The 72,089-nt window shown below is 38.3% G+C and overlaps 1 long non-coding RNA gene across 1 annotated transcript; it reads right to left on the bottom strand.

Annotated features, from left to right (window-relative positions):
- Positions 1-16,046: 16,046 nt before the first annotated feature.
- Positions 16,047-58,833, bottom strand: LOC116653630. Its single transcript, XR_004307829.1, has 3 exons — positions 58,712-58,833; positions 32,643-32,847; positions 16,047-16,242 (listed from the first exon to the last, which is right to left on the bottom strand). It is a non-coding gene; the product is annotated as an uncharacterized LOC116653630 (long non-coding RNA).
- Between the last annotated feature and the right edge of the window lie 13,256 nt (positions 58,834-72,089).

Below are 72,089 nucleotides of genomic sequence, written 5' to 3'. Positions count from 1 at the left end.
GCACGTGCTGACTCAGAAATCTCACCTCCGTGATTCTACTTATGCCCAAACCTGAACCTAAGCACCCCTGGTCTCGCACTATGCCTGCAGCACCTGCCTGTAACAGGATAAAGCTGCCAGCACGCCCCCAAGAGGCTGCAGAAGCCCCTTTTCATGGCTTTCCTGCATGAGACTCAGCTCTGCTCCAGGCAGGCAGCTTCATCCCATATATTTGCTTCTGAACAGAATAATTGAAGTGTTAATCTAGTCAGAAACCTTACTGTACATACAGAAGCTGTTTGACTGTCTCTGATTGTATTTATTTTTCCTCCAACCCAATAAGCAAGTACTTACCCTTTGTTCTTTTTGATCATTATTTGAATCACATTCAGTTTCAATATAGCTTGAATTTAATTTAGATTTTGCTTAACTGGTCTTTATTCTATTATCTTTTGTTCTCTGGACAAGCACATATTTAATCTTGAGAGTAAAATTGTTACAATGAAATCTGTGTATTTAAAGGTAATATAAATTAGAGGGTAGAGAGGAAATAATATGTAGTAGATTGTATGAAATTATATAGATGGAATAATAACTCACTTGTATGAGCCATGCACCAGGACACAGATTAGTTGTTACAAAAAAAAAAAAAAAAAAAAAAGATACTTATTATTCTGATTTTAGCACCTACTGTTTACATGATTCTTAAATGTGTTACAAAAGCCTCCTCAAAAATACAGGGTTGTTACAGGCTCTCTCTGAAACAGCCAGAATGATGAAACATGCAGTTTTAAGCAGTTGTGTCCTCGCCTAAATCCCCAAGATGATGGCTAAGATGACACCCATCATGTGGCAACGGAGAAAATCCTTTAGCCAATGTTCACATTTCCATGACATGCAAATAAGATTAGCAAAACAGAAAGTTCAGAGAAGGAGGACAGACAACTCAATGAAATTCTCATGACGCCAGAATTCCTACATCTCCTTCAATTTGGGGTACCAGGTCTTGATTGGCTAAGTGTGCCCTGGACCTCAAGGGGCTACACTTTTCGCATTGAAAAGCCATACCTAGTTATCTCCAAGGTTTGATACATGAAGATCTTGACAAAATAACATGAACAAATGCTCGAAAGATTTGCTTTCCCTCCTTAATATGAATGATGTTTGCGTTTCCAATTCCATTTTGTATTCTTAACAAGCCAATGAGTACGAGTCAAGAGCATTGGGACCTTGGAGTTTGATGACAAGCAATTCAGCTTCTAAAAGACTTAAATCTCAGTGTATTCACACATGTTTTTCTTTATATAGCATATGTGTATTCAATGTGATTTGTATATCTCACAAGTTAAATTATGTCCCTAATTGGTACTTCATAATAAAGTGCCTGAAGGAGACCAGGCTGTTCTGATATGCAAGCAATTTTAGATTTAAATTAAGTTATGGATTGATTTCCATTTCAAAAGTGGTTTTGAAATTTCACAAATGAAACACACAGTTGTTTTCAAAAAGGGACACCAAAGACAGAAATGCAAACTGAACTGAGATTCACACGGATATCCTGCAGACATGAAAATACCTTTCTTTCCTGTTACCAAGGGTAATATTTTCCTCCATGTTTCCTACACATTTAAGACAACAGTAGATGGACATTTTAAACAATTCTGAGGGTATCAGGGCCTCACCCACAAAAAGAAAATTGGCCTATAAAAAGAAGTGCTGTTTTTATTTGAAACTACTAATACTCCTTCTTCCCCCTCTCCCCCAGGACAGTGGAATAAGTCCCCAAGTTGTTTTTCTTCAAGCAGTCTTTGCAATGCCTGTTTCTGCTATCTCCTTGGTATTTTAAGCTGCTAGGTGGAGTTCAATTTTCTGCATTTTTATTTAGCTCTGATATTTATTTTATAACCCAAAGTCATATTCTAATTTATACCCTTTTCCTTTTATATTTACAAGATAAAGTACATAAGGTGATCTTACAGCTGCCTCATTGAACATATAGTAATAACCAAGAGACTTAAAAATATTATTCCAGATTTAAATGGAAGACTGCTTTCCTTTGAGTGCCATCATCATTAGACAGTGCAGTCTCCCTTTTAACAATTTATACTTGTATAAATTCTATAGCACAATTGCTCCGTTCATACATAAAGAATATTTTAGACCTACAAAGTGCATGAAAATATAACCCACTTTCTTTCATTCCCAAGCGGAAGCAGCTCTTTAAACAATGAAGAAATTTTAAGGCATCTTATGTCTGATGCTGCTGAGAACAAAGAGGCTTAAAAAGGGGAAGAGCGAAATCAGCAACGGTAACTTTTTGGAAAAGAAAATAAATGTTTTATTGATAATGAAACCTCCTGCCTATGGACTCACCTGCCACAGGGAGGTTGCAGTGGCCACTGCTTCCAAGGCCCTTTCCAGCACAGAGGTTTACAGTTACTGACCTTTTCTGGCTCCTTCATTCTTTTCAGGAAGACTCAATTTCTTTTTATTTATATGACTTTGCCCTGAGCGGCCACTGCCTCCATCGCTATCTCTAACCTAAGCCCAAGAATTTTCCACTCTGTAACGCATCTCTGATGAAAGCTGCAAGAAGGCACGAGTGTGTTCACTGGGGAAATACCACAAAGTCAAGGATGTCTGATCACAGCTTACAATAGCTGTATAAGAGCAATACCTCTCAGCCCACAGACATCTGGATTAAAAAGATAGGGCAGCAAGGTGATAGGGAGGAAGGACGGACCTGCCTAGGATAAGATGAACAGAGACTGAAGGATATGTGGTATAGTCCAAAGCAAACAAATTCAATTTAATAAAACATCCCATATACAAGGTATCACCCAGAGCTTTACAGAGAGGTAAAAGACCAAGATAACGCTGCAGAGGACTGGATACTGTGAATCCTAACAGTGAAAAGGGAAAATACAAATAAAGTTGAAGTAGCTCAGATAAAAGAGAACTGCTGATTTTAAAAGTATAGTGTATGTTTTTATAGAACTGGCTATATCCAGTAATATATAATAAATAAATAAAAAGTCAAAGGCTTAAAGGTTCATATAAGCATCTGAAACTCCAGTGTTTATCAATCAGCCTATCTTAGGCTGATAGAAAATCGTTTTAACCTGATGGATTTGGAGCTGCAGAAAAAATTCATCTATTTCATTGTATCTTCCTCCTCACCCCACACCCACACTCTGCATCACACAGAAGATTCCAGAGAGACCACAATAGCTGGGGAAACCTTTGAATCAAATCGTTTTTGAATTAGATCTCTTCTTATTTAGATACAATTTTGTCAATTCTTTATTAAAATAAGGGAGAACAGAAAATAGCACGAATCAGAAAAATGAACAACATAAGAGATCTGAGGGCAGGAACAAAGTTATGAGTTCGAGCTGCATGCAGATGGAAGTAATCCATCTACCATGCAAAATTTAATTTCCAAGTTGTAACCATGCCACAGTTCTTGTAAGTTCCAGTTAAGAAGAACCAAATTAGCAGAGGGGGTGGGGAGCAGCTCAAGAATGGTGTTTGGGAGTCAGCACATCACAGACTTGTGAACACTTAGCGCAGTCAAGCACCTCATACAGCAAAGCCACAGCACCGCCCAGCATAGATGAGTGTATTGTTATAGAATAACAAAAGTGGGTGGGTTAGAGAGGAATCTGAAGGCACCAGAACCAGGAATCACAGAGGTGCCAGCAGAAAGCAGCTGCAGAATGTGTTTGCGTGCTGCTGGGAAGCAGAGACAGTCACTGCTTTGGAGCAGGGATATGTTAGTGAAAAAGGCAGCAACCCCTACTGCCTGTGCTTGTGTGCTTGCTGCCAGTGACAGTGAAGAGTTGTAAAGGGGGAACAGCAGCAGGGTTGAAATAGAAGGAGAGTGATTGAGTTTTTCCAAGTCAAAGATTTTATCCTGGAACCAACATACTAGGAAGTCACAGAGCCAGCAGATGCTGGATGGACACATCAGTAAGTACAAAGTTGTTAAAGCAGTGACTGATGGCAGCAGTGAGGTGCCACCTGAACAAACCCTATTAAACCCTTAGTTTCAAAACTAAATCTGTGAAAGATGGTGGGAGAGACATTGTCAAGCAGAGCACAGCAGCCTTAGAAAGTCAGCTCCAAACCAGGGTTCCCAAGAGGTGAGTGGGGCTGCTGTAATGCCCAAGTAAGGATGCTCACCACCCTGCCCTTCCATGGGGCAGAAAGCTGTGCAGGCCCCACTTCTGACTTATGCCATTCACAGAGCTGCCAGAGTCTAGGTCATCTTTGCCTTGCACAAGGTTTCTCATTCATCCCTTTTCTCTTACGGTACACATTTAAAAAATTAAATAAAAAAATAAAAAAAGAAATACAAAAAAGAAAAAGAAACCCCAAAACCATCCCCACTGTTCTTTCCTTACCCAAGAGCCCCTCAGCTTGGTTGTCTTGAAGCAACAGGTGGTGCAGCTGCAGCTGGATGAAGCACAGATCTCAAACAATCTATTGCTGTTTGTTTTTAAAGCACTGCAAACAAGGAGTTCATTTCAAGGATCTTTTCAGGGTCCTCTTCCACAGGAACAATTCATTTGAACATTTGCCTTATGAACTGAAGGTCAGCACACATCACATGCCCCAGCAAGTAACACTATTCTCATCAGAAGGAAAACTACATGAAAATTAACATGTTTTAGTCCTTACAGAACTCACACAGAACAGAATCGTCTAGAAACACTTTCAGGAATATTTTTGTTACTGAATTTTAAAAATAAAACAAACCTTTGGAGTTTATGTATGCATTGGATCTGTTTTCCTTCCAAGTGGGACAAAAATTGCTAATCCTTTACAAGTTCAGCAGCTTCATTGAAAGAAGCATTTTGTACCAGCTCAAGCTGTTCTGCAAATGAAAATGATCAGCATTTAGAGCATCTGAAATTCTTTCCACAGCTAGATACTGTAATACTGTATGGTTTTCTTAAGGCTTAAAACCATTTCTTGCTTCTTATTTATTTTAAAAGTTACAGATCATCCATATAAAGTATGTTAAACATACCAGGTTATTTATTTTCTGTCATTTTCATTTCTAAAGTACACACAATATTCCAGACATGCTAAAAGTCACATCTGCAATTAATTGGAAGAGTTGAACAGGAGATTCCCTGAGACACTGCACAATGGGAATTTCAAATGTTTGACAAAGTAGACTGTTAATCTGGTATCCCATGAACAACTGTAAGTTCACAGAACCTACTTCTAGCTGCAAAGTAACTTTCTCTGACTAGAAGAGATAGCCAGTAATCTACAAATACATAGGAAAGCAGTAAGAGGAAACCCAGCAGGGGAAACAGTGGGAACTCTTAACATGAAAGAAAATGATAAAATCTTTTGTGAAAGGAGATAAAAAGAAGAAGGGTGAACATTTCTAAGAAGTACAAAACTAGGAAAATGTATGATTTAACTTTGAAATCACAGCAGGTTAGTCAAATTCAGAAAGAAAAACGCAACTGGTACACAACGGATTAGAACAGGTAGCTGTTATAATGCTTCCGCATCAAAGCTGAACTCCTTGCTTCAATGAGATGGAAAGTTTTCTAGGATAGTTATTAACTGAGGTAGAAAAGTAATTCTGAAGTGAAGAAACTGTTGTAATTTCTTGTAAAAAAACAACAAAAACAAAACAGCCAAAACAGATTCCATTTCAATTATGAAATAGCAAAATAGCTTCGTCAAAATAATGCCTTTTCCTGAAATTTTCTATTATATTTCTAGTTTGTATTGAGTGCGCTTTTAGCTTTATATGTGTGCATATACAAAATATTACATACTAATGTTAGCACTGAAATCTGTGCCTGAAGGTGTGGCACAGCTCTCCCAAAACCACATGATGAGATTTGCGCCCCAGAATACTCCCAACACTGAAAGAGGAGGTGCAAAAACTCTTATTACAAGAGCGAGAGGAGTTAGAGGTAATTAGGGACTGCTGAACAACTTCCTGATGTGTTGTAACAGCTCATATAAGCCTATTACTTTCAGTGCAAGGTTTAACAGCACTTCCATTAACCTACTTCAGCTATTAGAGTTTTATTCCATTCATTCTCAGTTACTGATGTTGTCCTGATTACTGACTGAAAATAATCTTGCAAAGCAGGAGCTGTGCTGCACCACTCACTTTTCCAACCATAAGATAAATTGTTATACAAATTTTGTATATGGAGCAAAAGGTAATCAGTCAATACTCAAGAATGGACTGCTTAAACACCTTCAAAATTAAATTACATTGCAGTTCTATGCAATTTAAAATGCCAAAGAAATCAGAAGCTGTCGCAGACTTTAATTAAAGCAATCAGCCCTTTTCCCCCACCCCGCTGGTACTTATTATTTTATATTTATTCACTGCTCTGCATAAAACAATAAAAATAACTGCAGTTGCTCCTGTTTGTTATTTATAGTAGTACAGTTTTTACGTGAGACAACATTCCCCATCCTAAACAAATGACTGTCTTACACAAGGAAAACTGAGAACCTTGGCTCTGACCGTACAGTAATTTCATGGATAAATAGTCATAGAAATAATGAGCTCAAAGACATGCAAAATTTCAGTCACAGAATACAAAGGAGTCTGATATCCTTAACCAGTCTCAGGAGACCAAAAAACAAAAAAAAAACCCAACAAAAAATAGATACCACAGATAAAAGCTGGGCAAGACAGGCTACCCCTGCCCACCTCCATGCCCCACAGGTTAAGTGTGATTGCTCTTACAAGTCCTCAGCCAGTTTAAGTCAGTGGTGTCAGACTGTGTGCTGAAGGAACCTAAGAACTGTATCGCAAGACAATACCAAAGCTTCTAATTATTTGATTTTTTTTCTTCTATTTCTCTTAATTATTTTTATTTTCTAACTTGTTCTGACTCCCCAAGTGACTACAGCAACCTTTCTCACATTTCTTTCTACAGTCTGCAAATATATCAAAACATACATCTTAACAGCTACTCAAGAGCAATTGGTGCAAGGAATTTTGTCACCAGGACACTTACAGATGCCAAATTTAACACAGAGGTGACAAAATTCTAGTAAATTGAATTAGGAGTTAAATACTGCAAAACATTGTATCATATGGATAACAGTATCACTAACACACATTTTGAAATAGCCCTGTTGCATTGCTTTCCTAGGAAAAGAGTTCTTAGGTTTCTGCTACAGAGCATTTATCTTTCTTATATCTCCCACCACACTCTCAGTCCACTTAAATACAAAGTAATCTTTTATTTTTCTCTCACTTTGGGAAATTCTGCTGACTAATGTGGGTTGAATGATGTTTGTGACAAAGTAAAAAAATAAAAATAAAAAAAATAAAGAAAAAAAAGCAGCTTTCAGTTTCTGTCTGAGGTAATATAACTAATTAGGAGTTACCACATGTCAGAGCTTTATCAACCTCTTATTAACACTCTTGTCATTATAATTTAAAAAGTATATATGTACTTCCTTTTCCCATAGAATAATACAAGGGGAAAAAAACAGATGCAAGACTGCATTGCAGTGCTCTTCTGTTTTCACCTAGCACATTATGAGCAAGAGAATCACTCAGTGTTGTTCTAACAAAAAAACCTGTTACTGGCATTATTTAGCCTTGAGCAGGAAACATCACAACCTTTAATCATAACTACCTCCATAAAATCTGATTATTTCTACTTCAATTCTGGATGACCCCAGTCATAAGAGGAAGGCATAAGCTCTTCCCCATTCATGAATGCCTTTTTTGTTCTTTTAGCACTGTAGGAAGTCTATTAGAAATAGGAGTTTCTATCCCTTTTGACATAGAGAGCTCACTCATCTCTACAGCGATGCTTCTGCATCAGAAAGAGCTAGCAGACAGTAAAGGCCTCTGACAGCAGCTCAATACCCCTTCACACACAGTCTCACTGCTATGAAATACACCAAGTTGAGCTTACCAAACTGAAAAACCTAGAAAGCAACCCCTGAAGAAGCAAGTTCTGAGACATTTTAATATCTGATGTATCCCACTGCAGTAAACAACTGAAACAGCCTTGTGAGTGAGGACCAAACAAACATTTTCAACTCCTTGCTGATCTGTTGTTTCTCTTCCTCAATCATCATTTAGGGTTTGTTTGGTTTTTTGTCAGTGCAATGGCAACAACTTCTTTCTGACAAGGTGTTATGAATATTATAAACATGAGAAAGGCATTCATATACTTACAATAGTAATTTGGAGAAAAGCAAAGAAAAGCACCTGAATCCTCACAAATAGTTACATACCTGGCACATTGCTCCCAAGTTTCAGATGTATCTGTTCTAATCTAATCCTGTCATGAAACACATCAGGTGATGTTTTCTGCTATTACCAGCCTTAAGATGATCTGTCTTTATTTAAACAGTGGATAAATCAGATATGTACAAGACAGAAAATTTTATGCCAGTACTGAATTTCTTAGTAGTAATAATTCACCCCTGGTAGCAGCAGTAACCATGCTTTGAGAACCAGTTCCATAACAACATTTTACCATTTCAGAGCACTTTCTGTAATGAAAGACATCAACACCACAGTAACATCCGACTTAAGAACACTGCTAGGGTACTTTGACCAGAAAGATCCTCTTTCACTCATGCAGGAAGAAAAATTACACAGTTGCAAGGTAGAATGATACAAAGATGGCAACAGATATTCAAAAAGTTATTTACGAGGAAAATCTCACTGATATGGATGCCTTTGCTGAGAAACGCTGAGGCAATCCCCACCAGGGAGCAATCTCCAAGAGATGCTGCTTTAGTGGTGGTCAGCCCTTAAATGAGGTCTAGAGGAGGTGACATCACGCTCCACCCCTTCCAGGAGCACAGCTAAATTACTCTCACCTGTGCTCCCACAGCTGACCCAACACTTGCCTCAGCTGATTAATCAGTGGTTCAGGATGTGATTACCAATTTCCCATACATACAGTTTAAATGAAAATGAGTGAAACTGCTACAAGGATCCTTCTAGATCAATGTATGAGGCCATGGCTCAAGTGAGAAAATAGTTTGTGTGGATTTCTGAACAATACAGCTGGCTTCTTCATATACCACTGTGAAGAAAAGAGCATATAAGTAATTAAAAGGTTTGAACTAGCTTATCTTCAAGCATGAGGGCTTTACGAGGGCTGGAGCACCTCCTCTGCGAAGACAGGCATCCAACAGCTCCACGTCCTTCATGTGCTGGGAGCCCCAGTTCTGGATGTAGTACTCCAGATGGGGGTTCCACAAGGGCAGAGCAGAGGGGGACAATCACTTCCCTCTCCCTATTGTCCCCTCCTCTTTTCATGCTGCTAAGGATACTGTTGGCCATAGGGCTGCAGGAGCACAGTGTTGGCTCACATCAAGTTTTTTGTCTGCCAAAACCCCTAAGTCCATTTCCACAAGACTGCTTTCAATGTGTTCTTCACCCAGTCTGGACTGTGTAGTATTTCATAGAATTCTTTTAATATATTAGCTGAGCAGCAGACTTTAACATATTTCACTTTATTAATAGATATAATAAGCAGTAACCAACTGCTGGCCAAGGAAATAACTAATCTGTAAACATATACTTCTAAATCAGCAAAACTGAGAGTCCAGTGGGCTAAGGACAATATAGCGTACACTTGTTACACCATACACAGTGGTAATGAGCCTTAAAAAGAGTCCAGCAACCAAAACAAAGTGTGAAAATCAAAACTGCAATAATTTATAAGTTGAACTGTCACTCATCCCCATCAAGTAGAATAACAGTACTCTCTAAACAATCCATAAAATAATAAGGAGACTTCTATCAAAAGCTTTGGTTTGAAAAATTCTAGAAGTCTAAGTTTGGTTAGCACATGGTGGTATGTAGAAACAGTATGCATCCTCTATAAAATAGAGAGATATAAATTGACAAAAACTCACATCCTTCAAAGATACTTTGTCTGAAGAATGTCAGCAATGTATGGAAGACCTTTCAGAAGTAGCTAACAACATTCTTAGTCACGTGTTTATTAAAGGCATACACTGTACGTGTAAAGTTATTAATGAGAACTGCATCTTAATTCTCACAGTTGTTTAGTTTATAAAGAGAATGAGCAGCTCAGTGTATCCTATTTACTTAGATCAGAAATCAGTGGCCATGTTGAACAAAAAGAATTCTGTAAAGTTGCACTTTACACTTTACACTCTGTGCACTTCTCCCATCAAACAGACAGTACTGCAACCTCACAGTAGAAGTGCAAACACATGTATTAATCCAAAGTATTTATTTTCAGAAGTTGTTTGTTTACATTTCAGCAGTAAAGACATGAAATAAAACCACAGAGGTGAGAAAACAAGACTGGCATTGAAAATAGTATAGCTGTGGATGAAGGGAACATGAGCTGCAGGGAAGACATGCAGCACAGCTTGTCTGTTAGTGAAGGAGTGGGAAAAATGGAATGACAGAAAGAATAAAATGGAAAATAAAGACAAAAAAAATGGGGAATGGAGATTAAAAAATTGAGGTTCATAGTGCTGATCTGGATATCGCTAACATTAATAAACCCATTTTAAGTAAAACATATGACCAAGTGGTTTAATACTAATTTAAAATAAATAAAGCAGATGGAATAAATAGATGAATATGACCAGAAAAGTCAAAAGGGAAAATAATAAAAACTTGTATCTGGTAGTGTCACATGCTAAAACTTGCTTAGTTTTTTTTGTTGTTTGTTTGTTTTAGATACCTGACATTACACAAAGTCAAATCAAGAGAACTTGCTGGCAAAAGCAAGCTGATAATGGAGAGTCTGGCTTGGAACTGCACTGTCAACGCATCATAAAGTGCTTTACTTAACTGTTATAAGTATCCCCAGTTCAAACATTAGAAGCTGGATTTGGGCTCATACTGAAGAGAAACCCACAGATACAAAAAGTTGAAATGCATAGTTAGGACACATTCATATCCTTAATTATGGCACATGGTGGCACAATCAAGAGTGAGATTGTATTATCTTCCAAGATGTACCCATTTCTTTTTCTCTAGTGTGCAAACAAAAATGTGAAGATGCCCAAATTAGAGCCATATAGCTAGTGTACAGAGTCACTGTTGGGTACTGTTAGTGCACTTTGAGTGCCCAAGCTATGCTCATCCAGATGTTTTTGAATTACATAGAATAGTTAACAGATAATAGTAATTAACTTTAAAAATACTGGTTGAAAAGATCATTGGATTTGAGATAATGATAACACACACACTTGGACTGTGTATAACCACATAATATAAGCATACCAACTCCATATTAACACAGACACACATCCACAGATTAGTTCTGATTTGGTTACCCCCGCAAGAATAGGTAGTTTTGGAAAGAAGCCCAGGAAAAAGCAGCTTTAAGTTAAATTACCAATTCAAGCCCACATCACTGTGCCACAGTAACATATGGAGATAGTGAGTAGTGGCACACGGGGTCTTGTAAAGAAGAATCAAAAGCCAACAAACGGGGTTGAAAGCAGTACAATATATTCCAAACCAAAACAGAAAACTGGGGGAGGGGTTCAGTGGACAGACAAAGCACAAAAACATTGGATTTCTGCTGCAGCACAGATGAAAATAGCTGAGAGGTAGCAGAACTTAATTTCTCATATGACATTTCATTGGAAATTAAAAATAAAAAATAAAAATAAAAAAGGTAGTTCAAATGTACTGAATTCTGCTTATGTATTACCTCATCACCTGGCCCACCAGAGGAAGAAAGATGTTTATTTAGCTTGGCAGTAATGAGGACAACAGATAACTTAACAGGGTGCTAAACTGAATGTAGGAAAGACTGTTCGTTATAAAGCGAAACTTAATAATATAATATATAGAATAACTGTGGGTCTAGTGAATGATCGACAAATAAAACCTGAAAATATACTGCTTTTTAACTACTAACCTATTGGTCATCTTGCCTCTTTCAACCTTTCCCTGTCTCACTGATCATATCCATAATGATGATATTACTGAGACAAACACTCCCCCCTCTCTGTTGCTGAGACCTCCTTCAAGTCAACAAGATACGATCATCTATATCACTGGAGGAGGTAGCATGGGGCATATAAATTAGATAACTCCCTTGAATTCCTTGTTAACTGTAAACATCAGTAGTTGCTTAACAGAGATTTGGGATGTAGACTGAGGGCAAAACTAACTGCGCTCTTTTTTTAGAATTTTCATTCAGAATAGAATAGAATAGCACAGCATAGCATAGAATCAAATAGCATAGAATAGAATAAAATACAATATAATAACATAGAATAAAATAGAATGGGATAACTAGAATAGAATGGAATAGAATAATGTAGAATAGAATAAAATAGAATAAATTAAACTAAACTAAACTAAAATAAAATAAAATAAAGCAGCAGCTTTATCACTGAAAAAAAGACGAAACTGTTTCTTTACAGAATCAAAATGTTCCTAGGGGCCCAAGTAGTACCACAAGCAAAGAATGATGTAATCTTGTTCCTCAGTCCACCACCTAGGATGTGAAAGTGTGGGGATAATGCCACACACAGTAAAATGTCTTGCTGCTACTTATTATCCATTCAACAATAAAAAGGTTTTTTTTTTCCCCTATATTTCTTCATTTAAAAATCTAAGAGTATTATCTTTGTGCGTTTACTAAAAGACACTACAATAAATCAAACACACTGCTGTATCTTCAGTGCTCCACTGCTATCAAGAACTGTCTGTTATTTCTATCATTGTCCTTGTATTTATTTCCCTTGCGTATTTCAGATATATCTCTCATTACCAAGAGGGAGTAAAAAGCTGAGAATGGAGACAGCAAACTAATGGAAAGGCTTCCTACCCTATGGCTACCTGTAGACTGGTGTGCTGCTCCTGCTGTTACTGCAACTGCTTTCCAGCCAGCATACTGAAGAACTCCTTTCTGCTTTTATCCTTTTTTCTAAATCAGAGAACTGAAACCATATCCAAATATTTTGCTCAGGAGCATTTTTCCCAGTTTTAAACTATTCTGTGATCCCTATATATAGATTTTGCAGACCTAAAAGGTCTAGTTAACAGACTTTAGAATAGGAAATGTACTGATTGTTGTTATCACTGATGAAGTGAATATACATTTACTTTCCTACTTCTTATTCAGAAATAAGTGATGACGCAAATGGCACTGGAAATACAGTAGGAGAGAAGAGGTGTGGAGGAAACAGAGAACTGTCTTTAATAAAGATATCTAATATCTTAATTAGATTAACATTGTTGCTCCAGATCTGGACTCTCTCTTGCAAACCATTTGTCATTACCACTGCTATAAGAAGCTGCACATGCACCAACTCAGATCAAAACTCCTCATTTCAGTAAAGCATCTTCTCTCCAGCAATAGCCACAAGCAGTTTCCCAGAAAAAAAGTAAAAGATGTGGCACAAGCTAAGGTGACGATTCCTCCATCACCCCCAAACCTCTGTCTGACTTCAGAAGACTGTAAGCCCAGATCCCTCTGGGCTGAGAGAAGATGTCTCTCTTTAAACAGTCACTGATGGATTTTTCTTCCATGAATTTGTTCTGGTTTCTTTTTTATAGTTTTCTGTCTATTTTCATCTAAAAGCATAAAACTGCGCTATTTATTCTGGCAAATTGCCAGTCATTGACTGATGAAGCAATAATAAATGAGAGTATTGTATGGGAAGTGAAAAAAATAATATAGTTCTACCACTACTAATTCCTAAATAAAACACTTGTTTATAGTTGTTCACATTTAGAAACACAGTGTTTCTAAAACCTGATCCAAATTTCAAGTATATTCATAGCAAAAATTACAGATCTGATTTAATTCTTCATTAATTGAACATCCGTGCAGCAAACAGTGTTTCTTGTATATAGAGATTCTCCCTACATATGACCAATTTCTAAATAGTACTTATTCTGTATGCATAAAATAAATATCCAGGACAAAAAATATTTTGAAATTAAACTCAGAAACAATGTTGAAGTAGTTTTAAATATTTTCAAGCTATTTTCATTCATGTTTCTCAGTATCAGTTGCTGCTTTAACTAATAAAAAACTTCAGCCTCAGTAGAAAAGTTCATATTAGCACAAGTATTTGAGAACATCGCACCTTAAAAGAACACAAAAACTGACCCTAAAAGGAAAAGGGTAGCCAGGGCTTTGATTCTTTAATGTTATTCCTGTTCTGCATGTTGAAAGAAGTTGAGCTACATTAGTTATTTTTTATTCAGAATATGTGCCTCAGGAATCATTAAACCAGTAGTCTTTCCCAAATACACAATCAGTGACAAAAGTACTTCATAAAAACTTAGTGATGCAATTTAAGACTGCTGACTGACAAATCTACTTAGCTCATTAATTGATGGGAGGCAAAATGAAATAATAAGTTTATTTACTAGACTTCAAGGAAAAGGTAAAACTGATAAATTCCAGCTATAGCAGAGCTTGATGCTAACATTTTTTCCTTCAATCTCTTTATTTCATTATGGTGATGTGTGTATATGCAACGTGCTACAGAGACAGCCCATTTGTATATTGTAATTGTTCCAGAAACTAATGGGCTTTTCCCAAATCTAAGGTCACATCTGGCAAACACAGACTAGTAGACACGATCTGGATCACAGCCCACCTGTTACGGTTCAAAGAGCCCTGATCATTATCCCAGAAGGAATCCCAAAAATCATCATTTGTCACAGGAAAGCAGCAGGAAACCTGCAGTGTCCTGGTGACATCTACATTCTTGGGAATATGAGGTAACAGGCAAACAATGTTCTTGTGTGTATGCAGTGAACTCTCCACTGGGCTATGCAGATGAATGTCCCTGTCTCCAGCAGACTCTTAGAGAAAAAACCAAAAACAAAAGAAAAATTAAATCTTACAAGATTTTTATAAACAATAAAATATGCCACTAGCTACGATTACCATCAGACACTCAGATTCACAGCTAAGTCTCCATCCAGGCACGGGTACTCAGGTGTTTTACTTATTGATGAATTTAAATACATAATATTTCTGAAAACTTAAACAAAATGTAGATAACTTGGAGTGCAGTGTTTTGCTTCTATGGCATTGAAAGGATGCTTTCATACTTCTTGAGGGCATACACCAGGTAGTAAATGAACTTCACTTGTGACTTCAGTAGCACTCTAATGTAAAATTTTCCTGCTTGAGAAATGGAGTTGACCAGATCATTTCCAGAGGTTCCTTCAAACCTTAAGCATTATGTGTAAGCTAAAAAGAGATCTGTCCTGCTGTCTGTATGTAAGCAAAATATCCAGGGCATGGAAACAGCGTGGAAAACACAACCCAGAATTATGGAGTAGAGCAGGAACTGCCCTGGCTTGGGGAAGAATGCACAGAGTCAGCCTGATGTTGTGGCATGATTCACCTAGCCCAGCCAGCCCACTGGGGCCAACTTCAGGCTCACACACCTTCCCAGATAAAATAATGCTATGTGGTAGCAAGCTGAAAAGGGAAGCTGCATAATTAATTTGGTGGAAGAATAAGTGCCATGCAGTATGTCAGATGCATTTCAGGAAAGCAGAGAGCTTTTATGGAGATAGAAACACAAATGCTGTCGAAACAAATGTTTGCTCTTATCATCTGTACCTTAAGAGAACATGCCAGCTCATACTGCATTGCCTGGTTCTACACATGACAAAACTCTCTAGACTGGCAAGTTCACATATTCATGTTAACAGCGTACAGACCAGATACTACTCCCCATATCATCTTCAAATGTGATGTCATTGTTCCAGTAGAAGTTCAAGATGTACTCCTTCCCACTTTATAATATTTGTACTGCCTGCATAACAGATAACCTCTTTATCATGTAACTATTTTGCTATTAAAGCACTTAATTATCAGCAACACATCATCTTAATGATGTAATGGCTTAACGTAACACCTTATCATCCAAACAGCGTGAAGAATTGACAAAGTTGTCCTAGACTTCTCTATTTCAGAACCTTCATGCTTTTTGTTAATTTTACACAAGTATTTGTCTTCTGCCTTATCTGCATGCAGCACCTTGGTTTTAGCAATTTCAGTGAACTAGCCACACTACTGTGGTTCACTAAAATATTCACTTACCCAAAGCTGAGACCAAGAGCCAGAAGCTGATTGTTGAAATGTCTGTTCCTTCCCTTCTGGAAGCAGGAAGCTTTCTGGCAGTCATGAATTTTCTAGCAGCTCCATTCAGTGACAACAGATACATTCATTTAACCTCTGTTCTCATTGAATCATTCCGCCCTACCCTTTGCTCTGTAAATTGCAGGTCTTTGGTTACTGACACCTGAAAACAATGGGGAAAACAAGTGAAAAAAATTATGAGAAGCATAGGCAGTACTTCCAGTACTTCTGTGTACTTATGGTTAGTCTTCTCATGCTGGAGGCGTAAAATGCCCTTGTTTGGTAACTGACCTCATATTAATCACACTTTAAAAAAATCTATTTTCTAGATATACAGAAAGTACTTATTGCCTCTTTGTGTAACAGATTGAACCTACAAAAACTGTGGTCTCTTCCAGAGATTAAAGCTGATCTACCTCATTGCCAGGCTAGTAAGTCTTAGGATCTGAAATAAGTCAGCAAGCACAATATCTTTTAGTAACAATACTTCAGATTTCACAGCTAAATCAGCTTTTACAACTAGTCTGTTTAACATAACATCCATTTTCCAGCAGAAATCTTCCAGGTGAGTTATTTGTTCAGGTTGTTATTAGATTGGTTTTGTAAATACAGAGCTATCAGTATTTAATAGTATAATACATAACTATTTCCCTTGGATCAGGTCTATGGATTTGACATTACAGGACTTTTGGCAAGAGTTTAGATTTGCTTGATGTCTGTAGGAATATTTACTTGGATTAGTCAGGAGACAGGGTAACATCTAAGAAAGTTTCTATTTCTTGGTAACCTACAATACTTCATGAAGAGAACTGTATCATTAAAAGAATAAATACTTAAAAATGCACAAAATATAACTTAAACATACAAAAAAAGTTCAAGTACTTCATATAGGATTGTTTCTCAATTAACTCTATGAACATTAGTAAAGAATTAACTTTCTCCCTACACAGACATGGGTAAGATTCAAACTTCCTAATCCCAGTGAACTGGTAAAAGAAAACAGAAGCATACATTCATATTGCTGTTCTGCATTGCCAAGCAATATAAGATGGATAAGTACTCTGTCTAAAATCCAAACACCATGCAGATTCTTCACTGCAAACAGGAGAACATAATGAAAATGGCTGATAGGTAAATTTTCTCAGTCTCACTACTCTTCTCATTTCATTTTCTTAGAAGTCTGGGAAAATAAGTGATTGACTGTTCTGATTTCAAAACAAACTGGAGAGACATGAGGGGAAAAAAAAAAAAAAAAAAAAAAAAGCAGGTTTTGATTCAACAAATGAATGACTAAAAAAATATCGTATCCTTGGCAGGTGTTGCAACCAGATCATGAGAGGAGAATTCTGCCCTAATCAGATTTTCACTGGAACATATTCTTCAAGACAAGACAAAGAATGATAGTGAATCACACTGATTGTGATGTCTGCTTCTATTCCAGAAAGAAAATAGCAGATGACAGACTTAGTTTAGGGTTCAAATAGCACAGGCAAACCCCCAGGAGACTGTAGGAATTCTTCTAATCTCACAAAGATACACTTCTTACAGTTCAGAGGTGAATTAAGTTCTATCTTTCATGCCTACAAAATTCTTCAAAAAAAAAAGTTGTGTTGCTTCAAAAGAAGCATTGAGCTTTAATACCAATACATGGATTATCATGGAGGGTGGGAAAAAAAAAAGCTAACTTCAGCAGTTACTTCTTACATGTTCACACAACCAGCATTTAAGTGGATTATGTCATGGTTATAATGTTAGCTGACAAAATGGTATCTGTTTTTCTGCTGGAAAGATCAAAAAGCATGTAGATGTGAAAAAAGATTTTCATGATTCTACATAGATTGTACAAAAAGTGAGGTCTCCTATTCATTTCCATGGAAACTACAGCAGATGCAAAGAGCACAATAACACTACTTGATAGAGCAAATTCTCAGCTGCAAAACACTATTTTTCAGCACTGTCACTACCATTAGCTGTGCATTTTTACCAGAGAAGAACAAAAGCCTGCATGCTGTGTTCAGAATAGTCTATACTGGCAGAGGTGACTCACTGTCACCACTGCTGAAATGCACCACCCCTCCGACTCACTGTGCTCACATCCAGTGGTTGGTGTCTACAAATATTCAGTAGGTGTTTATAAATGTCAATGGGCGCCATTTTTTTCTGCATGGAGGAATTCAGTTTCAAACCTTTGCTTCATCTGCACTTTGATGTCAGATGCCAATTCTGTCACACAGCATCAATATGTAATGAAATATTGGCAGGAAGGTTCGGCCTCTACTGCCAAACCACCAGCATTCACTTCCAATGTCATGGGCTAACAGAATAAAACAGGAGGCTTTACTTTTGGATAGGTACCTTGTACATATCTTATTTGTACCCCTCCTTTGACAGCCTGACTCAGTGTCAACAGCCTCAAGGGTATTCCTATGTATTTCTAATTCACATTTTTTGTCAAAGTCTCCTAAGTCTGCAACTCAAGTTTTCTTTTTGCAAGGAAAATATCACTCTAAAGCATGCTGTAAATCTCATGCCCTGTAAATGAACCTTCGTGCAACTACAAGTTGAAGTCTGGCCCTTGCTGACTGGCTATTTCAGCAATCCACGTACATGTCCTAACTCTAAGGGTCTTCAATATTACATTACAGTTATCCATTAACATAGAGTTCAGACTGTAAGAACTGCCAAGGAAAATGAACACCCACAATCCATGTTTTCAGGGCGCTCGAAATCTTCCTGGTAGCTTTGAAAGCCTTGGCCTTTGTAGTTACAATTTCTCTGTACTTACCAAAAGCAAGAGATGAAATCTTGTTCCAAGTAAAAGCTGATAGAAGTTTTGCTATTGATTTCAAGTTTTCAATCAAGAAATTCAACCAATGACTTTAATGAAGTACTGCCTTTGACCATCAGTGTCTAAGTGATGTACCATGAACTAGGCAAGGCAAGAGTGCCTCTGCCAGGGGCTATTCACTGAACTCTGCTGAGACAATTGCCCTTGTCCAATTGTTTGTGTCATGTTCATGTCCATCCTTGAACTTCTTTCCATACAGTAGCCTGAACTGACTATCACACACAGATAGAGATAGCTCCCATAGATGTAAAAACTAATTAATATGCTGCACAGCCTGTCCATTGCCTAACTCTGGATTACTTGGTTTTCAGTGTTTCTTGTTCTTAACCCCCTCTGTACATTTCCTTCTCTCTTCATAATCCGTGACATGCATACACAACAGTCTGAACTCCATTCCAGTTTGACTTTTTTTCCAAAAATACCTAACAGGTATTTATGCTCCAAACAAAAAATTGCAACATACATCATCTTGATGCAAATGCTTTTAAGAGATGCAGAAATACAAATACTTCTGATGTTAAAATAACTCAGTACACTTTCTAATGCCTTCCATGTATGTAGATGTTCTTTGCAACAAAGAGTGTGCCTCAAAACATTTGACAGAATCTTTTTCATTCATCTGGACTTGAAAAAGTAACAAGCTGAGAGCTTTAGAAATGATGAGAAATGACTGAATCAGTTTAAGCAAAATAAGCACACCCTTGAGATAGTCCAGCTGAAACTTTCCATTAAAATGTCTGGGAGTGCTCAGTACCTGGCAATTTCCAGCCAAATTGCCAGAACAAATTAGCAGCTGTGCTTTCACTGTGCATCTCAAACACACAAAATCCATACAAAAACAGGTATTATGACAATGGGTTAAAAAAAAAAAAAAAATAAGAATTGCACAAGGCAAAAAAAAAATCACTTAGAGGAAAGGGTTTCTATTTTGAGCAGTATTCAGAAAATGAGGGGTTTTAACAAACTAAACTTGATACACAGGAAAAAATAATTCATTTGAGTAATATAGGGAAAGCGTTTAGTGCTATTCTTTGTTCATTTTCTGCCTCTTTCCATGAGAAAGACAAGAATGAGGAGAGAGGGCTTCAGAAGATGATACATCAACCATCTGGAGATAAAAGATGCACAGGAAGATGTTTTAGGCCAATCTATCAGAAATACCTTGCACGATCTCTAAAATGGGAAGGCAATCATTTCTTGTGGCAGATGTATCAGAGCCAAACAAGTATCAGCACCAAAGTTCATTGTCTAGGATAAATACAGCAATGAGTTTAGCAAGGGTTGAATCTGTGTCACAAATATCCCATCTTGAACAAAATTCCTACTTAGGGGCTAGAGCAGATGTGAAAACTGACTCTACTTTCAGCATTCAAAAAGTTTAATTCCCACATAGTTCTCTGTTTCAAAAAGTGCCCATCCTTGTCTTGGCATTAACTTAAGAGATTTATATTCTGCCACACTGATCTTACTCCAATTGCTGCTTTCTTTAATCTTGTGCATCCAGATCACCACACACAATTGCACAGGCTTGTTTTTGTTTTTACTGATTTTAGTATTGGTTTATATGGCCTAGTTGACATTTCACAGTCAAATTCAATTTAAAATGTATGAAGATGTCGTTATTCATCAAAATTTATTTAGCCTTTAAATTAAAGAAGAGGCTGAGTAAACTACAATATATAATCTGGGACAAATCCAGTTCACCGCTTTTACCCTTCTGAATTGCCTCACATATTCTGAAATGCATTTTACAGCAAGGGGAAAATTTCACTGACACTAATATACTTAAATATTTATTCAGGTCACACATCATTCTGCCATTCACTGAACAGTAAGCTTTAGTAAAAAACACCATTTCCATTATTCATTAGACATAGAAAAGGGAGGGCAGCTCATGTAACATACCGGCTAGTAGGGAGTTACCAAGCTACTCGCAGTTAGGCAGTGTTTTCAGCTAACAGGTGGTTGAGTTATGAGAGTTTCTGTTAAAAAAGTCATTCCTGAGTGCACAGAAACATCTTCAGTGAGATCCTCGGTTTTCATTGGAAGTATTCTAGGCTTCCACAAACTCACAGCATGGCTTAATACTTTCTTCTCAGTGTTGGGACTATAAAGAAACTTCATCAAAATTTACAAGACCATTCACCTATCCTCCATTCTGTCACCCAGCCCCAGGGCTGTTCTGCACTCTGAAAACATGGGCCATTCTGAAATACATTTGATTAATAACATTTATTGGCATTTTGACAGTTAAAAATAGAACTTAAGCAAGCACGAGCCATTTGTCTTGTTCCTTTTTAGTTAATCTTTGTAGAGATAAAAGAAGTTCAAACTTCCATCATGTATTTCTACATTAGCATCCCAGCTTCTCCCATGAAATACTGATAATAAATTATGGTACTTAACGCTTTTAGTGGATGAAATGGAAAGTAAATTGTAATGCATCATTTGTCTTTTTTAGAGAATCTTCTTACAGAGGCAGAACAATAAATCTGCAAGACCAGCTTTGGTAAAGTCCCACCTTGCAAAAGTATCTGTTGTCCTGGGCTAGTACAGTGCATTGGAGAGTGAATTCATCTCCTTGTGCCATCTTTTAAAAATATTCCCAGTCAAAGCTTCCCATGCTGCAGGGTGCTGAGTTCTCTACTAGCTAGGGAGGGGAAAGGCACACAGGTCTTACACTGATCTCCAAACAAAATAAAAACTAAGGTCACTGCTGAATACAAGGGGGCTAGCAAATGTCAATACTCTGCTTGGGATTAGATTTCTGCTCTCATTCTTCCTACACTGCAGAAAATAATTTTGGTCCACAATGATCCTACAGAAGGCAAAAAAGCCTTGACAGCAAGGTACAAATCAACAAAAGCAAAAGAACATAAATTGGATCCAGCGCTATACATAAACTGTTATCAAAGTTTTCTACAGAGCTTTGGTAAATGATTTTGTCTAACTTTTCTTAGCTTAGTCAAAGAAGAGATAAATTAATTATCTACATAACTCTTCATACATAGCAGACATGCTATTTGAGTTAACCTGACAAAAGACACCATCTGTTCTGGAGAAATGTATATTTTTTTTTTCCCATCAGAGACATTCAGAGAAGAGTTGAGAGCAAATCCTAATTAATACAGAAGACAAGTCCATTTTAATAACCACTTCTCATGACTGTATCAGATATTAATTTAAAGTAAGGACAGCACATTTGTTGCACCTGCTCAAATATCAATAAACCACAATACTTTTCCAAATCAAGTGTTAAACAGAAGTGCTATTAACTAAAGTTTAAGTTTTATTAAAATGTTCAGTTATAATTATTTCCTTTGGGATTTTAACATCATCTAATAGGAGATGAAAAAAGAAATCTATCCTAATGTGCTGTCTTTTATGTTACCTTTTTTACAAATGAATAATATTCTTTGTTTCAGGTTGAAAGACCTATTCAGTATTTGGAAAGTGGGTATCAGTGGAGAACTTCTCCACAAGAAGGTCTCGACTCCACAGGTGGAAAACCATCTTAACTTTGAGAATTTTCTCTTGATTTTATTTCATGACTACACAAACACCTAATCACTAACACAGGTACTGAGGTAAAAGAAAATGTACACAATTTAACCTATGGCAAATTGATGACTGGACAAGACATTTTAAAGCCTGCACTTTGTGCTTAACACACAGCAAAAATTGATTGGCCTGCCACAGTAAATGCTTCTCATTCTACAGCATAGTGCCTTAAGAAGAGGTGAACGGTGATGCTGTTAGGGATATGCCTGAAACAAAGCTTTGAGGGGAAAAAAGGTACCATAGTACAATTGGTCAGTTATCACAACTGGCCATTACACCATTACAGAATCACTGAATCATAGAGGTTGGAAGGGATCACCTGGTCCAGCCCCCACCTAAAACAGGTTCCCTACAGTAGGTTACAGAGGAAAGCATCCAGGTGGGTTTTGAATATCTCCAGAGAAGGGCGTTCCACAACCTCTCTAGCCAGCCTGTGCCAGTGCTCTGTCATTCTTAAAGTAAGGAAGTTATTCCTCATGTTTGTATAGAACTTCCTATGTTCCTGTTTGTGTTCATTGCCCCTGGTCCTGTCACTGGGCACCACTGAAAAGAGTATGGCCTCATCCAGTTGACACCTGACTTTTAGATACTTATAAGCCTCAGTAAGATCCCTTGTCAGTCTTTTCAAGACTAACAGTCCCAGGTATCTCAGCCTTTCCTCACAAGGGAGATGATCCAGGATCCTAACCATCTTTGTAGTCCTTTGTGGCCGACTCTTTTGAAGTCCCCTGTCTTTCTTGAACTGAGAAACTCAGAACCGAACACAGTGCTCCAGATAGGGCCTTACCAGTGAAGAACAGAGGTGGGGGGATCACCAATCTGGCAGTCTCTTCTGCCAGCTCCCTCAGCATTTGTACATGCATCTAATTGAGGACTGTAGATTTGCCTAGACAATGTTTAAGCAGATCTGGAGAAGCTTTCCTTTCTCCTGACTGCCTCTCTAATCTTCAGGGGTTAGGATTCCAATGGGGCAGTCTTAGCAGTAAAGACTGAAGCAAAGAAGGCATTCAGTAACTCTGCCTTCTCAGTGTCCTCCATTACCAGGGCACCCACCTCATTCAGCAGTGGGCCCACATTTTCCCTAGTCTTCCTTTTGCTACTGACATATTTGAAGAAGCCTTTCTTGTTGTCCTTGGCCTCCTTCACCAGATTTAGCTCCAAGTGGGCTGTAGCCATTCTCATTGCATCTCTGCGTGCTCTGACAGTGTTCTTATATTCTTATATTCCTCCCAAGTGGCCAGAACCTTCTTTCATATTCCACAGACCTTCTTCCATTTGAGCTTTTCCATGCATGCTCATCCATGTAGGTATCCTGCCACCTTTGCCTGATTTCTTATTTATAGGGGTGCACTGATCTTAATCTTGGAAGAAGTTGTATTTGAATGCCAATCTTTTAGACCTCCTTCATTTCCAATGCTCTAAACCATGGAACAACTCCAAGTGCAAGAGGTCAAAGTTTGCTCCCCTGAAGTCCAGGGTTACAATCCTACTTATTGCTTTGCTTCTTCCATATGAGATTCTGAACTCCACTACTGTATGGTCACTGCAACTTGCTGTCCCCAGTCTGCACATTCCCATGCAGTTCTTTCTTTCAATCTGCACATTGCAGGAACACCACCTGGAGTACGGATCCTGACAGTGTTGCTTTTCCAGAAAATATCAGGGTGGCTAAAACTTCCCATGAAAACCAGAGTCTGTGATCATGAGGCTACTTTCTGCTTTCAACTTCCTCCTTCTTATCAAGTGATCTCAGGGGGACTCTGCTCAGACCTAGCAGGTATGGGGTTGTCCAGGCTGCTCAGAGAAAGCTCTTACTGTTTTCCACAGTCAAATCAGTACCACAAAATTCCTTAGTAAACACCTAGTTTGCAGCTTGTAAGTTTTTTGAAAGCTTGTTTTATTAAGAAGTAGCAAAAAAAAAAAAAAATTAAAAAAAAAAATCAAGAAGTACTAAATGAACAGCAACATCACATTTCCACAACATATGGGAGAGTGAATGGTTTGGGTAATTTTAATGAACACAGCATTCCTCCTGCCATTTCTTAAACAACCTCTGGTAAAACTATTGCTTGACTCTCATTTTTGTCTTCTGTTATTCACTATTTTTTAAAGCATGATATTTTTATATAATTTTGCTTTCCCCTCTCAGTGGTTTTATTAGACTAGTCACATATCATATAGATTATCTAGTACTGCATGCTAACACATTTTTTTCAAAAAACCATATCTGTCATTTCTTTCAGCAGACTTTCTTATTATTGTCAATCTGGCATTCATATGCCTTCCTGCTGCAATATTCTGCTATTTTAAATGAGATTTTAATTTTATTTTGGGGGTCCATCTTAAGAAGACAAAATCTTTTGCAAGCTTTCACTGTCAAATGGTATGAAACTTAGTTTCAATTTCTTGTTACAGGCTTTTATGTCACAGGCATTTATTCTACAGTTCACACTGAACCTTTTTCCCCTCAGAGAAATCTGATTTTAATAGTATATATTAGTCATACCCATGTCACATTATTTCAGAATTTCTCGCTTCCGAAGAGACTTGTCCCTTTGAGAAACAAGTGAGCTTTACTTACAACACGAAACATTTCAACTAAGTTCAGTCTAAAGAAAGTAAAATGGGAAGGTAAAACTGACTGAGTCCTTATAAGAAAATGTTTTAGTTGGCTGAAATGTCATTTTAAGCAACTTCTAATTTTACTTCTCCTTGCCTTCAGCAGATGCAACTTTAACCTACTTAATAATTTGTGACTACTTCACAGGAACACAGAGCAAGAGACAGCCTGCTTTGAACACCTGTTCTTTGCTAGCCAGTGCATCACTAGGATTTCTGTAGGATTTCCTAAATTTTGTGTGATAGCCCCCCAGTTCTTACGAATAAGAAATATAATACAGTAACCCAAAGATCCTCTTGCCAGCTCCTTAGCTGCCTGAAGCCATTTTATCCATCTACATTTTACAGTCTAGTTGTTGTATCATTGTAGTTTATGTCTATAAATAAAAACACGCAAGACCTGCTCTGGAACATCTCCAAAATACATTCTGAGCTAAAAAGTTTTTAAATAATTTCTTCCTTTGCTTTAAGCAAAGTTACATACTTTGAAAGTTGTTAAGGTCTTGCATAAGAAAAGACGGTAAAGATGTAGAGGAAGAGGGCAGTTCACTTGAAATTCAGTCTGATTTGAAGTGAGTTATGTTAACTTATACCAGATACGAAAGATGAAAAGCTTAATTTGAAATTTCAAATAAAAATCCTTAAAAAATGCATCATTAGATACCATAAAATATTTTATTCTTCACAATAATATGTATAGACATTTTTTCAAACTTCTCACTCTTGTTGCAGATGCTCCCCTGTTAAAAATGTAATTTACTCCTAGCTAAAAAGAGACATAGGACTATATTAGAATCCAGCTAGCTCACCTCAGACATATCACTACAATACTAAGAAAACAAAACCTTTATTTTTCATGCAGAGATTAGAATCCGAAGTTCACTCCTTTGACTGACACTGCAGTGAGGTGTCTCAGTTAAGCCATAGCATCACTCACATTGCAAGTCTCAACAAAAACAAACCCCCATATGTACTTTCCTCCCTGATTTTTAAGTAACAGAAATATTCAACTGTTAACTAATCCTCAAGTCAGGGTGAATTCCATATGTGGAATATGGAATCTTAAGATATAACCTTAGATGCTGTAACACTGCCTTTAATACCTAATTGTATTTTTCTCTTTCTCCTCTGTTTGCCTGCGATGGAAACCTAACTACTGCAGAGGAGTATTTCAAAAGAAAGACTCAAGGGAGACAAAAATCATACTAGTGAAAAGCGTGCATAGGGACTTAGAGACTAATGCCTAGTTCTTCCTAGAAATATATCTTTCTTCTAGAACGCCCATAAAGGAGAGAAGTACCAGTACCCCTAGTGAGATGCCAACTGGACTCTGAAAGTCATTCAGAACTGCAATTCCCTATAGACAAAATAATGTTCTGCAATAAGTTACTGTCACGATGTAACATATGTATGTACTCTCCTTCCTATTTCTATAAAAGACAAATTTTAGGAGTTGATGTGAAAATACACTTCCTTCCCACTTTTCTTTGGAGGAGGTGACTCTTAGCATAACATTATCTCACTGGAATAACCTTATCAACTAATAGTCAGCTGGTGATAGAACATAGTTATCTTTCAGAGATGCAAAGAATGGGTATTCCTGCCGCCTTTGAAAATTTCCCTTGGCATCTCTGTGATTTTCTGTCTCTGTTGTGTATGGTAACAGCATCTGTTTTTTTTTTCCCCTTCTTCCATTTGAAAGAAATGCAGGTCATGAATCAGTGTAAGAGAAGCAAACAAAATAAAAGGATGAGTTACTTAGACATGTGCTCAAAGTACTTGAAGTTTGGGGCCATTGTTGTCACATGTAAAGAGGAAGTGAAGGTAGTGTAATGCCAGAAAAGATATACATTTTGTTTTAGCTTCAGTTTGTGCTTTGAAAATGGAAATCACAAAAGCGCTCTACTTTAAGCAGTATTCATGCTGTAACCCTCCTACTGACATCCTTGTGGAGATGCTGAGAAATTTCATGCTTGAAAGTGATGTAATTAGTAACAATGATTAACAATTATAGAGTAATTTGTACTTAAAAAAAACAGTTGCTTTTGAGAGCTTTCAGTTAAAAAAAAAATTAAAAAATCAGGAGAAGATAAATAAAAAATGATCCAAATCAGTAGTACAATATTTTGGAATATAAATTGGACCTGCTTTCATGTATTGGTAAGAGCCAGGCTCTAGCCATAATTACTAGCTGAGAATACAGGACTCAAAGGTAGGAAAAGCACTGGAGAGTATTCCGAGTCAAGAGATAGATAAGCAAGCATCAACTGATAAACAGCTTTTTAAGGAGGAAGTATCTGTATAGAATTTGGAAATAAGATACAATATATTGCTAGCTCTAACAAAACCAATTAACCATGCAAGGTTATTCCAGTGAAATAATATCATACTCTTAAGACACCATCTCCTGGAAATCTGCTTCCAGCCTCTGAATCTTCATGTCTAAAAGCTTCACTTGCTTGTTTGACTTCTACCTGTACACAGCAGTAGACAATACTATTCTTTGGCTCACCAAAGTGAATGCTCACTAAACCTAATGTCCAGCAGAGAGCAAAAGTGTAAGTCCAAAATCAGAGAACAGGAAGGGAATCCATCGTTAGCCCTGCAAGGGGTGTGAATCCATCCTGTTTAATTTTACAGCCATATTGTGAAAGCACAAATCACTGAGCCCACTGGTTTTCACTTTGCTGTCTCCACACGCTCTTTTATTTGCATAGTCTTCTTGCCAGTTAATGCACTTCACAGACAAATCCCCATATGATCACCTGAGTGACACACACAGCACTGTCTGGCCCTTCCAAAATTCACAAGTTGTCAAGAGTTTGGGGCACTTCATGTCTGAAGTGATTTCTGGAGTGAGTATTTGACAACTTAGGCTGGATCTCTTTCATAAAACAGCCCTGCGTATTCATATAATTAATCCTAATGTCACTTCCAGAAGGTTTCCAAGTCAGAGAGACTGATTTTACGGCAGGCTCTCATGCAGTGTTCCCAACCTCATTCTCTCTTGTTCAGAAATGTTCATACCTGTCCAGGAACTTATTGCTTGCTTTTAACCTAAGTGCATTTTTCTTCTTTACCACTTTCTAAGTCTGTAAATCTGGTCATTACTTTATACAATCTATTGCCCTCCCTGCATACTGCATTGTTTAGCTCTCAGTACTACTGCTGGTTTCAAACCTTATTTTAACACTTCACCTGCTCTCGTCCTCCGGATCATTGTACCCAAAACAAAAACGCCCTCTTCATCCATGAGGTACCACTCCATGCTTCATTCACCTTCACTGGTTCAGAGATGATACTCTCAGTCCCTAACAAACTACTGACTTTCACAGCTGAAAACAGGCCTGCAGCACAGAGCACCTCAGGCTCAATTTAAAGAGATTCACATTTTCCAGCTTTTAATTCCTACTCAAAAGAAAAACAAAAACCCCTTCATCTTAAATCCAGTGTCATACACCTTCAACTTCAGGCACAGATTATCTACAAAAATAAGAGTATTTGTTTTATTTTCTCTCTGAAAAGTTGCTGCATGTTCCAGGAGGTGAGCTGCACTTTGCCTCAAAAGCTGCCACCTGCAACTTTCTACTTCTTCTGCAGCTCTGAGTGTTCTACATATATAAGACTCTCTGCTCATCAGCGCCAATCAGAAAGAGTTTTTCTTGTATTTAGGTTTAGACTGATGCAACTAACAGAATGGGGTGTGTTAACAGTATCTATGCATAAATACCAGATCAAAAACTATTTACCCAATTCGCTGTTCAGCTTCTTTCTTATATATTACTGTTTGATGTGGGGAGTGAGGTGGAGGTAGATAACAAAAGGAAGTACTGGTCAGATTCACAAAATCTGTTAGGCCTACTGCAACAACTAAAGTTATTTCGGCCACCTGAGAGCAAAACTCTGAACAATTAAACAGTAATTGGTCTGTCCTTATATTCATCAGCTGAGAATGTTGACCTTAATCTTGTTGATGCAGACTTCAGGGACTATGAAGATTGCAGAACTTCACTTAGCTGCATGCCTTAGCATTGGAATTTCTCCCTCTATGTGCTCTCAGTTACTTCCCCCTCAGTCACCATCCACTATCAGGAATGTAGCAGCACAGTTCCTGTCTCAGATATGCAAAGTGCCCTGTGCAGGACATACACACAGACTGCTTCTGAGCAGCAAAGAAGGGCTTAGTGGCATATACACAACATAGAAGGAGCTGCTCAAAAGAATAGTTGTGAAATGTAGGTCTTTGTCCTGCAAAGCTGTGCAGAACAGTACTCATGGCACAGGAGGGTCAGACAGGCTCCAACAAGTGGGGCCTTGAGCATCAGCTGAGCGAGGGGAAGGTTATAGTTAAGTGTTCCCCTGCTAGTTCATATGTTCAGTTGATTGATACAAACCTACCTTTACTAGTGGCAGTGTGAAATCAATTTCATATAAATTGGTACATACACACAGAAATCTTATCACTGCCTGCAGATATATTGCCCTTAGTATGCTTTCTGTTTTCTTCAATCAGCTTTATATTTATGGGGTGACTGAAAAAGAATGCTATACATTATTTATTAACATTGATCTTAAGCAAGTCATTCAATTTATAATCACAAATTATCTAAGAAAATTGTGTTTATCTTACTTTTTCTCCTTAAAGAAAATAAAGTGTTTAATAATTAATGGAATTTTACTGTTGACTTCAGTAAACAAGTCCTCAAAAATAACAGAGGGTCATACAGATAACTAACCATGGTACAATCACATAATGTCACCAATAATTCCAGTGTTTATTGCATTTCTTAATTTAAGGAAACACTGGTGCTGATTTAGAAAGAAAGCTGCCTCTAAGTACAAAAATAGAGCTCTGTTCCAGTATTTTCTGAATTTACATTTGAAAAAGACTCATTTTTACCAGGGGCCTTTAATCTTCTATCTAGACCAGTTCTTCTATGCTGACCTCTCATTACTGTAACAGGTTGCAATGAAAAATTCCTTGGAGGATGCGGTTCAATTACTCAATGACATTCACTTACAGATATTGATTAGACCATGCATTGTTTGACTTCCCCTTTGATACTTTCTGTCACAAGCAAATGGTTACACCCTTTCTGAGAGGGCAGAGGAAGATGGAATTCTTGAAAATGAAATGACTTGGAGGTTTATAAAGCTTCGATTTCACTTGAATGGAAAATGGCCAATTAAATACTTAGACAGCAAATCCCAATAAAAGAGCACAGGTTCAGATTTTTGCTCTAACCATGCAAGCAGATGATTTTGAACAGCATCATACAATGACCAAACTAATAGCACCTGGAAATGCAAATCTGCTCAAGTACTAGTTTCCATGTAGTTTCAGATAATACCTTCTTCATTCAATCTCTTAACAGATTTGCATGCTTCCAATTTCAGTTTCCTGAGTTTCTGACTACCTTCATCCTGTTTCATTTGCTATCTCTTCTGATGATAGGCCTGTTATACTGCAAGAATATACATGGCTGTTCAGCTAATACATTTTTCTGTTGTTTTATCAATCTTTAAAATGTCAGTTTTTTCATTACTGCAATGTTTTTTATTCCATTAGAAATCTTAAAAGTAACTATTATTTTTTATGGCTTATCAGATACAATCCATTTATATCCAGTCAAAGTGCAACAGTTCATAAAATTGCATTGTGTGATATGTGGCTGATGAGATGCTGTAACTTATTAAGCAAAATATTTCCCTTAGTTTGCTCTTCTGAAATTATTCTTACAGCTCAGAAAGTCTTATGGTCAGGCCAAAGCCTAACTGCCTACGTCTGCTTTCCTGCTTGTTTTTATTGCTCTGGCTAATGAAGTGATCAACAAAGAAATGCAGCCTGCCAGAAACAGCATATCTCATAGCCTTAGTACTCCTGCTGACTTCCCAAGCCAAGGCAACTATAGGAGAACACAAGGACTGGTGGCTATTGTAAGCCCTCCAGGTGACCCACATGCAGTTTCTCTTGTGTTGCACATTGCCAGTGAGCAAACACTGCTGAAGCCAAGAAGAGATTTTAGTAGCAGACCTACTTCTGCTGTGTTGTCCACCTATAAGCTTCTTTCATATGCCTGGAAATTCATTTTCCAGCAGGCAATTTCTGCAGCCAAACTTACTCAGGTAACACAAAAACTATCATCACCATAGTTACCTGCTGAGGTCTACCCCAGCTTGTTTCCTGTGCTGCCTATTTTTATGCCACATTTCTTGAGTCTCAAGCCCTACTCAACAGACCCCTCTACCAGTACCAACACCCACTTTGCACAAATGCCCCTGATGTCTCCCAGCTTCGCACAAACTCCCTCCATGACCTGCATCTTCACAGTGATACTTTTCTTCCCCCTCTACCTCTCAAGACAATGGCATCCTGCACTGCTAGTACCACTCCCCTGTTGTCATTGAGAAATCCCTCACAATATCTGAGAAGCCACGTAGAAGGCAACGCCAGCGACTTCAAGACATTTCTCATCACCTCCCTGCACTTCCTTCCTCCTCTTTCTTATTCTTTGCCTTAGCAAGGAGACCATAGCTTCACATCAGCTGTAAAATTAGAAGATTCTAGATCAGATATCAAAAAACTGCATCTCAGTAAACTAAATGCATTAAGAGCCAGTCCTCAGCTTATTCTTTACAGCAGTTTCACTACAATGTGTATCTGGTGAGACTAGCAACAGAGGGATCAGAGAGTATCAGTGGAAAAAGGGTGTTCTCATCTGTTTAGAACTGGCAGGACCAACTCAATGCTGATTAATTCCCCTTGAAAAAAGGGAGATGTGTGAATTTTATTATGGACTATACACACATCACAACTAAATTCCAAAGGCAGACATGAATATGGGGTGGGGCGTGTGGGGGGGGAAGAAAGAAAGGGAAAGGAAGGGAAAAGGAGCAGGGAAAGGGAAAAGGAGCAGGGAAAGGGTAAAGGGAAAGGGAGGGAGGGGGAAGGGAAAGGGAAAGCAAAGGAAAGGAAGAAAGGAAAAGGAAAAGGAAAAAAGGAAAAGGAAAAGGAAAAGGAAAAGGAAAAGGAAAAGGAAAAGGAAAAGGAAAAGGAAAAAGGAAAAAGGAAAAGGAAAAGGAAAAGGAAAGGAAAAGGAAAAGGAAAAGGAAAAGGAAAAGGAAACAGGAAAAGGAAAAGGAAAAGGAAAAGGAAAAGGAAAAGGAAAAGGAAAAGGAAAAGAAAAGGAAAAGAAAAGAAAAGAAAGAAAAGAAAAGAAAAGAAGAAAAGAAAAGAAAGAAAAGAAAAAAAAAAAAGAAAAGAAAAGAAAAGAAAAGAAAAAGAAAAGAAAAGAAAAAGAAAAGAAAAAGAAAAGAAAAGAAAAAGAAAAGAAGGGATTACTTTGAAGTTTCTAATCTGCTGCTCTGGAGTTTCTTTTTCATGTTAAGGGTGTTTCTTAAAGGACAGTGTAGGTCTGATTGTTTAGTGTAAGGAGCACCAAGGTAGAATAAGATGCACACACATGCATATAGTCTTAGGGACCCCTGTCTGCTACTGGCATTAATCCAGCAGCTGAATAAATCAATAAACTCACCAATCTGTTTAGAAGTGGTCAAAAACCACTGCAGGCTGGCTGGTGCCTGCTCTGCCTTTTCCAATCCATTCAGCATTTCTGGCACATCTGTGTCTTCACAGGGTTGAGAAAGGTTGATTTTTGATAATACAGTTTGGGATCCACAAAGATATCTCTCTCTCTCAGGGATTTAGAGCATTTAGGTAGAGAAGCCTGTCACTGATGCCTGTGTAAAAGAAATGAAAAAGACAAAGAATGAGCTTCCATATATTTGCATCAATAATAAAATACCTGAATCATGTTTTTCTCTATTAACATTCTGTGAACTACCATGCTTTGTCATTGCTTCTGAAAGCTACTACTTTGCAAATATACCAAAATCGTTCTTAAGAGAAAAAAGTGAACAGAGGTAGTAAATCGATTTCATTCCCACTAAGATTCACTGATCGATACTGTCCATTTCTCAGGATTCTGTTCCTCTCATAAGTGCCTTTTATTCCTGACTTGGAGGGTATATTTTAGAAAGCTTGTAGGCTTAGAAAATGGCAGTCTGTCCAGGTTATTTTTTCTAACTTATCAATAATTCTCTTTTTTTTCTCATGCAGAAGATTAAAAAAAAACAAAAATGAAAAGAAAAGAAAGAAAAAGAAATAAGAAATACAGTAGGTGTGTCTCTGAACTTGGGAAGTAACAGTCTATAGATTTGGGTAAGGTTTAATTTGCAGTGACTACACTCTTAAATCCAAGCAAGTGATTTGCAGTCCACTCACACCTCCTGCTGGTCTGGACAGCATGTACCACAGATCTTGTGGCATATAATACCTTGAATATCTTAATCAGTCTCTTCTTTTCCATCCTCCTTTCCACCCAGAGCACAAAGCACACTGCCTAACTAAGAGCATCAGTGAGTGCTGCCCTCCCACTGCCACACACGTAGTTGTGCCCTGCCCTTGTTGGAGGAATAGCTCTCTCCACCAGAGCAATACTTGTGCCTTCACCTTTGCAAGCATCTCTTCTGCCCCTCTGTACCCTACCTGTATTATCACGTCCCACAAAGGGAGGCACTCCATGACCCTTTCCAGACTTGCTAATATCTACCAGGAAGAAACTCAGTCCCCATGTCCTCCCTCAGCCCCACAGCATCTCCCTGAGCAAGTAGCCTGCAGCCCCTCCAGGCTCTCTGAGCCCTGCATGCCCCACACTGCAACTGAGTTCAGATGCTACTAGAAAAATCAGATAACCCCAAAGGGAGATAAATTCGCGTCTTACTTTCCCTTCTATTTGCACAGTAAATTTGCACTGAGGTACAGGCATCTTGATTAGAGGCGTGAAATGCATTTTAACGTGACCATTAATTAGTTTTCCATAATTTCAGTTTCTGCATAACTTTAGAGCACTGATGTTCTTTTACAGCTAAATACAGAGACGTGTGCAAGTATTTTTGCATCACACACGGAAAGATTTATCTAATAGCACTACTGATGAGTTACAACCTACTTGAAATACCACAAAAAATTATTTTATAAAACAGAATACAGAAGTTGCACCAAGTCTTGCAGTGTCTCATGAGAATGCTTAAAAGGAGAAATAAGTACAATATTCGTGCTTGGTATTCAGAGCCTGTCCATTACACATTTTTAGAAACATATCCCTCCCTTTCCCCCCCCCCCATATTTAATTAAAAAGAAAGCAGAAAGAGTAGGAGGAACAAAAATGTTCTCAACTTCAATGACACTATTGGAAAATAATTATTTCTAAACTGCTTATCTGTTAAAAAGCTGGCAAACCACCAGGATCTTGATTGCTGTAAGCAATTTTATAACTGCTCTACACAGATAAATTTAACAAAGAGAAATTAATTTCAGTCTCGTAATAAGTCTCATCTCATTACCAAAATGACGTCTGTGCAGCTACAGCCTTGTGCTAAGGACTGCAGGTAGAGGATTGGAGTGCAGCATTTAATAACTGCCTCAAAAAACTCAACCACAAAACTCTCAATTTCATTAATGCTTCTCTTTTCTAGATATCATTTTTCCTATATGTATAAAGCAAAATGCATCCCAGTTTGATATGTTGCCAATTGTGTCTGAGGAAGCCAGCTGACTGCCTGAAGCCCTCCTTTATTCTCAGCCTCTGAGGAACATGCCCCTGGGAGCAGTAATAAGAATATCACTCCTTCGAAGAACCATATCAGCTATGCTAACATCTACATGCACTTTTTCTTTCTTCCTTTTCTTCTTTTTTAAACATTTCAGGGCACATAATAACACGTTCATTATCTGTTAGGTTTACCTGCCCACTGATACAGTAACAATACAAGTGAAGAATGAAGATATTCTATGGGGAAATAGCATTCTCCCTTCTTTATGCCTCCATACCCTTTCCTAGAAGCAGGCTTCCCACAGAACAGTTCCATTACATCCCTACACCCTTCAAAACATCTTTGAAAATGCTTCAGAACACAGCATGACCAAGTTCCAAAATACAAACTCAACGTCATATTCAGCAATAACTACGCTCAGCAAAAGAAAAAGCACAAAACAATCAGAGTGTGTAGTGGGCCATAAATCCTGCCACACTAGAACTTGTTCTTGCAGCTCTCAGATGACAATACTTGAGCAGAGGCATTATGAATAGCCTGCCTTTCTCCTGCTACCACTTACTGGTGATCTTGCTACAGCACATCAGCCAAGGTTTAAAGAAAGGAACACGTGATATATCCTGCTGGAACTTCTAATACGGATTTCATCTTTGCCAACACATAATATCACTATACAGCATCACATCCTTGGGAGCCACAATAACATTTTCTGCTACTAGACACACCATTCAACAAACTGCAGAGAGCAGATACACCAGTACAGACAACATTTTTTCACAAGGCACTCCTTGCACATTTGTTGATGTACTTGGCCACGCAAATCAATACCTCTTTGCAGAGCACACGCTGTGAGCAGCAAGAAAACAAACCATTTTCTTCAATCCAGTATATCCTTGCTACCACAGCTACTTCTATTTTCTTCATTACTTCTTCCCAATTAAAGAATTATTTTGCTCATCAGTTTTGCTTCATTGGCATAAAGCCATTTACACATTTATAGAAAATGCATACATTTAACAAAACAGATGCTTGTATTTAATCTTGAACTTTTCCACAGAAGGAAAAAAAACAAAGATAAGAATATGCCCCTAAGTTCCTTTGGTTGTAATTAACACAGCAGATTTTCAACCTAAGTTTCTTGAACTATCACCTCAAAGATGTTTTTAACTGTTGCTTTTCTTGTTTCCACAGCAACCTTTCCACGATCTCATTATTTTTTTCCTCTTTTCTCTTAATTCTCCAAGGAAATAATGACTGTTCAATAGTAATTTTGTTCTTCCTGCTTTTTTAAAAAAAAAAAAACAAACAAATTCAGAAATATTTATGTGTGCGTGTTAAAGCAAAACAATAATTCTGGGGAAATTGTCCTTGTTCAGATGACTTTGAAAAAACTCATTTCAATCACAGTGCTGTTGTTAAGTATATCACCTTGACAGGCTTCACAATACCACAAGCTACTTGCCCCCTAAGGTAGGGATAAATCATCTCTGGACCCTTCTCAAATGCTTCATACTGGAGCATCAGTCAACAGCACAAAGCAAGTCATCTTTTCTGCTTCAAATTTTTGAAGAACTGCTAAACAGAGCTAATGAAATCCTCCAGCAATTAATGCCAGCCAGTCTGTACCTAGGGAGAAACACTGAGGAACTCAGCTCAAAATTTTGATGGTGATCCATATGAAGATCACCCACCTATATCCACATTCTTTGAGATGCCATGTTAAAGGGAACAAAAGAGACTAAAGCAATAATCTATGTTACTTCGTGTTGCTACTGCCATCTATTTCTTCCTTGCTTTTGCTTTCAGCATACTTTATAAAAGGCTCTGGAATTGGCGTTAAATACTTAAAGTCAAGTATCATAAAGTCATAGAGTGGTTTAGGTTGGGAGGGACCTTAAAGCTTATCTAGTTCCAGTGCCCTGCCATAGGCAGGACACCCCTCCAAATCAAGTAACAAAAGATATTAGCCTTACAAGTAGATAAATGTTCCAGTTCATATAAACAAGTATTAAAAGGCAGACGCTCTGTGATCCAGTTATTTCTGCATTTTGCTTATACTTGTCTTCAACCCCAGTAATAGATTTTGAGTGGAAAAAGGAACGTTCTGAGCACTGTGTTCCACACACTGTGACTGCTGGCTTCTGTAGCTCAGCTGAGTAGGAAAATGCAGCTGAGAGGATTACATTCCAGTTCCAGCCCAGATCTTTGCTAATAATAGTTTTTCTTTCCCTCACCATAAGCAAATACAAAGTTCAATCTCCCTGTCTAATTTTTGCCTTTGAAAACATATGCCTGAACACTTTCTAAAAGCCTCACTTTACCGACTGTTTTTTTCAGAACAGGCTGTTAACAGCACCTGCGTGGGGTTCTCCCACTGGGTCTGCAACACCTCAAAGTAAGGTAAGTTTTCAGTTTCCAGACCTCCTCAGGTTTTATGCTGCTTGCATCAAGGGGTACATTCACTATAGCAGCTGTTCCATCCGTATTTAATGGATTTTGAGCTTCTAAAATAGCTACCTGTAAAATGTGAAGAAACCTTAAGGTGCAACAGTCAAAGGACTATTAATTTCACCAGCTTGGAATATAAAAATGCTTATCTTGAAAAAAACACCCTCCTACACTGTAAGGAACAGAAGTAGAGCTGAACAAGAACTTTTCTAGAAGATTTTTCTTGGGAATGCACCAATTTCACAAAATATTTTTCTACTGAGACGTGACCTTTAAGGAAAGTTAGCAATTTTAATAAAAACTTTCACTGACAAGTATTTCTCAGCTCCAAACTAAGCTTTCATTCCAAACCAGATAAAATAGTCAACCGCGCCCATTGAGAGTGCAGTCTGGCTCTCTGCTATTTAGGCAGACCAGAAAAGTGAGAGGCACATCTTACCCCCAGAGTGATTGGGTCTCTGACTGAATGGTGCTTTAGAACTGATTTCTTTATCAGGATGTGTTTGTGCTTCACAGGTTTAACAGCTCTGCCTTCTGGCTTGCAGTAAACTGTATGATTTTTTTCTGCGCTCCTTAGGAAGTTTGCTTCTTTAGCACCTGGGAAGTTTGTCTGGGTCTACTCCCTTCTTGCCTTTGCAGCTCTCTCTGCAGGACCTGCAGATTCTCAGAAGATTGCTGCAAGTCTCTTCTGTCATAAACTTCAGTGCACATGAAAACCTTCCCTTTAGGTCGGCAACCTAAAACTTCTCCAAAGGCAGCACAACATTTACTTGAAGGAAAAGAGAAATGAATGAGACTCTGTGATTTTCAGCCCTAAACACACAAGTAATGCTGTAAGACCTGGTAGCAAAGAACAGGAAATGAAATCTGGCAGCTTATCCTCTGCAGAGCCTACGACGCACCTACTGGAGACACGCTCACCAAAGAGATAAAAATACTAAGATACGGTAAGTCAGCTTTACATCAGCAGATTTAGACTACCACTGGATATAATTCTACTAATTAATGAACTGCAGAATTTGCCATTTGTTGCAGGCATTCTTCACCTTAGCATTTTGCCCATACGTTTTTATTCTGTTCAGTTACCATGTTACAGCAGGCCCTTAGCAAGACAAGTGTGTACACTTCAAAACCGAATCTACAGCCAGTGCTGTAGGACTTTGTGTGAGTAGGTTTTGGTAGGGTGCTCCTCTCAAACCAACTCTGTTTACTTCAAATCATTTCTTGTCAAAGCCTGGGAGTCCTTGTTTACAACATCTACCTAAGTCAGTTTCCACAGTACTGCAAGAAGCTTGGTTATAAACAGCACAGTTCATCCAAGCCAGTGCCATTCCATGAGCTGAGCCTCCAAAAACCTGACTGAGATGAGGTTTTTCTCCAATTTCAGTAGGGTCAGCAGGTTTATAATTATGCTCTTTCAGTGTCTTTTGGAAGATGCTCCAGGCAAAGACATTTTTGAAAGATGTTACATGCAAGGGGCGACATTATAAGGCAGACCACGATGTGTGCAAAAATATACACGTACAGCTGAAAACTGACTACAAATGGCCGTGCATTAAGTCAAATACTTATTTAATTACCACATTTACATGAAAATGCTCCTTTTATAATATCTATATTTTCAGACCAAGTCCAACTCTTTGCTCCAACTGGTTTGTTAAAGCATTTTTAAGTAAAAATTACCTTCTTCCTACACTGTTTTCAAGATCACTCAATCATCTGCACATAGAGAACTTCCACAAGTCTAACACAAAGCATATCTATCTTATACTTTAAACTTTTATTTCCTACTTTAACATCAGCTCTAGAAATAAGCTTAAGGCTACAAAAATGAGTTTTAAAACCATTATTGTCCTTCACTAGTGCCAGATCACATCAGTTCAAGGCATTTAATTTGCTCTGGCTTTTTTATTTAAATCAATCATTCCAGAAAGTTCATATGCATTATTCTTGTAACTTCTTTTTCAGTTAATAATTAAAGACACAATGACAATTACATCTAAGATAAAAAATGCTTAAATATTCTAAAGCCATCTGGTTTCATTATGCAAATTAGATAACATGTTAATAACAACTTCTGTAGCTTCAATAATATGACTTGACTATGTACGCACACATTTCATTAATTATGCGGAAGGTGGAAAAGGAAATGTAGGTCATTGGCAGGTAGCACATATATGCAAGTACACCATAAGATATACCTGTGATAACAGCATTAAAATAAAATTTTAAATGTATGTGTTAGTAGCCCTCAACATTTTCAGCATGGTGTGAAGGACAAACAGCACTTTAGAGTCTTTATTTCCATACAGTGCATTTCATTTTTTTAAACTGCCCATTCTTTCTCCATACTCCCTGCTGAAACACACAAGCTCTTGCATGAAAGAGCTGCTCCCTCCAACCAGCAAGGAGACACACAGCACTCCCATCCTGCTGCCAGCTTTCCTCCATGTCCTGCATCAGCAGAAAGGCTGATTTCTTGCTAGGTATGTACACTCCATACCAGAAGCATCTGTGGGCTGCCCAGGACTTGACAATGAGTCAAACCAAGCCAGAGATCCATGATCAGAAATCCTGACTAACCCACAACCACCAGACTGTTGCTCATTCAAGAGGCTGCTGACAAGCAGCTGAATAGCATGTTCAGTTCCTATCCTTTTATCCTTCTCTGCAATGCCTCACATTTGCTCAATGTCCTACCTAGATATTACAGCACAGGGAGAGAACGCAAATTGCTAAGTATATATATAAAGAATGATAAATGTGGTTCATAAGCAACTGTGCCACTGACATCTTGAACTTCTAAGATGACTTTTCAAGGGTTTGCTATGCACATTTTTGGAAGAAAATACCTCAGCCCATTGTTCTGGTCTATATCCCAAATATCTGTGGGTGACACAAGGCTTGGAGAATGAGTAAATGATGTTATGCAGACAAACTACATTCTAACTAATCATGTATTTGGTCTCTTGCTTAGCAGCTAGGCTTTAATGGGTGCTGAATTTATAGCTTAGTCATGTACCAATGTGTAGGTAAAAGATACATTATATGTGTTCTAAAAGAGAAGGACTGTGTCACTACAAAATGTAAAGTAAATTAAGAGCCAGGTATAGTTTTATATTTCTCCATAGCACGGGCTGCTTGATGGAATAATCAGCAGTTAGGATGAAAGGGAGCTGACCAGTGAGTGTTGGAAAACAGGACAGACAAAGTGAAGAATCTCAAAATTTGTGGAAGAAATGAGATATGCTGTCCTTCCAGAGGCAGACTGCTATTGTGAGGTTAAGGATAGGGTACTAGCAATGCTTAGTACCCTAAGCTTTTCTGCTTAGCTATCTCTCTCAGCTTGAGGTAGGGTAACTCGGTTAGGGAATTTAAAATCTTGTGGATATGGTTTCCTGAAGACTCAGCAAGTAACTGTAGAGGGGACAACTGAAAAATCTCAAAAACAAACAAAGAAATGATAAAAACATTCTAACTTATTTTGTTTTCATTATAATGCCTCAGACAAATTTTTACCTGTAAACAAAACAAGGTATCTGATGCACGTTTTCTAATGTCTGCCTTGAAAGAAGAACATTCCTGAATGAGAAAGGAAAATGTTCGGTTTGTAATAAGGAAGTATGTCCATTTGCATGTGTTTATACAAAACCAAAAAGATGCATTCAGATCAAATAAGCATTTGAATTTTGACTTAAATAAGCTGCAAGGGCTGATACTGCAAAGTGTCAATCATTTTTGCAGAATTGTGATAACTTTTTGGTTGAAATGCAATAATCTCTTACTCTACAGGGAAATATTTTCACTACCAATAAAAGATCAAATTGAAAAAACATGGCAATAAGTTTGCTTCTTCACTAGACACGTGTAGGCTTTCTGAAGACAGCACAGATGCAAATTGGCTGAATGTTATCTTTGATTTCTATTTTCAGGTAAGATTTTTCTCATGTTCTGAAATACAAAAAGCAATGAAGAAAACCATGTGCTGAACCCTGCATCCAACATAAATATAGTTAAAACTGAGAGACAGTCGGTGGCTTAGATGATCAAATACTGTGCACATTGATTCTGTAACTTCTCAGTAAGCACCAACAATTATAACTACAATTTCCACTCTATTCTGTATTTGCATCTTGTTAAGTATATGCACTGTGTGCATGAGTACACAGAATTCAGTTCCCCACAAGCTTCTACTCATTGTGCTGTGGCTGCAACTTGTTGTACCAATGATGGATTTTTTTATTACTTCATTACTTTTCAGAATTTTGCCATCATAAGGACTTCTACTCCTAAAGAAGCTGGATCCTTCAGTGAGCTGCTGTTTGTCCAGAGACACATCCCAAACAACAGCAGCTTTATCCAGCAGCATCCAACAGGTTTATGCACTGGCCTTACAAGCCTTACAATTTTTTTGACCTTTTTGAGAAGATGCTGTTGTGACAGCAGCTACTTGAAGGATATGGGAATGAACTAAGTCAATGCCATAATATTGATAGCTAATCTCTAACAGCAGTACTCAAACTGTGCTCAAGTATGGCACCCCATCCAGGATAATACATCTTCTTTAAATCATATAGAGTGAGTGCTCTCCCACAGCAATCCCCCTAAGTGGCTGTCTGGAGCTGTCTCACAGAACCTTGGGCAACAAAGAAGTTGGTTATTCGCCCCGTCAGACCTGGCCACTGGATAACCTATAAGCACAGTGAGGTGATGATCTGTCAACAGGTCTCTACTTAGCTGCCTTACAGATGCTGCTGGTCAGCAGAAATACCTGTTTTCCACAGCAGTGCAATAGCAGCACTATTAGCTTACAGCTCTTTGAATGAGGCTGGGAAATCACTCTGGACTGACAGCAGCAGTGTATCACAGAGTTAACCTGTCCAAAGTGAAATTATAACATTTTCTTGAGGCCTTTGGGGATGCACAAAAGGGTGAGGCCCCAAGTCAAGCAGTAGGTACCCTTGCATTCCCCACTTGACCATCATCTCCATAGGAGGATGTGGCTGCACTGATAATGGACATATCGACGCTGGAGTCCCCATCTCTGGGGCGCCTTTTTCACAAGCAGATTTCAGTTTATTCTCCAACACAGTAAGCTAGTAAACTGGGGTTCCTCCCTCTCTGGGGAGCCAAAGAGACCACATCTCCCACAAGAGGAGATAAAAAGTCCACATCTCCCATAGCACAGTTTCATTTTGTTCTGAACAAAGAGCCAGGGCGTGCAGCTTCAAAGACCCAGAAGGCTTCACTTTGCTTAGAGCTATAAAAGCCTCCAGTTAGTCCTGAAAATGATGCTGTAGCTAGCAGTTAGAAGCTGATTGTTCACACACAACAGCTGCTTCTGGGACCTTAATAACTCATTTGTTATGCTGCACCTTTTATGAGTGCAATTAAAAAGTTATGTCAACTTACAACGCAAAATGTGTTTCAATATTCAACAGCCTTATTTGTCCTTTCAAAATATTCTTATTACTACAACAATTTTGATATTACCTCAGGAGGTTTCTGATTCACTTCCCATCTTCTTTAGCATTTACACTTTTGTGGAATCTAAAAGTCATAGTCAGGATTAGACTACACTCTATGGAACACCACATATGCTAATCCTTTCTAAAGCTAGTTGTTACTCAGCTTCTGTGGGAGACAGCCCTTGCCAAGCTTTTCAAGGACAAAGTAATTCCAATACAGAATTCAGAACAGTGACATAAATATTTCTTTTTAACATTTTAAGAACTGTGTGTTGTATAGGATGCATATATTCATTATGCATTCAGTCTTCATAAAATAGTTTCTCCTTTTTGGCACTGATTACAGATTTGTTCTATGAGCCAAGACTGAACAGGTTCAGCTGCGTCCAGTATAAACATCTGGGCCTGAATTTGCCCATCATCAGTAGCCTGACAATTAAGGTAGGCAATAATTTATGGAGGACAGTACCTGCTCCATTTCCAAGTACACATAATGTGAATAAAGCAAGAACTCCTTTCCAAGAAAAGATAAATACCAATATCACTGAGCAGCAGTTACAGTAAGAGCAGTGAACAGGGCAGCAGTTGTGCAGGAACAAGCCGTGGGATGCTGTCACACAGAGAAGCATGATAAAGAAATCAAGAGAAGTCTTCACTTTGCATTTACAAGCACATCCTGTTTACCAAGCAACATCCTAGATTTTGCTTTTCCTGAATTATTTCACTGTTAGTCACATCTTAGGGGAAAATATCAAAATGTCACATTGAGTGATACAAAGCCAACTTGATTTTTCAGTATGAAGATAAATAGCATCATCCACTAAGGAGAAAGCTGAGCAAACAAGAATCACAGCCACCAAAGACTACAGACAGAGCATGACAATGAATGCAGCTGTTGTGTTATGACATAAATATTTCTCAGTGTGACCAAAATAATTGCATAAAGTTATAGATCTGATAATCATATCTCAGACAACATTAAGAGGATATATTCCAATATGTTTTTATTGTACAATAAAAATTCTTCCTTGCTGCCAGTATCTAAGCTTACCTTCTAATGCAATTGTGAATGCTCTAAGTGAACCTGACTTAGCATCTTCACAAATGTGCTTACAAATAAAAACATCTTAAATACTGTTATAAAGACCTACTTGGCAACTTTTATGTGTCCCAGAGAAGATCATCTCTTGACTACACATTTTCAGTAACATCTTCCATGAGCTTGTGTAATTTCTTAGTGTGACAGATCTGCAAACAAAAAGTGCTATGAAACTGAGTAAGTATCCACAAACTTCTCTGCTACCAGATGGTTTAAGTCATGCCTCTTGAAATTCTCCATAATCCTTTTCTCATTTAACCTGTATCCCAGAGCCTGAACTAACATTATTAATTTCCCCCAAAGCCAAAGAAACAGGGAATATATACTTAGCATTAAGAGGATCCAAAGATAACATACTTAAAAGCTTTGGTATTTTAAGCAGGCAGTGAAAATTGGTTTAGGCCACTTTGAGTGCTTTAAAGTTTCTGCACAAGTCATATATCTTTTAAGTCAATGACTATTTTGCAGTTACTACTTGTGTAACCAACATCCATTCTGCTTTATGTTGTCTGTGCTATCAAGGCATGAGAGTTTTATTTCAACAAATATTTCTTTGAGCCAGTAAAATCAACAGCCAAAAGGACAGAAGAGAACAATTACAAATAATCTATCAAATGATCAAAAAGTAATCTTCAGGTAGTTCTACCAATAGCTGGCAAATTTTATATGGTTTGAAAACATGAGAAGATTTATAATCCTTCATTTAAAGGAATGTGCATAACTCATTAATGGCCTCAAGCCCTGTTGACCCTTCCCAAATCCTACTCAGCAACAAGAGTAATAATACCATGTACATGTAAATATAACAAATACAAAAAGAATGCATGCCAGCAACATCTATTTCTATACTCTATGACCATGTTCCCAAATCAGCATCTGGGGTGCAAAAAGAGTTGATTTCCACTGTGGTTTTGGTTTAGTACAATCCCCTTTCTCCCATCTCTTTGGATGATCTCCTATTTCTGGTTTGGTTCCCTTGCTGCTCAGTGTTGTGTGTTAGTGCCACACATCACAAATTTGTTAGGATTCCTTTTGATGATTTGAAGTCTGTAAGCTCCAGCAATAGCTCAGGGAAACTTCACTAGCATCTCCCTTTTGGGAAAAAGGTCTCAGCTTCAGCAGGGAGGATTTCTTCCTGCTAACAGGTGATCCTGATAGAGCCCTGTAAGCACACAGGTTTTTCTGTATGTGAACTGCAATCAAACTCACAATTATGTGTTTGCTCATGTCCTTGATAAAAGCTCATTCAGAAAGAACATTACACCGATTTTTTTTTCCTACTGTCTTCTTTCATATAGCTTTTACTTACATGCAAAGGCAATTTTCTTCCAAACTATATAAAATAACCAGGTTTCAGATCTCCTGGTAAGTCTCATGCATTTGTCATAACATCAGCTCTCAGAGGGGATCTACTCATTATCTCCTACACCTAGTGAAGGCTAGAAGCCAGGGAGGATAATGGAAGGGATGATTATTATGCTATGCCACATATATCTGCAGTATAGCTGGTTTCAGTAAAGGAAAGCACTGAAACCACTTATAGCATCAATCTTTAGCCACAAGTGAAGCATAACTGCCCATTGACAGCAGGTGACATTCACCCAGCAGCAGGCTCCATGATGGCAGCACATGCGCACTGACAAGACTGCTTTGTCCAGCTGCCCTGAGCATGGCTTAGCCCTGCACACATCCAAAAAGCCTCTCCCACACACTGGTCCTGTCACATGCTGCAAGATTACCTGCTGGGACTGGCACTGAACATAGACATTATTGTAAGAAAGAGTGCTATTGGGAAGTTTTCTGTGTTTCAGCTTTCTTCCTGGGCTCCCAAACTATTTTGCTGTAGGATTGTCAGCCTGTTTATAGCTAAACCTCCTAAGGGGAAACCTGCTGTACAGGACTGAATTCCCCAACTTACTGTCCTGAGCTGCTGCTACCATGTCTTCCTTCCTCTTTCATTTCCCCTGTGTTTCTGAAGAGCTTCTACCCTCCCCCTTCTGGGAATCCTCACCTTTCTATTCCTTCTGCACTGTCTTCAAACACTAAAAACCCACAATCACCTCCTTTTACTTTCTACACTCCTGCCGCCCCCTCAGCCTCTGCTGTCATTTACAGCTGCTGAGGAGGAGATGCTCGAATGAGTCTCTGGCTGTGCCACATAAAATTTATTCAGTGTAGAGAGAAGAACAGACTGCTTAAAGTACACCATAAAAACATCCAGGGTAAATATCATTTTTAAGATGCTAAATCATCATTAAAAACAAAGCATGTATTTTTTTGTATTGGGATCTTACAGTAACAGTAAGTAAAGATTTTGGAAAAGAAAACATTATAAACCCCTGTCCTGGGTGCATTACATGCTAGACTCACAACAAAATAAATTTAAGAAAGTGTGTAAGGAAAAAAAACCCTCAAATCCTAGATTTCACATACAGGCATCATTCAGCACCAAGACTTATTGTTCAAATCTGCTGGTTCACTGCTCCTCCTGCCTTTTTTGCCACACCAGCAAATCAGAAGTAATTATTAGCAAAGTATGAAACTTTACAGTGGAAGAACAACACAGACATATGAGGTATGCCTGCCTTTCCAGTGAACCCTGTGTATCTACACTACAACTCAAACACAGCTAAGAACAACATGCAGGCAATGCCCTCTTCAGAAAACCTTTGCCAAAACAGCAAAATGAAAAGGATCCAACCACAAACTACTAGCAACAGAACTCTCACAAATGTACCAAAATCAAAACATTGCCACCAAAGATTAGCAAGTGAGTTCACATGTCTAGAAGGGAGAAGGGACATGAGCCAAAAAGCATAAAAAATGCCTCTTGCTAGTTATGTCCAACATAAGGAGTGCAGCAGCTCCTCAATCTTCTTCTCCGTCTTTCTTGCTCTAGCGGGAGCTTCACTGCACTCTGGTTATTCATCATTCATGCCCTCACCTGTCCTGCCTACTCAGAAAGTCACAGTAAATCTCACTTCTAGTCCTCAGTGCTCACCAAAAATACTATCACTTCTTGTTTATGAAATGGCTTAAAATAAGACAGAAGTTTTTATCTTCGCAAATTATTTTCTCTGTGAATTTTACTTGGCTGAAGTCAAACATGCACAGGCCGTGTAACAATTGTGAAGACATAAGGGGTTAAAAACTACAGTTCAGGGTAAAGGCACTGCAGGTGTGCAGTCTAATGAATTCTTAATTGAATAGCGGGTGAGCATAAAAAGGAAATGCAGAGGGTGATTATGGGGTTCTTTCAGCAAAGGGAGCAGTGCAAGCACTGAACTCTATAATCAAGAATAAAGAAAAGTGAGTTCACCTCTAATTTTCTCTGTAATACAGCCTTTGTTATTCATGAGCAGAATGCAAGATTAGAATTTCTACTCAGAAAAGCCTCTCTACCATCACATTAACTGACAGGATTAACCTTCTCAGAGATATCCTTGTTTTAGGGCTAAGACTGCAAAAAAGCAAGGAAGTATATTAAAACTAACCTGTACCTGAAGAAGATATTGCCTCCGCTCCTGTTTTGCTAAACTGTTAGATTTCTCTCCTGCTTCCCACAGCTCTGTGCACAAGTGAAATATTCAGAGTAAAAAAAAATGGGAGACACTCCATGGAAAGAAAAAGGTGGCTGGGTTTACCATACCGCCCCCTGTTCTCTTCTTCATCTCTCCAAAAAATATGAGGCCCAAATCCTCTTTCCTACTCAAGGAAGCCCTTCTGCAAGACCCACAGCAGATCACTGACTAGGTTAGCACTTCAGCAAAGCACTAACAGAAGGGGACAGTGGGAAGGCTCATAAGAGTGCCAAGGAAATTTTCTATATGTTAAGGAGACAATTTTATATACTCTAAGCTTTTTATAAATGCTAAAAAGAATTTATAGACCAAAACTGCAGGCAGTTGAGATCTCCTGAACATCCACTTTTCCACCACACATAAATGTGACAACAGATCAGAGCAGCCTCAGCCTTCAGTGGGACAGAAGACAGTCATAGATAACACAGCTCAGGACTACCTGGAACAACTCCAGACTTCAGTCCCTTGGACCACCAGATTATTATTATTATTTTTTATAGAAGAGAGAAGCAAAAGGTGGCATCATTCCAAGCAGTTCCACACAGTTAAATTATTACCTGAAATTTCTTTTTTATCCTTTAAATTTAATATTATAAACTACAAAATTCATACTTTATACATATATATATAAGCACAAATTACTTTACATCCAGCTTTAAGATTTTAAAGTGCTTTTGTAGTTATTGTTGGTGGTGGTCTTTCTCCCATAAATATTACTTTAACTGTGTCATTTCAAAAAAGTCACAGCAGATTTGTATTCACCAAATTGCCAATTGCCACCAACTTTGGGTTGCAAAGTAACTGATATTTGTCCCAGTTTTGTGGTCTCTCTCACCACCACTTTCTGACTCAGAGAGGTGACAGAGGGAAGAAAGATGATGAGATTAATAACCACCGAGGCCCTCTGGGACCATTATTATCTTCTATTCCAATTTCCCCTATAACTTACATTACAGAATATCGCCCATTACTTCCTCCTTCAGGCTCATAATGCTTAATTCAAATATCATTTCAAGAATCCAGTGCATTCATCTCCAAGATTCAGGAAATATAGCTGTTTAATGACATGAAGCCTGATCTAGAGCCCACATATGTCAAATGGGAGTCTTTAAGCAGACTAATAGTCTTTGCTTAAGGGTCATCAGCTCCAATAAATCAGGAGGCAATTTTAGCTGTGATCAGAGAGAACTTCAGAAATTCATGTAAACATACACACCAAGTTCCATCAGCCATCCCAAAAAATCAGCAGCAGAGATGCTCATCCTCTCAGCACTCACCAAATAACTTCTCAGCAGCTCTGGCACATGCAACACGAGTCCTTTTCACATTACCACGAGCAAACAAGTATTTTTGTCCAGAAGGTACAGACATTTGCATTAGTGCCCTACTAGCTTCTGAAATTACTTCCACTTTATGAATATCATTGCTTTTTTTCTAAACTGAAGGTCTGGTTCTTTAATCTAGCATCTATTGTCGCTAGTAATTATATTGCTTGTGAAGTAAAAAATAATTTGCTGATGTTAAAATCTATAAGACATGGTAGTAAATGGAAATGTGAAGCTGGCTCTCCAAGCAGTAAGAAATCCTCATTCAAATCCTCATTTACACCTAGATGAGGACTGATTTGAACAGTATGTAGCAGTGGAAGAAAACATCGATGATTTGATAATGGCTCTCTGAGGAACTATTTGCTTTATTTTTAAGTATTCTATTCCAAATGCAGCAACAAACTCAGGCATTTCCACCCCATTTCAAACTTTGCAAATGTCAGTACTCCTCAAACTGCACATACACATTTCTCAGGAACAGTTTTTGAAATGTTTAAACTTAAGACACTGTTACATTTTTCAATGCAATAATAGCTACTAACTTCCACTGCTTCAATGGATACTTTGAAAATCAACTATTCAAAGATCTCCTTTCCATTAAGCAAAAAGCATTTTTCATAGAATTGTGATAAAACCATTTTCTACAGCAGCTGCTGTACAAAGCTAAGCTTTTAGGATCATACACATTGCGGTAGTAACAGAAAAGTCCTTACATATTCTAGGGCAGAGCTACGCTATTTCTTGTATACAGCATACATTCTTTAAAGACGTTCAGTGCAATAAGTAAAATAAAGATAAGAAATACTCCAATAGTCTTTGACAGAAGGAGGCTGAACTTAAAATCCCAAGCTCATCATCTTTGTAAGGAAGACAAAGTTGTTCCACAGAAGGAAAGTTACTCTCCAAGAAATACCCTTATAAATCCCAAAGTTACAAATAATAATAATAATAATAATAATAATAATAATGTTTTTAAAATCATATTTGCCACTAATCATAAGTCTAACAGTTTCAAACACTTTCCTCAATAGAGGAGTTTTACTACTTCTTTCTGAGCATACAAGTAAAAGTATATGGCTTTCAAACTTTGTTTGCTATTTATTTTACCCAGTAGTTCTACTTAAGAAGCCAACACTAACAGAGTCAGCTCAGAGAGCAAATTAGTGTAATAAAACCCATCCAGCCAAAACTTATCCAAGACAAAGCAATTTGCAGTGATGTTTCAGAAGGTGAAGGAAACACATGAGGGTATTCCATGCTAATTGCGCTGTCTGGTTTTCTTAATTCTTGGCAATTGCTTCAGCACCAGATCCAACAAGTGCATTCTGATATCCTGGAAACGCTGCCACAACTGCTTGCCCAAATGGCCAGCAGGGGAAGTTTCTAAGGTTCTGCTTCCCTAAAGTTACTTTCTTGTGTGAGTCCTGCTTCTTCATCTTCCCTGTTCAATCTCTGATGCTTGTTAAATAAGATCTACATGACAAAAACTGTGCAGTCTTTAAAATATGGTCTTCTAGTTCACTGAGATGAAGATTAAATTGAACACGCTCAATGTTCTTTTATTCAGCTCACTTCAAATTAATAAAATGTAAACTCAAGGATCTTTCAGTTCTGGGGTCGAAGTAGTAAAAATAGACTTGATTTCTACAGTTTATGGAACACTGGTTAAAAAAAATAAATAAATCATCCTGCTTTTCCTTTCAGCTAAGGAAGTACCCTTAATCTAAGTACCTCCAAACCCAGCTCTTGGCCCTCTTTTCAAATTGCTGATCCACTCTTTTGATTCCAAAATGCACAGGTGACATTTTCTAAAAATTATGTTCTGCTGGAAATTTGTAACATTTAAAAACTACAAATGAAACACATTCTGAAGAAAAGAGAGCGAAACAAGTTGTAGCATTTAAAAGTGATAATAGCCCAAGGCTAAGGAAGGTTTAGGAATAAGGACAACTTGCTGTGAAAGTAATTACAGGTAAGTGGCCAAGCTTTAGGATGGACCACTCACATAGAGATTTTGGTTCCACACCACTGAATAAAAGGTATACGCTGCCATAATGTGACCTGTTATTACCGTTATTACACAGAAACCAAAAGAGCAACAAAAAAAGAAAGTCGCACCACTTAAACATACACCACCATTTAACAGAAGGTCACCACAGGTATTGCTTCTGTTAAACATTTCTAAGTGAATTTTAGACTTCAAACTAAACTAGTAGTATGCCCTCAAAACTAAACAAAACATCTGAATTACTGAATTTGCAGGAAGGAATCTGTAGAAACTTCAGCATAATTATGAATCCTGATTTAAAAAAAAAATAAATAAATAAAAATCAATGAATTCACACTTTAACATGAAATCAGCTGCATATTTGGAAAGTGAGTTATTACTTAATGAATCCATCACAATTTTAGAGTAAAACATGGCCTACAAATTCTTATCATAGACTGGTAAGCAAGCCTTTCTTTCAGAGAGCAGCAAAACTTAGCCTGCTGTAAATCCATCCTGAGCAGCAGAAGCATTTGATATATGTCTCTTGTGTGTACAAATATGCCTTGTGCTGCACTCCAAAATACATGTTAATGCTTCTCTTTTACTGGACCATGTTTAGGGTTTCCTAAATTTGTTTGGGCACTTTGTACCATACAGCTGTCTCAAATGCAACTACATGGATATGCATACATATTCGTACCTGCTAATACAGACCAGGAAGGGCTTTGGGTCTTCTGCAGCCAACAAAGGCTCAGAGGACATAATGGGGTAGGCAAGGGCTACTGGTCAGCACCTTCCCAGTGCTCCAGAAGCCAGCTCTGTCAATCAGGCAATGGGCACTCTCATGGATATTCAGAAGAGCTGACCTGTTGGAGTACTACCATTCAAACAGCCAATGCAAAAATAACTACCATTGCCCAAATTTCCATGTCATTCAACTGGCAAATCCACTCATTCTAAATTAAATTTTAAAAGTGCTGTGTTTTTTTTCCCTATTAACTCTAGTTTGTAAAAAGGCTACTTTACATATAATTTTGTACAGTTATAACACAACATTTTCATCTATTTTCTAAAGGCATGTTAATGGATTTTATCCTTAGACAGTGCTGACACTTAAAACCTCATATCACTTGGATAGATACCTTTTTTTTCACTATCGTATCCACATGAGAAATATTGACAAAACCCACAAAAATTTTAGAATGATAAAGGTTGTCAGGGTAACAAATTATGCACACAGGCAAAAGGGTAAAATATAATTATGTAAATGACAAAATAAAAGAAGGTAATTTACAACTGATGCAGAAAATTGCTGGCACAATGAGCACATCCCATAAATCAATTAGTTAACAACCTAATTTATAACTTTCTGAAAAACATCAAATATAAAATAGAGACCTAGAAAGGAATTTAAGTGCCCTGCATCCTTTATTTCAATAATGCACCTACTAAGGGCAACATTAATAGACCAGTAGCACGTTAAATAATTGATGCCATATTATTATCTTCCTCCCCACTGCACTAATGAGCAATTACTTCTTGTGATGACTGACTCTTTCCAGCAGGGAAAATTGTTAAGTTTCTACAGAAGAGAAATGGCAACAGCTCTCAGATCTGAGACTACCAACTGGAACGCCCATTTGTTCTCACACACGGGAGCAGTCGCTGCGCGGTTTGGGATGAGAGAGGCACTTGGGTATGTTTGTAGGAATCCACTGGGAAGCGCAATAAGAACTGAGAGCTGCCTTCAACCCAGAGAACAACATGCAAATCTGAGGATGTTTTTTGAAAAGCTATGCACAAAAAGCTAAGTACCCTCTTTACACTCACCTTTTTTGTTTTCCTAATAATAATGAGCCATTTTGGGAATAATAACTCCAACAGTTGCATAGCTCTGAAGGAACAATCAAGGTTACAGTGGTTTACAGGCCCTTAACTCTCTCAGTTGCTTCAGCAGAACATAAAAACTAAGCTTCTCTACAAGTCTTATTGACTCAGGCACATATATAAATGATTTCCTGTATCAAGAGGGCAGCAAGTGTGACATTCTTTGAAAGAAGAAGAGTACAGCCACTAAATGAGAAAGCAGCCACAAGAATACATAGCACTTGCCAAAGAGACATGCTGGCAAGGTGTTAACAGCAGATTTTTAAGTTTTCAAGAAAATAAGTGATCGTCTATGTGGCACAGTAATAATACCTAACTAGAAGATAGGTATAGTACAGAGGTAACTTTCTTAGACAAAACCTACCAGCCCTTTACAGCAGCTAGGGACTTTGGTAAGCACCATTGTGGCTAGCCTGGTAATGTTGCAGCATTTGCTTCAAGGAGAGAAGTAGCAGCTTTACAAGTTTGTATTAAGAAACAGTTTTCACTTCAGAAACAGTCCTAGCAGAAATGAATAATAGGTAAATGCTAGGTCATCTCATTTGTGACATTAACTCATTAAGCTGATTACTTGTCCATCTGCTCTGCTTTGCAAGTTGGTATTCTGTGTTCATCAGCAATCATAAAGCTGGATATATAATGACACAGGCTAGGAAATACATGTACAAACAGTCATGAGCATGGACCTGAGAGCACTGCAGGAACTCAGCTACATAAATGCTAATTAATGACTTTGAATCATACAATTAGCCTACTGGAAGTAAGCACCTTTATAGCAAGTGGACTACAAGGCAAGATTACATTAAGAAAAATGATCTTTCCCTATAATATGCATAATAGCAAAGTAACTTTAATCTAGCAGAACAGAGAAGACTGCCAAGGAGAACTGGGAGCAGTAACAGCCACCACAAGCACCTCATTTTCTTTCTACTTGCCCAGTGTATTTCCCTAAAGTGTTCCCTAAAGGGACACTGGGCATTTGGTTCTCTTTCTCCATCCTTCACTGGATGCTCATAGCAAACACGCTCACACCGTACCCTAAACATAGGAGTTTCTCAGCTGCTCTCTCTCTCCAAACCACGCTACAATGAACTCATTTCACCTCTGTTTAGACACACACACAAACTTCTGCGCTATGCTGGCATCAGACCAGCAAACCAAATCAATTCCTGATCTCATTATGGAATGAATACAATGCAGGCATTTAAGATCAGATTAAATACAATGTTATGTAACTAGAACTCTTCTGGCATTTTGAGAAAAAACATCTTCCCAATTGCTGTTTTATGATTTGTATGTTATGATAGCAAATGGATCAATTATACAGAGTGAGCTCTTGCACTGCAATGGTATTTTTGTTAGCTATATATTCATGCCAAGGAAAGTGAAAATAGTATAGTCCTAATGGATACATTTCCATTCACACATTCCACATTTTCCTCATTCTGCCCTAGGGCTATCATTATATATGGTAAGGAAGGAAATTAAAATCATTCCTGTAGCCTCTCTTCTTTGTTAGTCTTTAACAATTCTTAATTTTCACATTTTAATCCATCCTCTCATGAAAAGGATAAAGATGTAATATTCGAATGGCCTTTCGCCTTTTTTTTTTTAACCATACCTTATTACAACAAAGTCTTCAAAAACCACACAGGAACTTTGTTTCTGGAACATGCCTTCCTTTTCTGACAGCATCTGAAGAAGCTGCTAAGGGCTTGAACCTGCATTCATCACCAGTATAAGGTGAGCACAGAGCACATTGGCAGATATTTCTCTTTAAGCATACAATTAACTTGATCCTTGTTCAACAAAGGATTTAAGCAAAAGTTATTTTCTGTTAACAGTACCCAATGTCACAAGTAATCTCTTTTTTTTTTTTTTTTTTTTCTTTAATTAAGAGATTGATAACAGCAGAAATGAGACTAATAAAGGTCGACTATATATTGCCTACTGTTGATTTAGGGGAGAGCCCAAGATGGAGGAGCCTTTCTTTGTAAAGGGCCAGGATAATGGGCAGGCCAGCTGTAGGGTGGAAGCCCAAGACCTGCAGCTGGCTTCAGAAGGAGGATAAGAGCATGGGAGCAAAACCCAGGTGGAATAAATGCTTCTGCCCCAGACACCGCTGTCTCCTGCAGTCACTGCTGAGCACCTGAAGCAAACCTCTAACTCAGCCTATCTTCACACCTGCTGTCACAGTTCTTGCAGTCAAATGCCTGTTAATAAACCAACCCTACATATCCAGGCACAACACCACCATCCATTCACATGGAAGTCTTCAGGGTCAGGACAAGCATCTGACTTGTTATTTCAGATCCACACTGAAACTAAAACAATTGAAAAGATATAACACTTCCCAGCATCTCAGCTTAGAAGCTTAGTCTTGAGCATACATGGCCCTAAAATCTTTCTAATTCCAGCATTTCATGTGCACAGCACTTCCTATTAACACTTGGCATAATACAATTTCTCCAGTCTTTGGAGTTTTTTTGTTGTTGTTTTCATATTTCAAAAATTTAGCATCAGAGCATCAAGGCATAATTTTGGAAAGATCCCCTTCCAGAGGCAAATGAGCAAAGTACCCATAGCCTGGATCCAGGAGCTGTGGAGTGTGAGGACGGGTCCTTTGGAGCCCAGATCTGAGTGTGCAGGGGAAGGACATATCAGCTTCCAACTTCAAAGAAGGAAGTACCGGCATAACAGAGGCAGTTCTCCACAGGCAGATTAACTGCCTCCAGCAGAGCACTGTCAGGACATTAGCAGAAATTTAGATGTTCTGATTCATCCATCTTTCCCACTGGAACTGTTCCCTGCATAAACACCCACATGTTTGTTTATACCCTTATCTGCACAGAAAGAGAAATAGCCAGCAGGCTCTGTCTGTTTTCTGAAACAGAGGCAAGCAGATTCAAGTCCTCACTCTGAGAAACAGCAGGATATTTGTCCAGCTATGTCTTGCTCCCCACGGATCACAAACTGGAGTACTGGCTGTTCTACTGCTGTGAAGGGTCACTTTCTTTGAACAGAAAAGCTATGGAAAACTTCAAGTTCAATTAACTAGCTTTCATTCCACATATTTATCTTGAATTAAAAAAAAAAAAAAAACACATTAAAAAACTGTGACCCAGTTATTTCACACATAAAAGAAGCCTTTGTAGCAGGTGTAATATTCCTAAGAGGTGGTTAATGAGAAATACACATCAGAGCTTAACTGAAAAGATTCTTTGATGTTGGTTAGCTTACCTGTTGTGACACTAAAGAAGATCACAAGGGAGAGAGTGAACGTACATTGCATCTCTACTGGGGGCCATTACAACTGGTTAAACTATGGTCTCCCAGCTGCTACACTCAGTTCATGCTCTAGCTTAGCTGTCTGAACGCCATGCAGCCCCATACCAGGATACCACATCCCAAGAAGTCAAATTCCCTGAGCACTGCCCACAAAGGACGCAGCTCCACTTGATGGCAGTGGCTTTGATTTCAGCAGGTTTATTTCAGCATGAACCCCATCAGATCACACAGCTCTAAAAATAATCTAAACGACATTTACAGCTGAGATGGAAAAAAAAATACATTAAAATATGATGTCTTAAAAAAAAATTTAAAAAAGAGTAGGTTATGTTTTTTTTTTCCCCAGCACATTGAACTCAACTGAATCAAGCAGAAGTAAATTAATTTCTAACAAATGTAACTTATTCAGAGGATTCGCTTTGATTAGACAGACATTAAAAATGCATAGTAGCAGAGGAGGGTTGTGTGTGAATGCCATTTGATGATGGTTAAGCACAGCTCTATTGAGCCAGAACTTCAGTTAAGTAGAGATCTGAGAAAAACTTGACTGACACTGTGAGAGCTCTCCCTCCCATTTCAATTATTGTAGCCACAGGAAAGGAGGTACCTGTGAGTTCCTGCATCTTCGTGCACAAGGCTGTAATCATAGCAGGAACTTCATCTCCATAATAAAAGCTTTCCAAATCCAAAATATAAAATGGCCACAAAATTTACATATAACATGCATGACTGAAAATTCTTAATAAACAGGAAACAGTACACCCTTTATTCATTTCTACATATCCACTGTATACTGGTTGAAGAGGTTATAAAAAACTCTAAAACACAGTTTCACATCACTTTATCAGAATAACTATTTTTTAAAAGCATCAGAAAGGCTGAAAGGATTTTCTTGTTACTGGCTTAAAAGTGATTTTCATACTTGAATACATTACTATTGTTTAGCAAGCAAACAAATGCACATCACTGAGTGAATATCTAATTCCCTGTGTGACAGCAAGTAAAAGTGAAGGAAGCTATTGGCCCCCAGGAGACCTGCTAGTCTTGCCACACTCAGAGAGTTCTTGAATATTCCCTGTAAATCACCAACACTCACGCCATGCCTTAATGCATTCTGCAAAATGAGGGAAATCTGTGCATTTTACTTGTTTGTACTTGAACTTGGCTTAAATTTAGCTCACCTTGGAATGTTTGCGCTTGCTTAAAATATGAGTAAAATTTGATTGAACATTATTAATACCTGCAAGAGGGGTGGTATTTAAGTTTATGAATAACAACAGAAGAGCGGGGCTGAGAAGAAGGCAAGGAGGATGAAAGGAATAAAGAACAGTACAAAGAAAAAAAAAATGGTAACACCTACAAGACCCCTGCCAAAACTCAGTTTAGGATCTTCACACACAACTATCCCTTTACCACTGCACTGGGGCTGAGATCTCAAGCTGTGCTGCCTACTGAGTGCTTGCAAAATGTGCATTTTTGCAATTAAATGAGAACATGCTCTGATCTGTATTACAATGCATTCAAATGAGTGTGGCATTCCAGTGGTGGAATATCAGTTCAAAACAGAGAATAACAGTGACAAAACTTTGTTTTGTCTCCAGGGAAGCCAGCAGTTTTGCTGGCTTTCAGCACAGTTGAGACCCAATCTAGACCCCATTTCTCTCAAAAAGCAGGGAACGCCTATTCTGCTTTAAACACTGACCCTCCTGCTGGATTTGCTTGCAGGAGTTGTCTACTGCTTGCCTGCTTTTACAGATATTTGTGAACTCCAATGGTTTGTCCTTTGTAAGCTGCAAAATTTTCCAAAGGCACCTGGCAGGTGGAGGCCAAGACACTGGAAAAGCATGATGCTTTATTCCCAGGGGTCTCATAAGAAATAGGGGCTCAAAGAATTTTCATTCTTGGCCAGATCCACATTTGAAATCATATCCATGGTTAAGGATAGATAAAGAGGTAAAAGATAACTTGCTCTCCACACTGGCTATAGATGAGATTTGTTTAAGACTGAAAAGCATGAAATTTTAATGCTCCTTTAATAAAAACTGATAACTTTTTGATGTAGGTTATTCACTGCTTTAAAAAGAATGTAAAGGTACAAAGCAAAACACTAGGAAATACCAATATCCAGCTTATGGAGATAACACTGATTTGATCCTCTTACACGGTTCATTTGTAACAGACTTGCAGACAGTTCTGCTATCCTAATTTTCATGAAATTTCACTTCAACCTTTATATAGGTTAAAATAACAATCACCAAATCTATTTTTTTTTTCTGTTTAATTTTTTTAATAATACTATATAATTTAAATTCTGCTCTAGAAGTAGAAATCATAATTTCTTCCAGGTGCTCTTCACAATATTATTATAGACAACTTTTCATCATACATTCTGCAGAAAGTCCTCTTTTAGTGCTAGTACTCTTCACTAGCTTCAATACAAAGTCATCCAGCTTAATTTTCAGCTGTTTAACCTGAAGGCTGTTTAATTTGACCTATCTGACGTTGCACTGAAGCAGAAAAGAACACTGCATGGCCCGTTCTGCTAGGATGAGAAGACATGACTTTCAGCATAAAGAAATAAGAAGCTGATGAGGAAATGACAGGAAGGCAGTAGCTTACCAGCTCAACTGTTTCAAACCTGCAAGAATGCCATTTTCAAGCTTTCTATTCCAATTGCTCTTCAAAGTTTTCTCTACTTTCTCAGCAGCCACATCAAGAATGGAGATAACCAGTGACACATAGGTCACTACCCCTGCCTCTCTCCATAGTATCTGTTGTTAAAAACATTCTATTTTTAAAACAATTTGGCCCTGATATACACCACAACTACAAGCACATGGAAAGTGAGCCTGGTTTACCAAAATGCTTACTACAACCCTGAGTTAAATGATTGAACTTACCATTTCAGAAGAACTCAGTGGCAAAGGTCAGGCAAGGAACAGCTTCTCTGTGCGGTAGCCAGCTGACTCAGTGCTCACATACACATCCTCCTGAACCTCCTTGCTCCATATCCACCTTTCCTGTTCTGTAATAAACAAGAGAGGCAGTGAGCAGAAATTATCTAGAGGAGCAAGCTACATCAACAAATACAAAACTGTGTTTTTGACCAGTAATTACGTGATGTAAATTTTTGCTTTTAAGACCATTTCAGTTGCAAAGTCAAGAAGGCCTTAGCCCTTCTACACCATTCATCTGATAATCAAGACCAATCTACTCCTGGACCTCATCTGCACTTAGAGGCATGTTAGCAGAGCTAAGTGAAGCATACCGATGAGTGGAGTACTGATGAGATTAGTCAGTTCACAATACTGTCCAGGGGCAGTACCTGATCCAAGCAAAGACTTACTATGATTAGAAACTGTAAAGTCAAAACAAAGATCACCCTAAAGCTAATTGTTTTCTTGTTTGACAGACTGTCCAGGCACCAAGGAGACTTCTCCATTGTATCAGTTTCCTGGTTCCATGGAGTCTGATGTGCAGCCAAGGATAACATCTGCTTATCAGCAGAAGAACAAGAAGCAAGTGGATTTCTCTGCTGCAACCTTCTTCTGCAACTTAAAGCTTCTAAGTGAGCCCTTCCACCACAATGCATTTCCACAAAGCTGCTGTAATAATTCTAGGATGAAATCTAAGCCACTGATGAGCAGAGCAGTGAGCTAAGCATGAATATCACTGACCAGCTTCAAAGACAGTTGTGGTTCCTATTAGAAAAAAAATGAAGCTGTAGTTGAAGAGACCTTCATTTGCTAAAGACAAGTGGGTATCCAAGAATTAAGATGATTTTTTCCTAGCTGTAAGGAAACACACTTAATTTCATTTCAACTTCTATTAAAGAGTACCACATGGCCGGAGGAAAAAGAGGAAGGAGTCTCAACAATTTAACAGAACAGAAACATTTTACGAGGAAAATCAAGCCACCACATTTCCAAGACAGTACCAGTCCATTTAAACCTGCCCATTCGACAGAGTTATCTAGGAGCCTAGACATTTGTCTGAGGCAGTAATTTGCCTGCCTGCTCCAGGAACATTGTAGGAGTTTTTAAAGCTTTTTACAGGGATCTTAGATCTTTCCAGCCCTCAAAAACATATTAATCACTTTTCCTACTCTGCTCTTCAGCTGAAACCTCAGATTTGCAGAGGTCTTTAAGTGCTCTGAAGGTCTACCTGAATAACACCAGCCACTTCCAGATCAGCCTTCCTTCTCCACCTGGTGACAGCCAAGGGGAAAAAGACATTTACACAGACTTCGTAGGGGAAGGTCTTAATCCAAAATACAAATAGCTCAAGGATAAATGTGGGAGACTTGGGAACAGGGGAATCATTTTTTCTTCACAGACAATTATTGGCAATGAATCATTTACAAGGAGGATAATGAGGCACTGGAGAGACTGCTACTGAATTAAAAACCATGGTCCTGATCTTTATCCTTTTCCATTTTTTCCCTTAATAAAATTGCATGGGATTTTCCTATACACGAGAAACTCTTTTGGTAATTAAATTTTTAAGCTTTTGCAGATAAGACTAAAATACGGAGAAGTAACACACAGCTGGGTTGGATGAGAAGAAAAGGCAGGAGAAAAACAAGCCTGAATCAAGATGGTGTTATTTAATTTCATTGAAAATAATTAAAAAATAAAAATAAAATTGATTGCTAGCTGAAAAACACATCTTCAGAGCAATAGTAGTTTTGCCAACTCTTGTAGGGGTGACATTAAGAAACTTCATTCAGGTAGGTGGTGTACTGCCATTCCCCATGAGCTGCAGGCTGAAATCTTTTCTCATCTGCAAGACAAGCGCCTGAGTAAACTGCAACACCTTTTTCCTCTTTTATTTCTTGCCCTCACAGTAAGTTTTCTCATGGCCTGGATGCTTCTGAAGTTGAACTGAAAGTTCATGCCATGTTTTTGGTTTTTATTTCCCCTCTTGCTGAGCCGTCAGCCAGTATCACAGGAGATGGATTCACCTGGAAAGCAGCAATCGAGTCCATCCTTATTGCAGTTACCAGAGCCAGAAAGTACACAGAAGTAGCTTTTCATATGTTTGTAAGCAAAGCCAATAAAGTAAATACTTGAACTTTCCCAAAATCAAGCTTTTTGTTTCAGCTATTTGATCAGATTAAGGAGAAAGAAAAAAGGTTGAAATATCCAAGTTTATTGTGGATTAGAAATTCTGGCTTTTGTTCAGTTCTGTGCTTTACAAAAAAAAAAAAAAAAAAAGGTTTAAATTACAAAACCAGGCAGACAGTTTATCCCACACATTAACCTGCTGTTTTGCTGTTTGTTATCTTAGGAGTCTTGCTTGTTGCAATCCAGCATGTTCCATTTGCTTAATGGTGAATTAAAACTGAATAACAAAAATAATTTTTTTTTATCTGCTTTTTAATACTTTTTGAGCACAAGGAGACGTAAATCTTTTCTACCTATCATCAGGAGGATAAGTCTAACAAAAATGATTTTCATACCTTTAGTTTGCCAATCTTTTTGCCATTTGGCTTTTCAGGAACCTTTCTCAGAGGCCAGGGTGAAAACAAATGCCTGCTACAGTCCCTTCCCTAAGTATTTTACCTCCAGTAAGTGACCACTTACTGGGGTCAGCGCAGAGGTTAAGAAAACCAGGGAAGCCTCTTTCACCAGCATCACATCCAGCTTTTTTTTTACATACCTGCCTACCCACAGGTAATTAATGAGATTCCCACTATTCAAAGTAAAAACAGACACTAGGAAAACATAAACCATTCCACTTAGAGGAAGGAACATCTTTTCACCTGAAGTATATTGTGCTCTCAATCATTTGTTTTCACAGAGATAGCAGTAAATACGGGTACTACACACATGCTTTGATGCATAGCTCACAAAAGGCATGCGTATGAATAAGGAGTAGTCTTGAGCCAGGGGATGAGGTAAGTATGCAATGGATAAATCAGCTGATTTTGCTGTCAGTAAGTATGACAACATGCAGCTCAAACCATAAAACCTTCATTCTTTCTTCTACAATAACTTTAAAGGAGGTTACCCCCCAAACACACATTTAATAAAACTCCCAGTATGCTGAGATATTATAATGTGTGCAACAAGTTCCCACCTCAATAGGATTTTTTTAATACCTGGTTGTTAAAGCTCAGAAAATATGGGCTTAGTGCAGAAATGCTGACACAATCATAAATACAATGGAGAGAAGAGCACCGATCTATTTCTGATACAATCCTATTCAAACAGCTAATGTTTAAAGACTGCACCATGAATTTGGCTTTTATTTTTCCATTCACCTCTTCTAGGTAAATTTTTCTTAGTGTTCTGAGCAGTTTTGTGTCACTCACCTGGTTTTGTTAAACGAGCCTATGAAACCTCTCCTTACTGATGATGTGCTGCTAACTGCAGATGACAATATATTGAGTATTCTGTGCTGCAGTCAACTAATGCAGAAGCTAAAATCCTTGGATAACAGTTATTCCAGGGACAGCCTCACACACATGCTGAGTTTAAATTAAAAAGTGAATTTATTTGAACTTGAAAGAAATCTCAAGTGAGAAAAGATGAAGGAGATTCTGTCTCTTTTATACAGGCATTAAAATTTAACTTGAAGCTAATGAACAAAAACCACTTCCAGAATTTCCTTTTGCAGAAGCTCTAAACAGCATAAAATACTTCTTTAAAACATGCAACAGCAGGTTCCTAGTATGACATCGTCCGTTTTCCTAAATGCGTCAAGAAGGGTCTAACAGCAGGACCTCAGGGGCTGGGAAAGTTATTCAGTCCCCCTGTTCTTCCCCCCCCCAGAGATGGCTATGCTGCTGGGCCACCCGCAGCAAAGATCCATCTGTAGCAGAGGTGAACCTTGGCCCAACACACCAAGGTAGACAACGATTGCAGAAAGGAGTTGGTTACCAAACCACTGACAATCTACTGTTTCCTGGGCAAGGTAGCAAGACACCATTTTGGATACTGCCCTAGAACAAGGCAGAGCCACTATGCCTAGTCCTTGGAGGCACAGAGATGTGGTAACATAAACTCAGAAATTCAGCCTGATCTGAACTGCAGTGTTCTAAAGCCAGCTAAAACATATCTGAAAATGCCCATTTCCTTATTATCAGCTCTTAAACCAGTGCAGTTGTTCTCCAGATCGCTCACAGCACATGAGATGGTCTCCTGAAATTGCCTGTCACTTGTGGAAGTTGTAAACCAGATATAGAATGAGCCAGTAATGTGAAGGAGATGAGCCACCACTGGGAATATTACCAGTGGCCAGATAGAGTTGTGTCTGCACACACTGCTACCCTGCTCAGGTGTGAGAGAAACATGTCTGGGGCTGTTCCTTTTCCATCACGTAACTCCTACCCCACCCCCACGTGCCAGAGAGGAGACCACACAATCACTAGCAGCACCCCAAACTTTTCATTACAAAAGCATCCAGCCACTCAGGAGTGGGCTACAATCAGAGATTTACTTCGGATAAGAGAACTACAGCAGAGCTGGATTAGAATAGATATCACCTAAAAATACCTTTGCTGTATTACGGATTTCTTACTCAAGATATAGCAGTTTAATTCTGTGTATTTCAAAGCAAATGGATTTATTTGACTAAAGCAGACAGAAATGAGACAGATAATAAACAGACCGCACACACAGCCAAAAGAGGAGGCCAGGTTTATCGAGTACGTTTTCTGTTCAGCTGTGTCATCTTTAAGTGAAGGATTACCTACATCACAATGCCAATTTTCTTAGGAAATGATGCCCTTTGTGGCTCTTACCCATTCAGGTTACTATCAGTTATAGCCACAGTTGTAACTGTTCCAGACGTTCCTGTCTTTAGCTTTAAATCCTGCAAGCACATTCCTGCCCTAAACATCATAACCTTCTTTGAAAGGGAGCAGTTAAAGAAAAAATGCAGTTTCCAGTTATGTCCAACTACTGTCACAAGCCAATTCTATTACAATGACAGTTTATTGCTTTTTTCACTGTTTTCCACTATTTACTGTAGCAAAAAAAAATCCCCTTATTGTCATTTTGATGCAGTAACCAGAATCATTATAAATTGCTGGCAATTATTTTTTCAGGACAAAGTTCAGCTAACAGCAAGGGAAACCAAAGCAGAGGGTCGATGAGGTACTTCTCTGAGTACAAAGCTCAGCACCTGCAGGTCCCAGGGAAGCCTGTGGTGAGATGTCCACTGCCAAGGGGTCCAAAATGCTCTTTTTCCTAGGTTGGATGACAACAGTTTCTTTCCAAACCCCTTGTTTTGCAGAAACTTGTTTTCCCAAAACACAGACAGCACCAGTTTCACCAAGGACAGCAAGGACCTGTGGAAACACTTTACTTGGAAACAGTTCCTACACTACACCAGCAGTGAGGGTGAAGGAAAGAAAGAGACAAAACAATCCAAGTTTTCCTTCTTCTTAGACTTGCAAACAAAAACAAACAAGTCTCCTGTAATACTCCTCTAGTATTTCAATTAGCATTAGCTCCTCTTCCTTTGCTTTGCTTCATTTTGAATTCACGTTTGTCTGATGCTACATTTGCACCAGACATCAGGGCAAATCACATCAGTTTATTTACTGTCTGAGATTAATACACGCTCTGTAAACAGAAGTCCTTTGAACTTCTCAGGTGAATTTTTGATGCTTTTCTCTCTTCATCTTCCTGCTCTTATATCAGTCTTAAGTTATCATTTAGAAGCCCTGATTCTGACTTAGAAATACTCCATGGTATTCAGCTCATGATTTCCCCTTACACTCAGTGATCTATTTTATTTTGTTCGTTTCTTATTATTATTCAAAGAGGAAACCTTTTCCATTTTGACTGAACCCTGCAGATGAGTGACTACCCGGTCTGTTGCTTTGGCAAAACAAGTTCAGTTTCTACCCTTTTACAGAACAGTGGAACACCAGGCCAAATTATTCCATTTCTTTTTAACATTAGTTTTCAGCCATCAGAAGAATCTCTACCATATCCTAGGAAGACATTTTGAACTTAAGAACTTGAGCTCTTAATGACTCCTATTGTAGCTTTCATGTGTATGGAGAGTCCAAGATTTCCACACACAGCAAGTTTTGCCACCAGGGCAATTCCTCAGTATTTTCTGTCTTGTTTTTGTACCTGTGAGGTATGGAGTCATTTATTCTGACTTCTCTTTGGTGTAAACTTCCTGTGTGAATATAGCTCATTGCTGCTGTATTGCTTTCTCTCTTCGTCCTTCAGGGATTTCTAAGTGATAGAGTAATGCGAACATGTCTCTCCTTATATCAGTTCTAGTTGGTTTCCCTTATCAAGGTGACATCACGCAAGTTGTGTGGAGCACAAATAAACTGAGAAGAACTATGCCATGTCATTAAAGCATAAAGGATTCTGACAAAGACAAGAGAAGGCATTCTGGGCTTACCTTAATCTTGTACAGGTACTAAAATGACAGTACCAAGGATTGCTTTTTTATTTCAGTATTTCACTTTTGCTCAGAGAGTGCCAACAACAATGCTTTGCCAACACTGTCCCTCTTCAGCTCAACCGCTCACTGAAGCATGTGGAACTGAGGCACTGCCCTCCCCTCCCAGCTTTAACGCTCCATGTTTTTCCATGCAGTCTGCTCCAACTCAAAGTCTGCCCTTAGCTTCATCTCCATGTGAAATTTGTGCACCTTTCTGTAAGGTGTTCTTCTTTAGATTTCAGCTGGTTCTGGAGGACTGAGATGTAGCTGAGTAATTCAGCCCGTAGCAGAGACTTTTGGTACTGAAGGGTTCCCTTCGCAGGTCTGCTGTCATGATTGCTCACATCCCTGGCAACAGCTACAGGTGTGACTGCCAGGTTTTGTTGCCACTTCATCAAGCTGGTCCCTGCAGAGTCCACAAATCCCTTCACACTTGGCAAAGATAATGTTCTCTATCTCTGCTGATGTGCCACTTTTAAGAACACCTACCATTTCTGTGTTGTTGAATTTTTCCCCCAAGTACAGGCATATTTTGTTCTCATTTTTTCTAACTCACTTGCTGGTCTGCTGCTCACCATTTCCATCAGACTCCCATGATACTCCTGCTAACTCTCTTCCATGCAGGTATCATTACAACATAATCACAATATACGTGCATGCACACACACACTCAAACATATCCCACCCTCAGTAAAATACATCCAGACCCAGACATTCCTTCTCTAGGAATAACCCCCAGCATGAAGGGACCACAGGCAGCCACTCTGGACATTCTCCCTTTCCTTCCTGATGGGTCTGTGAAATATATTATGACCCCATAGAGCTCTACAGAGGCAATCATTTAAAAGTACGATGCAGCACAATTGAGGCTGCAGGGCTTCCCTTGTTGGCCTGCCTATGGAAAAAAGCATGCTATATGCTCACCCTCAAAGTCACTAATTCTGTTCTGTCTTTCAGGAGTTACAAACGGATCATTATTGCAGAATAACACATATCAAATTGCAGCTAATATTTACCTGATAATAGATTATAACAGAAAGGACAAACAAAAATACGTTGAGCACACCTGAAAAGAGGAATTACCCTTAACTATGATAGTGTTTATAAGGTAGTAAAAGCTTCTGCAAATACATAATTTCATGCCAAGTGCTTCTGCCTCAGCTCAAGACTTTCAGTTTTTGCTCTGTCTCCTTTTTCTTCTCTCCATATATGAGGTTTGGCAGTGCCAATGCAATAATTTTGAACAAATAACTGGTTAGGTTTGTAAGTTTTTTCTGGCTTTTGACTACCATTTAGTTATCAACTAAACCTGCAGTTTGTTTAAATATAACAGGAGATGAAATACAGAACAAAAAGGTGAAAAATGGGACAGACAGCTCCTAATAGCTGTTAGCCCTAAATACCAAAGCTATTGGTATTGGATGAGAATAACAGAGGATATAAAGAAATCTTCTGTTCATCAGTTCTCTTTGAAGAGACTGGCAGAGATCTGAGGAAAACCATCACCCCATGGCTTACTTTTTGGAACACCAAGTGGTCACCATTTGCTGCTGCAGACTGCAGCCCACCAGGCTCCTCATCAGGGAGTGAGCCCCACAAGGACTGTGGGGATGGTGGCAGCCAGGGGACAGCCAGAGGCAGCACATGTGGCTTTGTGGCATCCATCTCTGGCCAACGAGAGCCTCACCAAGCATGATGAAAGCAGTTATGCATTGTGGCTTCCTCAGCTAACTTTTTTTTCTTTAATCGTCCAATTAAAGTTTTCCTTTACTGTTGGTCACTTATTGTAAAGCTTAAATAAACAGAGGAAAAAAAATAATGTTGCACAACTGACCACACTGCATGTAAACCTAGCTGACATTTCAACATTTTTCCTTATCACAGCTGTGCAGATGGTTTACCGAAGGCAACTTTAATTTCAAATACAGATCCATAAATTTCCACCATATTTATGAGAAGCATTCTCGTGAAAATGCATCTCTCCATCTACAGTTAGCCCACACAAACTGTAGAAAATCATTAAAAAAAAAAAAAAATCTGTTTTAAATCTGATCTCTGCAATGAAAATAGTTCTTTAAAAAGCAGAAGGAAGGTAGATGTCTTCAATATTCTCTGCCCTCCTATTTTTAGCTCTTTAAGAGGTTTTCTTGTGGGGTTACGTCTGGAAAGATGTGGGTACAACTCCAATAGTAGATATTCAGTTGTTGAAAATAAAAAAAAATCAGACAAAGGAAATTAGTGAATTTATATAATGAAAAAAAAAAATCTACTAAGTAGCTCTTCTATATTGAAATGCTTTAGTTATGTTGACCAATGTTACTGTAACTAAGATTTCAGAGATTGTTTCTACCTCGCTTTGTTTATGTGAAGACTGGCTGAGTGGTGTTACATCCAGATAAACCTCAGGCTAACGGCCACAAGTGGATTAACTTTCATATTTACCAATTTTTCTTTCAGTTCAATTCTCATTCTAACACCTAATTCACTTAATATGGTCTTTAAATGTCAAATCATGGGGGGGGAAAAAAAAAAAAAAAAAAAAAGGCAATAGATAATTCTGAACACTCGTCATAAAAAAAAAAAAAGAAAAAAAAATGGGCAGAAAGAGAAGGACCACCAAATTGCCCCCTATGTCCTCTCCACTGTAGGCAGAAAGCCATACGGACCCAACTTCTAGAGGTATATTTTTTGAGATAATCCAACACAGGAGATACACATCAACATGGCTGCTCAAAATGAAAGTAAAGGAGCTGTAGTTCCTGAAGCTGCTGAAATGGGTTACTGCTTCTCTGCAGCCTTATCACTCTGCCCCAGCTACATGCAAGCTCATGGCAGAGGAGGTGAAGGGTCCTAGGCACACAACTCTCCCAATTAGGAGACTCCGCAAGCTCCAAGGTAGCCCTGTCCTGCTTGTGAAGGACAGATGGCTCCTAACAATGCTTTTCTCATAGTAATTCTTCTAAAACAAGTAGCTTTCATATGAATAATTAGGTATTCTAGCCATGACATGTATGATGATTAGGATTAATCACTTGGTTGATTAATTGGGCCAAGCAAGAACTTGTCTGATAGCAAAGCTACGTGCAAGTGCTAACTATATTCCTGGTCACCTTTTCTGCCATTATCCAGAAGTAATTAAGATGTCACACACACTCTTTGAGCTAGGGATTACAAGGAAAGTTCACGCTGTTTGGCAGTAGCGAGTTGGATGAGAGAATGATAAGACTCTCCATCTCCATATGGGTAGTAACAAGGACCCTTAATTATCACAGCCATTAGTTTGCAAAGCTGGAGGGCACCGCTTGTACCTGAGCACAGCTGCACAGACTGGAATCATCTAAGCAGCCAAAAATGATCAGCATGAGAAATATTATCCTTTTCGTTTAGATTTGCTTACAGCCCAGTCATCATGCAGGGAAGGAATGCTTTGACGGGCTATATGAGGGTGCTCTACAGACAGAAATGCTCCTCAAGTTTTATTATATGTGGACAGAATTGATACCTTCAAGAATAGGAAAGTGATCTTACTCTTCTAAATTAATCTATATCAACTGTAGTAGAAGTAATTAAAAAGAAAAAAACTCAAAGCAAATAAATAAATAAATAAATTTAAAAAAGAAAACAACAACAAAAAACAGCCAAACAAAAGCACCCAAATCCCTCAGTATGGAAAATAGAAGTTAATTTACTTTCACTATATTCAACATGTAATACCATTTTCCCTTAACAGTTAACAAATACAGAGCACACTTCTATAGCCCAAAAAACTTAGCAAATTAAGCGAATACCAGGCATTCTGAAAGGCTGCACTGACCATCCACCAGCATAACCAAACATCATTGTCCCAGATCACTACATTCCCTGTAGAAAGTGTTCTTTCTCTCTAGAGATACTAATGATCTATTGTTTCTCACTTATTTGAGAACAATTATTTCCACTTTTTCCTTCTGTTTTTTGTTCTGTTTGTTGTTTTTGTGGGGGTTTTTTTAATGAGAAAGAAGTAATTGGTGCTTTCTGAAACTACAAGATCATTTTGATGGTTTGTGTTTTCTTTAAATTTGCAAGGAGAAATGAAAAAATTGAAAAGAACATCTCATCTGAGTAAGACAAAGTTGCTACATACAAACTTAACAGAGCTTCCTTTAGGAAGGAACAAACAAAAAGAACAGCAGATCTAGTCCATAGGGAACAAAATCAGTTGCAGTCATTCTTCCCAGCAGGCAGAGGCTATCAGACCAGATTAAAACCAAGACTGTTGAGGTTGTGTGGGTAACAAGGTACAATGGGCAGTTGCCCAGTTCACATTTCAGTAGTCAATGTATTTATATATCTATAAATACTATATATATTATATATCTATAAATCTATATATGAAAGCATGCTCTCTGCCAGTATGCCTCATTATTCACACAGCCACAGCTGTCCTGCTGTCCTCTAGCTAGCCAGCCTCTTTGCTGACAGGATAGAAGGAGCAGTAAGTCACTGCAATAAAACTGCCCATTGGTCACATGCAGAGAAATGTTTTGCACAGTTTCTGCCCATACTGGTAACACGACAGCACCAAGTCTGTGCCTGCCTTGGCTTTCTCAGCAAGCTCCCACAAGGAGAGGCAGGAACTGCATAGCAGCCCCCACCCCTCCTGACAAGCCCCCAGGTAAGACAGTCGGGGCTGCTCTCTGTGGTTGGATGAACTGAGGCCCCCAGACAGCAGGAGGTAAATAAGAATGCAAAGAATCACTAGCCAGAGAGGTTAAAATACAGAAAATTACTGCTTAGAGCCAGTAAGATATTAGGCCCAGGCTCAATTTATTTTTGAAATGATATTTCTCAAATCCTACAAGGCTGTATTTTGGCCAGCTCTTATACTTTCCATTTCTCTTTTCACTTGCACACTGTCTTACATGCCAGCCAAGAAAAGCAGCAGGCAACAACGCTGCTTCTTCCATTTATAAGGACCATACTCTCCAGTAACTCATATATTGAAGTGGTGAACATTTGTCTACCCTTGAAAAGGGAGGACAACACAGAAATCCTCACAGAATGACTAATGAAATAATACAGTCATCTAGCTAAAGCTATAGGAACTGTGAATATTTACATGCAGCTACAAGATGAATGTACCCTTCTTTAGGAGACTCTTTTAGCTCAGCTGTAACACTGCAACCCTGTGAATCCCAAGTTTGATAAATTAACATCCAGATCACAATCCACAACAAAAAGGATTTCAAACAGCAGCAAGGGGCCAGGTGCTGAACATAAATCAGCCCAGCTTCCAGGGCTTCAGAAACCAATATGAACCAGGCAGAAACTTTGCCATTAGTAAATGACTTGAACCAAATATAGCATGCTACCTTGCCTACCACCCAAAGTGTTTTTGACCTGTTTAGGTAAACCATTGGTTCCATTAGGAGACATTTTACAGGTACCACACATGTATGAAATTATAAAAGTCATTTAACAGGTAAAGAACAAAAAGATTTACAGATTACACATTTATCTTTTAGAATGGACAAAGCATTCCAGGAATATTTTTCCTCACTGGCGGAAGAACAATCCAATTCTGCACAGAGAACATACAGATAAGAGGGGCTCCAATGTCTCCTTTCTTCAAAAGCAGCACATGAGCCTGGTGCAGAGCAGGGCAGCGCTGCCTCTGCCTCCCACTGCCATGGCTTCATTACATCTGCTGAATCTCTTACAGGAGCCCTGATTTCAAATTTATCTCATAAAAATGTGCAACAGAAAGGAGCCAAACTCTCAGAAACTCTGAGGCAATTTTCTTCTTCTTTATCTCCAACATGTCAGTCTGCAATAAACTTTAATAAGAGCACATACTTCCCTACTTTCACATATCCCTCTAGTCTGATTCACCATAATCAAGTTCCTTGGATAAAGTTCTATATATAACTACTCACAGTGTGATATCAGCTAATATGAGTAATGTGACAGACTTTGTTGCCCAGTGGTGGCATTTGACAAGGTTTTCTCTTTTCTCAGCCACCCATGCTGCCTGTAAATACTGCTGGGGTTAAGTCACTATACTGCACCAATGCTTAGATTTCAAGGCATTCTGCATTTCCCCAGTGATGAAGGTTTGGTTGGTGTTTTGTTATTGTTTTTGTCTGAAACCTGTCAGGAACCTCTGAATGAATGTTATATGTTCAAGGACTACTACAGAATTACAAACATACGTGAACACATCACAGCTGAACAAGGCTTTCCCCTTTACAAATGAAATGTTTTCATTATATGTACTTTGGTGGCTCATAGGGATCTTATGAATTTGCTTGGGCCCTCTTTTTTTTTTTTTTTTTCTTTAATCTTTTACCACGTCAGGCAGAACTACCTACAAGGGCTTGACATTTCTGCAAAGGGATGGTGGAATTTCACTTTAAAATAATCAGCCTTTGTCCCATCTGCTGATTATGCAATGCAGAATTGCATTCAATAGACACAGCTTCACCTCGTTGAATGTTATCTGTAATTGTACATTTTGCTACCTCAGCATCTCCAGTAAAAACACGCTCCCTAAATCATATTTATATATACAAGTGACAGTGCAATGAAGGAAGAAAGTGTCTGTACTTTGAAAATTATCTTTAGAACTTTGTTGGAAAGGATACCCAGAGTGTAACATTCCTACATACCTCTATGATTCAGTAATGTAGCCGGGCCATAAATTAATTCTTAATGGTATTTTGCTAAATTGAAAAAAAGACAGTTCCATTACTATAGCCCATAACCTAAATCTCTTGATACAAAATGATTTCACATTCAGTTGTAAAGAGCTGAAAGACAACAGTTAAGCTTTAAAATGGGAATATATTTGGAAGCTGACCCATTAAAATAGTAGCATTGATA

Source organism: Coturnix japonica, chromosome 6, assembly GCF_001577835.2.
Source record: "Coturnix japonica isolate 7356 chromosome 6, Coturnix japonica 2.1, whole genome shotgun sequence".
NCBI lineage: Eukaryota > Metazoa > Chordata > Aves > Galliformes > Phasianidae > Coturnix > Coturnix japonica.
Note: the sequence above shows the minus strand (reverse complement) of the source record. Positions and strands in the feature narration are given on the sequence as shown.